Source organism: Thunnus maccoyii, chromosome 19, assembly GCF_910596095.1.
Source record: "Thunnus maccoyii chromosome 19, fThuMac1.1, whole genome shotgun sequence".
NCBI lineage: Eukaryota > Metazoa > Chordata > Actinopteri > Scombriformes > Scombridae > Thunnus > Thunnus maccoyii.
The window spans coordinates 16,048,295-16,120,383 of NC_056551.1; the positions used below are offsets into that span (position 1 = coordinate 16,048,295).

General features: G+C 38.8%; 3 protein-coding genes and 1 long non-coding RNA gene across 8 annotated transcripts; 1 reads left to right on the top strand and 3 right to left on the bottom strand.

Moving 5' to 3' along the window:
- Nucleotides 1–4,368: 4,368 nt before the first annotated feature.
- Nucleotides 4,369–19,496, bottom strand: fbxw5 (F-box and WD repeat domain containing 5). Of its 2 annotated transcripts, XM_042395414.1 has the most exons (11): nt 19,380–19,466; nt 16,282–16,357; nt 15,361–15,556; nt 15,118–15,275; nt 13,857–14,040; nt 13,452–13,600; nt 12,937–13,269; nt 11,848–12,031; nt 11,601–11,748; nt 10,365–10,577; nt 4,369–8,516 (listed from the first exon to the last, which is right to left on the bottom strand). In XM_042395414.1, exons 3-11 carry the CDS (start codon nt 15,545–15,547, stop codon nt 8,231–8,233), a joined length of 1,842 nt encoding a protein of 613 aa, XP_042251348.1. In that variant the 5' UTR covers nt 15,548–15,556; nt 16,282–16,357; nt 19,380–19,466; the 3' UTR covers nt 4,369–8,230. The 2 variants fall into 2 exon arrangements, with proteins under 2 accessions (XP_042251348.1, XP_042251347.1); XM_042395413.1 differs by lacking the exon at nt 16,282–16,357 and having other exon boundaries at nt 19,380–19,496.
- On the top strand, nt 18,457–22,392 carry LOC121885711. Of its 3 annotated transcripts, XR_006092601.1 has the most exons (5): nt 18,669–19,021; nt 19,337–19,536; nt 20,429–20,495; nt 20,822–20,911; nt 20,993–22,392. It is a non-coding gene; the product is annotated as an uncharacterized LOC121885711 (long non-coding RNA). The 3 variants fall into 3 exon arrangements; XR_006092602.1 differs by lacking the exons at nt 18,669–19,021; nt 19,337–19,536 and adding an exon at nt 18,457–18,661; XR_006092603.1 differs by lacking the exon at nt 19,337–19,536 and having other exon boundaries at nt 18,682–19,021.
- Nucleotides 22,393–23,879: 1,487 nt separating this feature from the next.
- LOC121885425 (PR domain zinc finger protein 12-like) lies at nt 23,880–27,748 on the bottom strand. The gene is made up of 5 exons (XM_042394870.1): nt 27,447–27,748; nt 25,759–25,949; nt 25,456–25,611; nt 25,089–25,203; nt 23,880–24,927 (listed from the first exon to the last, which is right to left on the bottom strand). The coding sequence occupies exons 1-5, from the start codon at nt 27,664–27,666 to the stop codon at nt 24,476–24,478; spliced, it is 1,134 nt and encodes a 377-aa protein (XP_042250804.1). The 5' UTR covers nt 27,667–27,748; the 3' UTR covers nt 23,880–24,475.
- Nucleotides 27,749–33,976: 6,228 nt separating this feature from the next.
- Nucleotides 33,977–59,725, bottom strand: fubp3 (far upstream element (FUSE) binding protein 3). 2 transcript variants are annotated; one of them, XM_042394869.1, is made up of 19 exons: nt 59,600–59,725; nt 52,889–53,000; nt 49,969–49,999; nt 49,296–49,345; nt 49,069–49,140; nt 47,628–47,685; nt 47,210–47,372; nt 45,085–45,183; nt 44,788–44,892; nt 44,569–44,671; nt 43,647–43,747; nt 42,821–42,950; nt 38,542–38,702; nt 38,173–38,246; nt 37,966–38,042; nt 36,888–36,944; nt 36,579–36,629; nt 36,314–36,441; nt 33,977–35,442 (listed from the first exon to the last, which is right to left on the bottom strand). In XM_042394869.1, exons 1-19 carry the CDS (start codon nt 59,693–59,695, stop codon nt 35,434–35,436), a joined length of 1,677 nt encoding a protein of 558 aa, XP_042250803.1. In that variant the 5' UTR covers nt 59,696–59,725; the 3' UTR covers nt 33,977–35,433. The 2 variants fall into 2 exon arrangements, with proteins under 2 accessions (XP_042250803.1, XP_042250802.1); XM_042394868.1 differs by having other exon boundaries at nt 49,969–50,002.
- Nucleotides 59,726–72,089: the final 12,364 nt, after the last annotated feature.

The window sequence follows — 72,089 nt, forward strand, 5'->3', positions numbered from 1 at the left end:
TTATAACTAAATAATGATGTTTGTATTAAATACCTTGATTATATCATATCTATCATAATAATTTTTATATGCCAGACTCTGCTTTGCATACAAATATGTAATCTAGTCTGTATAGACCACAGGCCTGAGGTTTAATTTATAAAAAATAATAGCAATTTAAGATGTTAAAATATGCTTAGATGCTTTCCTTATAAGCCAAATTCCAAATTAACCTGCTAAATATTCATTATATATTCATTTCCTCCTGTATAATCTATATCTATTATTTTCATTCCCACTTATTTTTAGATTATACGTGTATAACATACCTATATAATGCTTAATTAATGTAAATCTGTGTCTAAGTGCTTTACTGTATATTATACATTACTTAAGAATCGGTGGTAGTTAGAATTGACTTCGGTGTTTTGTTATTTTTTCCACCAGTTAATAAAATTATTCTAAACTAATAAATCATTACTAAACACACAATATCTAAATTAAAGTACATATTTATCATTAAACTCAAATGCTCACAATTAAATATGAGCCTTTCCATCTCATAACACACATACATTATATTTTAACAATAGCTTCTTAGCCCAATGGCCGGTATACAAGCATGAGTGAGAACAACAAAAAAAACTTCAAAGCTTGGCTCAAACATCAATTATTAACGCCTTTGCCGGTATCAGTTATATACAAATAGGACTTTTAGTACTTAAGCACATTTTACTGAAAATTCTGCACTTTTAAGTAAATGTTTTAATGAAGTTCATCCATCAGTACAGTCAACCAATCTTTGTGCATTTTTATTGTAATTAGAGTAAAGTATTGAAGCATATTGCATGAATTCAAGTCTTATTGATGCTTTTGTGCAAATGGTTTGTACATGCAAAGATTTTTGTTGTGCCATGTTCGCTGCTATTAAGGAACACACAGAATGTCAATTATGAAGAAATACCTACTGATGTGTATGTTTGCTTACATTGGTTGCAATTCATTGATCAGTCATTCAATAGAAAACTAATTGTGAACTATTTGGATCATTGATTAAACATATTAATTATTGTCTGGCTACTCAGCTGTGGGGATTACCTGCTTTTTTTTGGTTTTATGTGAAAGTGAACTGAAAGTCTTTGGGTTTCGGACTGTTGATTGTACAAAACAAGACATTTTAACACTTCAAGTCAACTTAGGCTTTAAGAAACTGTAATTGGCCTCTTTGTTTACTATTTCCTGACAATTTATAGACCAAAAAATAATATAAATTATTGTTAGATGTAGCCCTACAAGAGAAAACATCCACTTTTGAACCATTTAATACAGTATGTTTGCATTTGATTAATACACATAGTACTGTACTTATCACCAGTAACATAACATCCACTTACATGTCTTAAGGTAGATGAATTTTATTGTAAACATTAAAAAAAGCATGATATATCTACAATTATAGATGAAGAATGTCATAGGCTTAGGTCAAAAATATCCAAGAACTGAAGTACCCTTTAACTGAGTTCACCCTGCTGATAAATATCTCATGATGTTCTCAAATAGTCACATGTGAATGTAACTCGTGGTTCGATGATAATACCTTGGGTGTTTTCTGTCAGTAAATAAGTTCAAGGGCGGCTAACTGCATCCGTTAAACCACTGCATAGCAAGTCAGTGAAAGCAGCAGCTACACACGTACCAAATGACTGAAAACAAGAGAGCTGGAGGTGGTTGTTGTGGGTTAGGTGTTAGCTGTTCTTAACCGGGTTATTGTGTTTGCTGCTGTTATGCTGTTGTCATGAATGTGGACATGATGTTCTCTCCTCTATCTTTATCCTCGATGTTACAAAATGTGTTGCCTGGAGTCGTTTTCACAAAACAATTACATTAAAAAAAATATACTTATAAAAAAAAATATTAAAGGGGAACTCCATTGGTTCCCCACAAAAAGGTCAGCTTAGTTTCAAGGAATATCACTCAGCCTGTAACTACAGCTGTGTAATGTCTTCCGCTTCTCTGAGGGGAGTTTTGTCAAGTCTGCGTTAGAAACTTGGGCATGGCCTTTTATGATGTGGGCATTTACCTGGCTTGGAGGGGTTATTGGTTGCATTAACGGAAGTGTAGGATCCTGTGGGGTTTTTTTTTTTTTTGGAGTTTGACCCATATAAGGTCAGGATAGCCTGACCTCTGCTGCACCAGTTGTGACCTGTCTTTTAAAATCTGTCTCGTGCAAGTGCCCCAACTTTATGGAAGTGCAAAACTAAAATTGCTGAAACGACCCTTCAAAGGGTAGGTTCCTAATTTTTCAAGTCTGTCTTAAAACAACACATTGAAAGGGGTTTTCCTCGCTGTAATCATTCCTCCTGTTGATACTGGCTATTAAAAGATCCTCTTTAAATGTGCTTTCAATATAAGCGATGGGAGTCAAAATCTACACAGTGTCCACACAGTCATTTTGTGCAAAAATGCATTTAAAAATGTATCTGAAGCTTATATGAGGCTTCAGCGGTCTGAGTTAGTCATATCATGTGGATATCTGTCACATTTACTGACTTTTTTTTCATAAAATTCCATCTTTGTGTTTCCCTGTTGAGCTGCGATGGAAGTATAGTAACAAAAAGAGGGACTTGAGCACTAAAAAGACTGAAACGTTGAAAGATATCTACTTGATTTGACTCATTTGGAGGCTGAAGCTTCATATTATCTTCAGATAAACTTTTAAATACATTTTTGCACAGAAGGTGGGGCTTGTGGATTTTGTCGCTCATCACTTACATTGTAAGTGCATTATGAAGGAATCTTCTAATGGTCAGTATGGACAGGAGGATGATAACAGCAAGAAAAACCTGTTTCCATGTTCATTTGGGCTCCTGACAGTTATTTTAAGACAGACTTGAAAATCTGTGAATCAGAGCAAGCAACAACTAAGGTACACTGGTCCGCCTTACAGTGATACTGAAAGCCAGTGGTGGCTTTCAGTATCAGTGCTCAGGCCATTTACTTAAATAAAATTAGCAATAGAGCAATCTAAAAATTCACCCATTACAAGTAAAATTCCTGCACTTAAGATCCTACTTTAGTATAATCAGTTACATTTACATAAAGTATTAAAAGTAAAGGTACCAGTTTTACAGGAAATCAGCGACAGCAAAGTTCTGCCACACAAATTTTGATTAATTTTTCAGACTTTTTTGTGATTTTTTGAAATATTGGCAAGTTTTACCTGTTTGGGCCTCGAACAATTATTGATTTAGTGGAACTGCTCAACAACTCAAAGATCTGTAACATAACGAGGAGCCACAGCTACACACGGGTTACACGCCAAAATGTTTGGGAACTACTGGTTTAATCTAACAGTTTTTTTTGTATTTTATTAACTTGTTATATACTGTATTATTTCATGTAACATTTTAATCTGAGAAGTAACCTAGGGGTTGGGTCCCTCCAAAGGGTCACCAGATAGATCTGAGGGGTCCTGAGATGATTAATGGGAGAGGAAAGAAGAAAAAACAAAGTTCTGATACACAAATATGTTTTCAGTTTTTAGACTTTTTTCTCTAATCTTTGATTTTTGGTGAAATATTGGATCATTTGAACATTCATTGAAATGAAACCATGTGAGAAGTTTAGAAGGAAAAATCACTGTTAGCAACTCTGTTAACAACTCATAGACATCTGAAATGTGACCTCGACTACACACACGCTTTTTGTAAGACATCAAAAGCCAAAAGGTTGTAAACCACTGGTTTCATCTTTAACAATGTGTTGTATTTTAAAAGCTTGTTATATTATCCATTGAGTCAAATCTTCATCTGAAAAGTAACTTAAGCTGCTAAATAAATGTAGCGGAGTAGAAAATACAATATTTCCCTCTGAAATGAAGTATGTAGTACAAGTAACATTACCTCAAAATTGTACTTAAGTACAGTGCATGAGTAAATATACTTCGGTACTTCCCAACACTGATTAAGATAAACCACAACAGCTTTAAGTTTATGGCCCAGTAAACACATTAACACATGGAAGTTGCTGCTTTAATAAAGTCATCACAGTAGACTACTGAAAGCCCCACGCTTCTGGTCACGGCTTTGCATACCTTGCTCAGGTGTGATACTGAAATAGCAGCATCATCACTTGCAACAAGAAGTGATGCAAGAACTCAGCAAGGATGCTCATCTAAGAAGTCATGAGTTTCATTCTTGCATGTTAGTCGCTATAAACCCCTTTAACACACAGAGAACTCGTGAACCGCATGACACAGGATGCGAAACTCATCCAGCTATTGTTAAAAGTAAAGTCATTTAACGTCATTCATGTGACACCTCAAGGTTTGGTTTGTTAAGATGCCAGTAAATGATTAGTTCATCAGTAAAAACACAAGATCATCATGAGTAATTGGATCATCATTTATTGAAAAAACACTGTTGAGTTTTTAGCTACGTGAGAGACGTACTGACCTTCATGTTCCCCAGAGGATGAATCCTGATTTTCTGAATTTTAGTGAGTTTTCCTCTAGTAAGCTCACTAAATAGCTTTTAGTAAATTATCTCAGCAATTATTTTGAGTGCCATGCAATTTTGTACAGACATTTGTGATGCCCAGAGGATGAATCCTCACATGTACTTCAACCTCACAGATCCCTCTGTCGACTCTTAGTCTTGTTATACAGGAATAATCTCAAAACCTCAGCAAATAAAACTAACTGCATTAAGAGTGAAAAATTGTTTGTTTTTTTAATTGATTTTGGGTGAACTAACCTTTTTAAAAGTGGCCACTGTTGACTTTAACCCTTGCATTACCCTTAACTAAGAGAAGGAGCATAATCCCACATTTCATGGTCAGAGGTATTTGGGATTAGAATGCATGCAAGTCTAAAACTGTACTGAATGAAGACAAATCTTAAATGCAAAAATGCACAAATCTATACATAATGTACAAATTATCAGCTGGATCTGCATCAATTCAAACACACACCCACAGTATCTAATATGGGCGCCATTTTAACAGTTTCAACTCCTTTTTTTGGATCATATCACCACATATTTCAAGAAAGTGAAACACCTTTCTGACAAAGAACAAGGAAATAATGACTCAAAATGGAACTAACTGGTGCACTTTATTGCAAGTGTTCACCACAGCTTCTCTTTGTATCTATCACCTCATGTGAAGCAGAGGAGGAAACACTTCACAGCACAGGAAAGAGGAAGGAAGGAAAACCCCTGACTAGAGGAAGCGGTCACAGTTCTTGTCAAGCGTCATTTTTTTTTTTAGCAGTTGAACTTCTCGTATTACAAAAGCGGTCTTCTGTCAACTGACTCGTGGTCATTTTGCATGTCTGATGAAAATGATGAGATCTGATGAAAATCTTAAAAAACCCAAATAACAAAACACAGGATTTTGATTAAAAAAAAAAAAAATCTTAATTTAAGGTCCATTTACTAGATTTTTCCAGAGCTTTCAACCACATCTCATGGTCCTCCTCAACAGATGGAGTTTCCTCATTTTTTATAGGACCTCTTTGGAAGCTCAGTCACGTGATAACAGGTAATGCATGTATATAGGGAGGAATCTATAACCTCTCTCTCTCTTCAAGGATGGTCTTTGGCTGAGGAAGACCATGAGATGCAAATGAAAGCTCCCAGCAATCCATCAAACAACTATTTGATGGATTGTCATGAATTTTTTTTTTTTTTTTTTTTACAGACAATCATGTTCTTCACGCAATAAATCCTAACAACTGGTGATCATCAGTTGTCTTGATTGCAAAAACTTGTCCTATGTGATCAAATTTAAGCTTCATTACAATTAGAGTGAAGAAGAATTTAAGGCTGAAATGTCTTTTAAAATCCTCCAACATCTACAACAGCTTTACTAGCTTAACTCTGTTTATTGTAGAAAGCTTATAATACCCCAGTGGTTTCCATGGTAATCTGTGTTGACCCTGTTTTTAGTGGCTTTTTTGGGTGCATGTCTGGACTCAAATGTGCTTTCTCTTGCTTTTATTTTTGTAAATAAAGTGACGAAGGGTGGAACTTATTCAGACTTCTGACCTTTCAGGGCATGATTTTATTTAAAGGGGAGTATGAAAATAACAGTGGAGAACAGGAGACATGATGGAAAAGATGGAGCAACAGTAAAAAAAACAAAAAGACAGTTAAAGTTGTCAGAAGGAAACCAAGGCGAAAGTTCATGACCCACACACACACACTCTTCAAAACATGGAAGATATTGTTAAATACGTGGAAAGTGTCGACACAGGTGTCTCTGATAACCTCTCATGCAAATACAACCAGGCCGAGTGATGAGACAACCCAAAACTATGATTAAAATATTGTTAATTAGCATCCTTCAGCTGGGAATCTCCCTAAAACATAAATATTGATCAGGTAAAGTACCTGAACCTATGACTGCTTAATCTGAAAGTCTACGGATTGACGTCTACTTTTTGTTTTGTTTTTGTTTGTTTTTTTGAGACCGGTGCTTGACTGACGAAAGTGAAGGATGTTTAAGAGCATAGATGGAAAGTAAAAGGGTAACTCTAAAATTTTTAAAGACTTTTGTGGCCCAGAGACAAAGATACAGACATGTTGATCAATACTTTCAGGATGATTATTAAGCTCATTGTCTTTTGTACCTCAGCATGACTTGACGATATTAGTCTGTATCAGCGTTTTAAACAACTGGTTTGTTGGTATTTTGTTTTAAATTAATTACATTTCAACACATTTTAAGCAATACATCATATGCTTTTTTTGATTCAAAATGTTTCCATGAAGTCATCTTCGATAAAAATGTCAATTTACTAAATATATTTATCAATATTTTCTTAAAGTTGTAAGTGAAGTTCACAATTATGTTTGTGTTAATGTCATCACACTGTCCAATACATGCAGGATGCATCTTGAAGGGGATATAAAGTATGTAAATATGTAATTTAACATTTCTTGTTCAACAGTGTGTCCAATGTGCTCACTATTTAATAGAAAACAATAATTCTTTGGACAAATTTTGGAGGATGGTGGGTTTGGTGAGGTAGTAAACTACCTCTGTTTTGATAGCAGTGAACTAAGAATATTTAATAGACCTGTAAATAGTTGTATTCAGAAGGGCTCTATGTGGTCCAACATGAGGGTCAACACATGCAGACATCCTACACTCAATACTGGGATCTTAGACTACAAGCGGGAAAAGTTCTTCTTGGGCTAAACAAATCATCTATTACATATGTGGTGAGGAAAGAAAACACTTTTTTTTTTTATTTTAAAAGAAATGTCCAGGAGATTCATCCTGATACGTCTGCAGAGTCTTTTTTTGTCAAAATTAAAGGGTGTTAAAGGTGTTTTTAAAAACATTTCTATATAATATAGGCCCAATAACAATTAGCTACACAAACAACAGCTTTTCTTTCATTCATGCTTCATCACACCGACTGTTCCTCAATAACTCTGCTAGATTAAATTACTCAATAATTCTACTTTTAATAGAATAGTGATCTATCATTTCTGGGGCACAAAAACACACAAAAAAAATGGGATTGGATGTCATTAAAAACCAAGGCAGACAGCAGTAAATGCAGCCAAAAAAACAAAAAAATCTCCTTCCCTTTTGGTTTTATAATTCATGTTCTCTGGGGGGAAAAAGGGGTTTATAAGGTGTTTATACTCAAAACATCAATTTGGATTTTATCCATTAATAAGAAAATGAAATAATCATCAGTTACAGCACTTTGCCTCTGATGAGCAGGACATGACAACCACGATCATAAAGGTCCCATCTCTGCAGTACATTTACATACATTTACAGCTCAGATCCAGAAGTCTGGGGGACCTGTTCACACACACACACAACGTTACAGATAAAAAAAAAAAAAAACTGACAAAAACCATCTTGCAGGGACAAGTTTGTTTGGACGTCTTTCTTGTGCATTTAGGTGTCAGCTCTACTCTAATCTGTGGTAACATTTCATATCACTCCAGCGGCAAAACACAGTCTGTGATGATGTCTGTCCTTTGCTTGTGAAACGGCGCTCCCTTGTGTCTAACCCTGAGTCACCTCTCGCTCCATCTCCTGTTAGCTGAAGACACACTGAGCCCTGCTGCGCGTCACAACGTGAGCTCAAGCAAAACCACTTACTGTAACCATACTGTACATATACATGGAGTGTGTATATATATTTTCACACCGCAGAGGAAAAAAAAGATCACACTTTCCTCTTCCCGCTCCCTCCCTCTTTAAAGTGTTTTCCAAACCTGACTCATGGTTTTCCGTTGACACTGCCGGCAGACGTGGAGTTCTTGTTGCGGCTCAGCCAGGACGACAGGAGGCTTCGGGGCCTCGGCGGCCGCGTGGCGGTCTGCGCTAAGCGGACCATGCGCGGTGAACGCCAAACCTTAATGGTAGAGTCATCGCTGGCAGACAGCAGCAGCTCCTGGTCGGCGGGACTGAAGGCCACCGAGTTCACCACGTCGTCGTGTGCCAGCCGCGCCAGACAGATGTTGTAGTGACGGTCCCAGATGTAGCCGTGCTTGTCCTCTGCTCCACTGTGAGGAGGAGAGTGAAAGAGGGAGGCGTCAGTGAAGCCTTCACGGTAAAATAATGTCAACGTTGTTGCTTCAGTCTGTTATTAAACTTTACTAATGTTGCAAACAATTATTTTAAATATTGATTAAACTGCAGATTATTTTCTTGATTCATCTTTTGGTTTGTTAAATATCAGAAAACAAGTTTTAGAGACCAAACCAACGTCTTCAAACTGCAAATCTTCAAACTGAAAGATGTTCTGTTTGCTATCGGATAAGAGAAGCAGTTCATCAGAGTTGTTGCCGAGTAATTTTCTGTAGAAGATATATTTATATTTCGCTTTTCAAATCATGTTTTTATTATTATTCATGAATTCTGTTTTGTTTATATTCTGCTCTATTTTTCTTCTTGATCTTTACATGAAGCACTTTGTGCTACATAAGTTCATTTTGATTGATTGATTTTTGATTGATAGATTAATTCATTGACTCTTCGTTCAGCTCTAAACATTAACGACCTTGAGGTCACTAAAAAATAACTTCCAGCTTTCATCATACAAGGCTAATAAAGACGATGCCAAAGTTCTGCACAGTAATTTGTTTTTTTAACAGTATTCACATATTAAAGCGATACATTAAAATAAAGCTCAACAATTTGATCTATAAGCTGTATGAAAGTGCTGATATGAATAACGTTTTCCCAAATTCAGATTTTTTCATTACCTTGTGAGCATAATTACATGTCATAGAATACAAACATATAAAATAACAACGGCACCAACAGACATTATGTATATAAAACATTCAAGAAGGCGCCAAACTCACATAGAACATTTGTCTTATCTGTCTGCAATAACACAATTACAGAAACTTGAATATAGACGGGTGGTTTAATCGTATATTCCTATATTATTCATTATGTTTGCATTTTTACACTCAAACTAAATGTGACACTCAGTCATCTCCTTGACCGCTGTCATTCAGAAGTTTACAGACCTTCTGATTCCTTCTCAGGCCTTTAAATCTTCCACTGACCGACGAGTATATTAATATATATATTAGATATTATGCTGTCAAGAAGCAGCAATAATCAGGTACTTTTAACTGTCCTCATATGTTTATACAACAACAACAACTGGTTTGAGTCATTTGGACTTTTGCTGTTTTTTTTAATGTGACCAGTAATTCTTCAGTCATCGCAACTGACTTAGAAATCCCCTGAAACTTTCAAACACTATCATTCTGGGTAATCAATACAACCCACGATGCAAATTCGCTTAGAACTTTGATGGGTAGGTTTGGCTATATATAAAAGCTACTTTCCAAGTGAATCATTTCTGTTTCTGTAATGTATCAGCCAAAGTTGTGTCTTACAGAACAGATTAATATAATGTCATTTCTATCTTGTTGTTTTTGATTCTTTCAGACTTATAACAGGACGTAAACATTGAAAATCCCCAAACTAAACCTCAAATATGATAACACAAGTATAATTCTGAAAGCGCTTACGTCTGGTTGGCGTAGATGCTTTCATAGATACGTTCTGTGGCATCAAGTACCTCAAGATTACAGCTTCTGTCAGTCACACAAGCTTCAGGTTTACATGACTTTAAAACTATCTGACCATTCATGCCAATACCAAAATCAGTTATTCTCCGTAACCTCATATCTGTATCTAACTACACCATATGCCAGTGTGAAAACCATAGTGTTACAACGACATGAGCAGTCAAACTGCAGCAACAAATTTGCCGCCACTGCAGTATCACTTCCCCATCAATATGTGACCGCTTAATGGTGTGAAAGATGAGTGAAAGCTGCATATGAGAGAGATAATATTTTTGGAAAAGTAGCCGGTCAGTCACCCACCTGGCAACAAAGTCTCTGCTGACGTCCAGGAAGATAAAGAAGCATTCGTCGTTAGGCGTGAAGGCTCGGTGAGCGCGCAGGCTCCTTCTCTCTTCCCTCAGACTCTTGAGGTCGATCACGTGAAGGTCGATCTCCTCGGCGATGGGAGGCGGACACATGGGGTCGGAGATCACGCATCCGGCAGGCCAAGCTCGGCTATTCACGTACAGGTACCTGATCAATGACGGGGTAAAGATGAGAGTGGTGAAGACGTTCCTAATCTGCAGAGATGATATACGGTGCTACACTTGCACACGGACACAGAACCACTATTAAAGTCTATTTACAAGACTTTTTAGGGTTCTGAAAATGTAGTGAAAACGTAGTGTGATGCTATACTAAAAGTCAAATTTATGGACTGATGAAAATTAAATTCATATGTAATAGTTGAACAGCTCATTCCAACACTATAGGCATTATTATTATGCTTCTATGACAACCTCTTCTCTTCCGAAAACGTTTTCTGTGGCTGTAACTCTGACTCACAGTCATTGCTCCAAATTCATGCCAAACTCAAAATATAATAAGAAATCGTTTCTTTATGGAGATCGCTTTGCTCACAGAGGCACAAGAAAAGGCGTTTCCCAAACTGTTGCCACAAAGTTGGAAGCACACTATTAAAGCATAAAGTCTAAAATATTATTGAATGATGTAGCAACCATAAAAAAAACGGCACCGAGTACGCAAAAGCATGTGGGCAGGGGTAGCAGCATACTAGGGCTGTCACTTTTTATTTAAACTTTCGTTCAAACGTGGGGAAAAATTGAATATCCAAACTGTAATGACCTGTTAAAGCTCAAAATGTACATTATAATAACAAACGTTCTTAAATTTCACTATCAACTGAATCAAGAATCTGAAGACTCACCAGTTATTTTACCACACACGTGAGGCAGCGGAGGCACCGCATGAGCAGAGAAACGTCAATGCTACAAGCTCGTCTAACTGCCTACTTAACAAACAGTGTAATCTCAAGACACACATTGCAGTTGCATGACACAACACGGGAAAATATAGAGACTGTACTGAATGGTAAGACTATATATATACTATAGTATGGACACAGCTGGTCATACATGCTATATACGACAGTTACAGAAAATAGTAGGGTTGTGTTGGAATTAATTGTTGATTTTTTGAAGAAGTGACAGCCCTACAGCGTACTGAATTTAATATCTATACTGTGTGTTTACTTACCTATGGTCTGGAGAAAGGCCCATACCGATGATGTGGCCGTGGATATCAATGACATGGTCAAGGGAGTCAAAAAACTCCTCTGAACTCCGCTCCTCCCCGAGGACAGGACCACAAGTGGTCATCTGGTCGGGCTTAATGCGTTTAATACCTGGAAAAGTGTTTGACAAGTTTCAGGGCTGTGTTTTCTTATATTAGAATTATATCCGGGTGCTTTGGCTTTGTTGCCACAGTGTGAAAACAATCTTACCTATCTGGTGAGGAGAGTATGTAAGGCTGCCGGTGGTAAAGAGTAAGTAAGTCTTGTCCTCTCCGTCTCCGGGCTCAGAGGGCTCGATGAGGCTAGTGTCTGGGGCCTTCGTGTGGGCTCTGCCCATCATCTGGGCCACCTGGGTCTCAAGCGCCAACTCCCTGCGCCCTACGTTTTTACGACTCTAACATAGAGAGAAAAAAAGCACAAAAAAGAGGCAGGATGAAGAACAAGATTACTTCAGAAAAAGGCACCAGAGAGCCAGCTCAACCGTTGTTAGAAAGGTTATCACTTTGGCTGTCTTGCTGTACGGGCTATGCTCTCTCTCTCTTTCTCCCTCTCTGCATTGTCTACCTCTCTACCAGCAGCCAATAGGATTACATACACAACTGCCGCTCCCGTCCGAAACACAATTAGTCACTGCGTACCAGGAGAAAGTATCAGACTCAAATTTCACTGGAAAGAATTATGGAGTCTAAAACTTCCCCTTTTGGACTTGTTTGAAGTTGTGTGCGGTCACTGAATCCGTAAGTCGCCTACACTGTCTGTTTATGAGTGGTGCTATTTCTGTCACATTCACTATGTTTCTGTAACGGGTCATTTTGCATGCAGTGACTTGACCAAGTTAATTAAGTGGCGACTAAGCGCAACATCACACTATGCTACATTGCTGCTGTGTTGTCCTGTTACTACCAGTTTTGTCACTCAGGTTAAAAGTGCTCATTGGTGTTACCCAGTCGCCATGTTCATTTATTAGAAGAAATGTCTATGTGTGAAGTGCATTATGTAACAGAAATGCAAAGCTGTATTTCATGCAGCCGATGTGTAGCCTCACATACACCGCTTTGCCCACAGCTTGTGAAGGAGAGTAACCACAGATGTAGGTTAACAGGTGACGGAAATGTTCCCACTTTGAGCCCAGCAGAGGGCGGTGTTGACTATGCAATGGTTAAGTGTCCATTAATATTATAGTGTAGAGCCAGATGCATCATGTTTACTGATAATAGATTGTAATGTCTCAGGTTATTACCATATTTGTGCTTGTTTTATATGTGCCTAATGCTACTACAACAAAAGTCACTACAACACCTGTATAACATGCTCCAGGCCGGAGAAGGTGGGCTGGGAAAGGCGGGCGTTGGGGAGGCCGTGAGACCTTGCTTCTCTCTGGCACTCATCACCCTCCTCCGCCTCGTCTTCTTCTTCACTGCCGGAGGTTCCTAGGTCAAAGAGGAGGGGCTGGTGCTGCTGCTGCTGCCCTTTCTGCCTTCGAGCCTGAGACTGAGCCTCGTAGTCTAGCAGCAAGTCGGGGTTGTCGTGACGCCGGCAGTGGGCAACCATCACTGTGCGGATGGTGCTGGCGTTGATGTTCTGGATCTTGAAAAGGCGCTTGACCACGTTGACGTTCTCTGATTCAATATCCTGATGGAGGAAAGAAAAACAGATGAAGAGGAGAAACGAAACTGTGGTGAACGTGGAAATTTATGTATTTTCATTTTACATTTATGAATTCAGGATATTCCAACCGCTACATCTTAACTTGGCAAATAAAGATTTTGACTGACTTCTCTAATAAGAGTTATCTGTGGCACACTGGGTCGTACCTGGAAGGCTTTATTGAGCCAGAGAACAGAGCAAGACGTCATGTTGCCTATCCAGTGCAGGTTCCCAGAGATCAGGTGGGTCTCATTCAGCCAGCAGCCAAACACGTCGTACGGCTTGTTCCTCACCCGCGACAACAGTGTGTAATTTTCTGTAATTGGGCGTATTGTGGAAACACACATTAATAGAGAACACAAAAATATAGTGTACATTAGGGAAACAGACAGGGATGTTAAAAACAGAGGATAGCTGCTCCGAGCTGTCAGCGTCAGAGTTAAATGTAGTGAAGTCGGCTAAACAATTGTTTAAACAGACATGAACCAGCGTCCGTACCGTCCAATGTGATCGACTCTTTGAAAACCAAAGAGAACAGTTGAGCCATTTAAAACATTTTTTTTAGTTCCTACCCAGACTGATGACAGCGATTTCCCCAGACGAGGAGTGGTGTGGGCCCAGGTAGACACCAGACACAAGCAGCAGACTGTCGTCAGCGTTGAACTGGGAGAACTGGGTGTAGCCCCAGTTGAACTGTCGCATACTGGAACTGTGCACCAGCGAGATATTACCGTCTGGCCGCTCCGTATCCCATAGCTGCACACAACAAGGCAGAAGACAGGTTTGGAGAGAAGCGAGTGGATGATAAGGAGGAATATTTCCTCACAGTTGTATGCCTCCGCCAACCAGTCAAGTTGCAGTTTACATCCATGTCTGTTCAGACTCATATAATATTTGTAGTGAAGACTTTGTAGGAATTTAATAAAAAGTATTAAGTGTATCTTCTTTATATGTGTTCAACATGTTTGGCCAATAAAGCTGATTCTGATGGAACACAAAGTTGCAGCAATGACAGTAGACGATGCTTCAGATATGGATGTTGCTGCAAAGAAGCTACGAATTCTAAAACATGGATGCTTCACACACATCTTCAACCCGGCAGCACAGAAGATCTAAACAATCACCACAGTTTCAAGGTGGCACCAAGATTAGTGTCACCAATTCAGTATCTGGCCAAATGTGAAATATGGTCACAATCTCCCCTTCTGTTCAGGAGTTATGGTGTTGAATAATGGCCAGAAAAGTGTTTTTGCAGAACGTTATGATGTCACAGTGAAGTTCACCTGTGACCTTTTGGATATAAAATGTCATCACTTCATCATTTTATCCTATTAGACATTTGTGTGAAATTTTGTCATAATTAGCACATGATTTCTTGAGTTATGGCCAAAGCTTTGTGGGGTCAGAGTGACCTTGATCTTTGACCTTTGACCACCAAAATCTAATCATTTCATCCTTGAGTCCAAGTGGACGTTTGTGCAAAATTTGAAGAAATTCCCCCAAAGCGTTCCTGAGATGCATTTACAAGAAAGGGACATACGTACAGAAGTATGGACAGACTAGCCAAAAACATAAAGCTGCCACAGCCGTCGCTGGCACATTAAATTAAAGAAATTAAATGTGTTTTAATCTACTTTTTAAGTTCACCTGTTTGCGTTTACTTCGGCCCTCAAGCGTGTACTTTAGAGCCAGACTGTCAGTGAAGCAGACAGAAGGAAAGCCCTACAGTTGGATAAGTAACCAAATGCTGAACACACTCACTTGTCATGCTGACAGAAATTAAGATAATAAAATCCAAGATGAAAGCAACCGCAATAATCCTTTAATCCTAACCTTAACAGTGCAGTCTTTTGAGCAGGAGGAGAACCGGTGACCCCTGTGAGAGAAAGCCAGGTGGAGGACTTGGTCATTGTGTTCTCTCAGTGTCTGAACCTCCACACACGGGATACAGTCGAATAGCCGCTTGAACTCCCTGTACCACGACACAGCCGCTGCACAAAAGGTAGATCGGGAGTTATTTAAAGCTGCGACCGGTCTTGAATTCTTCTGTGAACACGTATGATTATGAATACACACCTGGGTGTCGGGGTACGGCGCGGGGGATGCGGTAGTAGCTGTAGAACAGCTCCCTCCACAGGAACTCATCTCTTGAGACAGCCAGCCACTGCCGGCAGGTCAGACCAGCTCTCAGCACGGCATCATGGGGCAGACGAAAGAAGATCTCCAACACCACGCTGTCCGGCAGAACTGGGCCACACTCCATCCTAACATCCTACACAACACATACACCACCAGTATATGAGTGTGCTGGCATGTGAAAGCCAATTAAACCCCCTTTACACATAGTTTCCCCTTTTTTGTTTTCCCTTAACTTCCAATTCTTCATTAAAGCTATATGATGTGAAATATTCAAACCTAAGAATAATACATTTTATTTATATAGCACTTTTCTTAACAATATTACAAAGTGCTTTACAAAGGATATCAAACCAACAAGGCAGATAAAATAAACAAAGAGGAACAAGGAGGTAAAGTCAGAAGTACATAGTAACAACAGAGGATGCACATTAATAGTAATAATAGGACAATAGAATGCACAGGAGTAAAATAATGATAAAAAATAAGATAAAATAACATCAATAGGTGTAAGAACAGTAATTAAAACATATCAAACATTTCCAAAAGCTTTCACAAAGAAAAAAGTTTTAAGACAAGTTTTAAAAGAAGCTAGAGACCTAGTGTGTCTGAGTTCAGTGGGCTCTGACAGCAAAAGCCCGACCACCCTTTGTCACAAACTGTGTCCTGGGAATGACCAACAGGGCTCCATCTGCGGATCTTAAGGGTCAAGGGGGCACATACCAGTTCAGTAGTGCAGATATGTAACTGGGAGCAAGGCCCTTTAATGCCTTGAAGGTAAGTAATAAAACTTTAAAATCAATACGAAGGCTAACTGGGAGCCAGTGTAGGGAGGCAAGCACAGGGGTGATGTGCTCATACCTTTTTGTCCCAGTAATGAGACGAGCATTAGCATTTTGGACCAGCTGGAGATGGTGAAGGGAGCCCTGGCTGATACCTGAATAAAGTGCGTTGCAATAGTCAAGTCGAGAATATATAAAAGCATGTACAGTTTTTTGAAGATCAGCAAAAGATAAAAATGACCTAATTTTAGAGATGATCTTCAACTGGTAGAAACACAACGTCACAACATTTTTGACTTGATTCTCAAAACAGAGGTTGGAGTCAAATATGACCCCCGGATTCCTAGCAGACTGTGTAATGCGACAGATCGGCAAGGTTTGCTCCAAACGAGCTGACAGAATTTGGTGGACTGAATAGAATGACCTTGGTTTTGTCGTCATTGAACTTAAGAAAATTCTGGGACATCCAGGATTTAATGTCAGAGAGGCATGATTTAAGTTTGACGGACGAGGCTGCTAGGATCCAAGGGTTTTAATGGTAAGTATAACTATGTGTCATCAGCATAAAAGTGATACACATCATTGTTCTGAATAAGCTGGCCTAGGGGCAGCATGTAAATGGAGAACAGAAGGGACCCAAGAACTGAGCCTTGAGGGACCCCATAATTCAACTACGCTATCGTGGAGGTGGAGTTACCCAGAGCGACAGAAAAAGTTCTATTGAGGAGATATGATTGTGATAAAGTAAGAGCCAGGCCCCTGATCCCCATCCAGTTCTCTGGGCGATTTAGGAGGGTACCGTGGTCGACAGTGTCAAATGCAGCACTTAAGTCTAAAAGAACTAAAATCGAGCAGTCACCTCTGTCTGCAGCTATTTGTAGATGTCTTGTGCATCATTTTATACTCATGTACCAAAAATTCAGACATATTTAGTATGTTTGGAAACTGTGGGCTCTCCACTACGATTTAAAATAAAGTTCTGTGTGTTTTAACAATGTTTTGGTCCAAGGCGTCGATGCATTTTCACAGTATGTCAAATATAGAGGTGGACACTCTGAAACTCAAATCTGGCTCAAGTCACATTAGACATGATACAGACTTGGTTTGTGATCATTTGAGATAGCGTAATCAACTAATTTTGCAAAAAGCAGCTTGAAATTAATTAATTAAAATTGACATTGATGGTTGATTTTATGCCAATTACAAATAATATTAGAGCTGCAACAATAAGTCAATTAACCGCAACTATTTCAATAATCGAATAATCATTTTAGTCATTTACAATTTAAAGATGCCGACTATTCAGTTGCTACAGCTTCTCAAATGTGACACGATGAAGCTTTTCTGTGTCATACATGATAGTAAACTGAATATCTTTAGATTATGGACTGTTGATCTGACAAAAACAGACATTTTAAGATGTCACCTAGAGCTCTAAGACATTATAACAGGCATTTTTCTTTATATTCTGACATTTAATAGACAAAATGATTAACAATTAGTCAAGAAAGAAATCTGCAGATTCATCGATAATTAAGATAATCATTGGTTGCAGTCCTAAAAATATCTTCCACTGAAATGTTTTAAATGTTTTCTTTGATTCCAGATGTTAAATTGGTAACATTTTACTTTGACTCTCCCCTTAATTCTTCTTCAAAATAGATATTAAGTGTTCAATCTAGAAAGAAATATTGTACTTCAACTTCATCAGTTCTCAAATTCTCAAACAAAAATAAAAGCGACGGACCATCAAGACTTAAATTTCTTGTTTCATAAAATTTAAAACTAAGACTTGAAACTATAACGAGGCGGCATTCTGAAACTCGACTCTTGACAAGAATATTGGGTTTCAATGTTTGACACCGATTACAAACTGAGAAAAGTCAACATAGTCACACCTGCAACAAAGTACACACAAGATCATACCAGACTACAGATGATGGTCAGCACATATCAAGTTTACGATGCTACATGGTATAAACACAGATGTAGGAAATGGGGCTGCAACTAACTTATTTTCATTATCGATTAATCTGTCGATTATTTTCTTGATTTATCGATTAGTTGTTTGGTCCGAAAGATGTCGATCGCTGTTTCCCAAAGCCCACATTGATACAACCCAAGGATATTCAGTTTACTGTCATAGAAAAAGAAACCAGGCAATATTCACATTTGAGAAACTGGAACCAGAGAATTTGGAAATTTCCTTCTTAAAAATGACTCAAGTTGATTATCAAAATAGTTGACTATTAATTTCATGGTTGCCAACTACTAATGTTTCATCGACTGATCACTGCAGCTCTTTAGGGAAATACATATAATATTTTTCTGTCCCTGTGCACCCATAAATAGCTTGCGGCACTAATGAGTCTGACAGCTGACAGCTGTTTCACTGATGTGTGTTTTAATGCACAGAAACAGTCAGCTGTGTCTTTGAGGAGCTTCATCAATCCGTACAGGTCAGTCTGGGCTCCGGCTGTCACTGCAGCTCATTGAGGATATAATTACTATTTACAAGACATGTCAATGCATCCACAAGTACCCCATATCTGACACTAAAAAGCTCTACATTCTTCTGTTTTTGTGGAAGAAAACAGCAGTGTGAAGACGACATTTATGATGAATAAGCAAGAAATGGAGTCGCTGCTGGAAAAGAGCCGTGTTTCATATACACACTAAAACATTTGTATAACATTATGACTGCTATGTGAACTATACTTTTTAAACAAATATCAGTCCCCTTATTAAACACTTTCGTACATTTATTCAGCTCTTTCTTTTACTGAAACCAAACCGTCGAGTGAAGATGACCTAACAAGGTAATTTATGTCGCTGTACGTAAAACTCTTGACAAGTCACTGTATTTATACTAAAAAAACAGCCTGTCTAGCTTTCTTACCTGCATTGGAAACATTAACTAACCACAGCTAAATTACTAGCGGGTATTTTTACATGTATTTTAATCAAAATCAACCGAAAACTTAAGTTTACAGCTTCGCTAGCCACAAATGCTATCGTTAAGCTAGCTAGCCGTTAGCTGACATTTGTTTTTAACTTCACATCTGACGACGTTCAGTTGTGACAGCGAGTACTTTTCTTTATGAATCAATGATCTCCTTGCATGACTTAATCAGCTCGGCTCACTACAAAAACTTGTCGACATAAACTGTGACCCACCTGCTGGGTCAAAGTGTGTTGGAGAGAAAAAATCGGACGGCTAGCCGCAGAAAAAAATGTCAACAATCCTCTAGCAGCGGAGGATCGACAGACGCTATAAATCGAGCACAGAAACATCGATGCAGCAAAGGCAAATCAATCGATTCACTATTTACAGGTCAGTTAACACACATTTTCTTCTTTAATATGAGTGTATTTCTCCAGAAACCAAATCTTTTTTTCTGTTAGAGAGCATCACGAGGTTAAAGTTATTGTTTTTTTAAATTTTAAATAAAAAATCAACATTGTCAAAGCTATATTAGGCTACATTTGTAGTTTAACTGTGTAACATATGTAGTTTAACTTTACCTATTACATTTGTATTGATAAGGACATTGTGGTAGCGCCCTTTAATACTATATTACAAGTAGACTAGGCTATATATAAAACATAATTAAAAGGCCTATTTTATTTCATATAGCTGAAGAGAAGATTGATTTACAGGCATTATTTATGAAGTATGACACATATTTACTGTATTTTTTCCCTTTTCTTCATTACTAAAACACAAAAATCTTTGCTTCATTTCTTACAACCTCATTTTAAACTCTCAACGTCATGTTGAGATGGTTGTGAAGGCTGCAGATTGAGAAGAACCAGCTGTGTACATTAAAAAAATGCAATCATTTTGTTAATTTATTTCTCTTATAAATTAAATATTTTCTCACAAAAAAAACTGTCAAATATACAAACCAGTCTTCACACTTTGATTGCAGTCGATATTACACTTAAATATTCATGGATATGTACATTATCATGAATTAACATGTACACTGATCTTAATTACAGTCAATGGCAATATCTCATTTTGTCCACTGTTTATTTTACAATATTCACAGTAACAACACACACACAGAGCAGTAATACTATACTTCCTTTATCCATGTGGTCACTCTCAGTTTACTGACATCACAGTGAGCCTTCAGTCACTGGAGCCTCTGTGGCTGAGAAATGTTGAGTCATTGGTTTGTAGTGCCAGTGCACACACATCATCACTTCCTCACTTCCAGACTAACTTGCGAAGAAAAAAGTGGAAGAAAAGAACAGGTGGAACTATGCTGTGACTAATTATCTCTGGTAAGTATTCAAACTTTCTTGAGAAAAATGTGTATCAAGTTGTTTTTTTGTGTAGCAAACAGGTTTTATAAACAAGATCTTATAGTGAACAATGGCATCTATTTTTCCTTAGACAACCTTATTATTTTCACTGTGTTAAGAAACTAATTGTAATGAAATAAACATTTAAAACCTGAAAATGCATTGTAGGATAGTGTAAAAGAGAGTGTGTTGAACCTGATAGGGGTGAGATCATGTTACTTGCTGCAACGTTATCTCAGCAGAACAGAGTTGCTGATACTACTGACAGATAAAAGAGGAACTCCTGTCTGTTTGTATTCCTTTAGCAGTGCGCAATTTTGCTAACTGGATAGGTTCTTCATGCTGCTCCTCCAAGAAGGCCACGACAGCAGCGGGATGTCCGTACCAGTGTGAAGGTGCTTCTCATTGTGTGAAATTGTGCCATTTTTAAAATATGATCTACATAGTTAAACTGTCTTGTTTTTCTCACCATGCAGGACAGAAGGTGTGGACAATCTCTAGTGATGAAACCCCATCCGGTCAAAATCCTTCTTAATTCCTCCCAGAAGAGACACTCACATTCACTCGCAGCATGTTGATCTCTGCTGTGTCTCTCCTCTGTGTTGCTCTGTGCTTGTTATAATGATGACTTGTCTGAAAACTCCTCTTTGGGAAGCTGGATAATGTCTGACAGCTGACAGGTGCAGCAGTGGCTTTTTTGGGGGGGGATGGGGGGACAAATATATTTATTTGCCCTTGTCTCACCCCATCTCCCTCTCCCTCTGACAATAATCTTCACAAAGTTACTCAAAAATAAAGTAAATAATAACAGTGATAATAAAATAACATAGACATTATTTGGTAATAAAAAGTAAAGTAAGTAAACAACCTAATCAAATAATAATAACAATAACTTTTAAAACACATAAATAAATGTGTCAAAATTTATTGCATGCATGTAAGAAGCATATTACATGTAAAATGGTTATTAAATCTTAACATTGAGTTACAAAGCTGGTGCACAAAAGAAGCTTTACATTATCCGCTCACATCTTTCATACTGACTCATCAAGGTCTCAGCTAGTTGTTTTCCAAAAAATGAAGGAATTTCCCTCATATTTAATAAATAGTATGAGGCCTCCCTTTGATACTAAAGGTTAATTTCTCTAAGATAAGACACTGAGATAAGTTTTTCGACCACTGACTGATAGAGGGGTTTTCTAGGTTTTTCCCAAAAGACAGATATTTGTATGTTTAGCTTGAAGAACAGAGAAAACAACGATTGTTTTCTTGGTGTTATAAAGCCTCGGAGTCACAGAGAACAGATCAAGAATACACAGTTTTGGACATTCTGGTAGTTTGGCTGAAACTATTTGTGATAATGTGTCAAGTACATCTTTCCAAAATTCTTTGATCCCTGGGCAAACCTCATAAACTGTGAACCAGAGTGTTGTGTTCAGCATTGCATTTCACACATCTGGATCTGGATTATTGGCATCAGAATGGTGTAATAGAGACAGAGTCACTATTGTATTTTTTGTATTTTCTCTCTTCTTCAAGCTGAACATGATCTATTTGTACTGCAGAAGTCTAAATCTGGTGTTAGTTTGAACCTGGGCTTCATGGCATACATATCTGCTCCAAATCATCTTTTGTTATCTCTGTTTCCAAGTCACGACTCCAAGCAAGTCTCCTATTGTCTGACGACTCCTCTGATTTAGTTTTGAGTAGGTCATAGATTAACGACACTCGGCCAACAGAGTGATGCACTCTCACTTGTGTTATTGCAGCCTAATTTGTTCAGCAGCGGCTTACTTCTGTCATCTGTGTAATAAAAATACAATGTGGTCCCACAGCATATTAATCCAGTGAATTGAATAAATAGTTGTTAAGATCATCTAGTTGTATGTGTCATAAAAGCATCTTTACACTGTTTCTGCAGGAGAGGTGATCTTTTTTTATTATGTGAAACTCTCCTTTCCTGAGTATTTGGTGTCATCATGTGGACAAAAAAACAACTGCAGGAACCAATTACATGAAAACAGAAAACTGGTTCATTTATCACTGAATAGAAACTATAGAAAATAATAGTATGTTATATTATATATATGATTCCAAAACATTGAAACTCAATAGTTAATCACTGGGAACTTTTCATAAACAAATTATATCAAGTAATTATTTGAAACACAGATAATAACATAAAAGACATGTTGTGTTTGTCTGTAGAGCTGCAACTAACAATTATTTTCATTATCAATTAATCCGCTGATTATTTTCTAGATTAATGGATTAAGTGTTTAGTCAATGAACTGTTAAAAAATAGTGGAAAAATTGCATTAACAATTTCTTTGAACCGTCAGTGATGCCTTCAATCTGCTTGTTTTGTCCAACTAACAGTCTAAAACCTTAAGTTATTCAATTTACTGTCAAATATGACAATGACAAAAAAATCATCACATTTATGAAGCTGGAACAAGAACACAGTCGGCATTTTACTTGAGAAATGACTAAAATGATCGATTATCAAAATAGTTGCCGATTAATTCTCTATCCATCGACTAATCATTGCAGCTCTACTTGACACTGTTATTACACTTATTAACAGGCCCGACACACTCTGCTCAGTTTTCTAGTGTATCACAAGGTTAACACACAATGAGAAAAACACAAAACACTTTCAACCTTTCTTTTCAAACTCCACACAGCATTTCTGAACACAGGAGCTGTAAAACATCAGAGCTCCGACCTTCTGACCTCTAGAATTGGCTTCAACCCCCCCCCCCCCCCCCCCCCCCCCCCCCCCCAACCCATGACTCTGCAGACACAATATGAGCAGTTGAGAACGGATGAAAGTCTCATTTATGGATTTATGATTAAAGAGTACAAATATCATCAGTGAATCATTAACTCTGGATTTCACCTTTCAGAACTAACACCTACAAAATCAATCAATTATCAAATTATCTGAAGGGACCAAGAAAAAAGTGTTTAAGTGAGGTATTTACCATTATTGTAAGTTATCTTTGAGGAAACCTCTCTTCAAATCACTTTTTTTTAAAAAACTAAACTAGATGATCAGCCTGTTGTCTCTTATATGGATTTTTTTCTCTCCCTCTCAAGATCACATGCACTTTGTTCACAAAGGGAAAACCTCTCATAATGAAATTCTCAGATTCAAAGCAGATTCACATAAAACAAAACTACATTCTCATTTATATGTGATTTAACACAAAAACACCAGATGTGCTTATGTGATGGGAGTGTTTAAAACAGCAACAGGTGTTATGATGACAGATTTATACAGATTCATATATAATAACTAAAATCACACAGTAAGTCATTTTATATCATATCATTTATTTAGAATAGAAGAAGCACAAACATATTTACATTCACATATACAGTAGCATACAATACTTTTTTTTTTTTTTTTAGAATTACACAATTCTTCGAAGTATACAGTCTGTACAAGGTTAAAGTGACATTTTTCGTTTTACAGTGTGGAAACGATACAGCGGAAACAATGTGTCCACATCCCCTTTACTGTTGTTTCTTTTCACCTGAGCTGGTGAGATGTGATGCAAAAAAAAAAAAAAAAAAAACACAAAATGTATAGAAAATATTTCTTTTGTCTCACATTTGTGGTGACATGTGACAGTTAAGATCTAAAGATTACACAGAGAGGCTTTAAAATTGTAAAAATCTTGATCTCTTTTAGTATATTTCAGCTCTCCAGAATACAGACATGTCATTAAAACATCCTCCTGCTGGATTTCTGATCACATGATGGCCAAAGAAACAAGCAAAATAAGGCAACATGTTGAAATGTCTTTGCCAGATGCTTTTACTATCACATCCCCTTGTTGATTTCCTGTAATGAGGGCCTGTTTTATAAAGGAGCTCTTTACTTCTCCACTACAGCTCTAATCTAAAGTGCAACGTTGTTTTGCTCGACTGTCCCTCCCGTGTTTCTGTCATCATAGCACCATAGTGGGGATGTGGTGCACCAGGGGCATCTGGTGCTGGTGGGGCATAGCCGTCATCTGTGGGGGAGGAGGGGACACTTGGGAGGTCACGTCGGTCACGGTCACCGCAGGTTTGTGCCGTGCGCTCTTCTGGTGCGCCCTGAGGCCCGCCAGCTGGGAGTAGGCGCTCTGGCAGACTTGACACTTGTAGGGTCGCTCGCCGGTGTGCAGCCGGACGTGGTTCCGGAGCGTGGATGACTGGCTGAAGCGGCGGTTGCAGAAGCGGCAGACGAAGGGCTTGTCCAGAGTGTGGATGCGCATGTGGGAGCGGAGGTTGCTGCGGGAGTTGAAGCCTCGGTGGCAGATGACGCAGCGCATGCGGCCGGAGCTGGTAGTGGTGGTGGAGGTGGAGGAGGAGGAGGAAGGGGAGCACAAGGAAGAGCCGTCACAGGGGTGGGATTCATCTAGGAGAGGAGACAAGGAGGAGGAAGATGAGTTAATGTTTGCCTCAGATGGATGCTGCAGCCCAGAGATGAACTATAATGAAGTAAAACTGGCTTAGACATCCACAGACACAAATAAAAACCACTTGCAACTTCTAATAGTCATCAATAAAATGTCTCACCATTCCTGTTTTTCTTCAGGTGTTCTTCATCTGTTCCTGGAACTCCAGGGATCCCCAGGAATGTGTTGTGGGTGTTTCCGTACCAGACAAGAAGCTCCTGGTCTGGTGGGATAGTCTGAGGCAGAGAGGAGGACAAAGGTCAGTTCATCCATATGTTTTTTTTTTTCATTTTTGCTGCTATGTGAGGAACCTGACATCAACTCAGAAATCACACATACGATCCTCATTTTAGCCAACAGGCGGCGCTGTTCTAAAGGACATGAACATGCTCGGTGGCCCCCGACAGGCCTAAAATCCTGCAGAAGCGCTCAAGGCCCATGAATTTTTCCAGCTGCTGAACAGAAACAGATTTAATGTTAAAACTCACCTCCACAGCCTTGTAGAAGATGCTGCTGCCGATCTGCACCACTTCCAGGTTTTGCTCCTGCTCGTTGCGGGCGCACTTTATGTAGGTCATCCAGCTGCGCTGGTCCTCCTGGCTGGCATCGATGAAGTAGCGCACTGTGCCGTCTTCATTGAACACCTGAGCGCACACAAGAGCAAGAAAACCCGGTTCAGAGGAAGCTATAAAAGTCTGATTAATACAAACCACACGAGCTCATATTCATCAACTCAGACCTTTTCTCGCGAGACTGAATAAATGAGGTCTGGTCTACTTTATTAGTCTTACCTCCCACATGAGGTTGTTATTCTTGAGCAGGTCGACGTGTTCCGGGGACAGGACTCTCCCTGTGAAAGGGCCCATCTCGGTCCCCGCTTTGATCCAGGTCTTTGAGAAGATACCTAAACCTTCTCCAGGAATCGAGCTTTGAGCGATGATCACTTCACTGGGCAGCACCAGGCTGGACAACTTCTGCACCTCTGCAGGAAAAAGAAAGAAAAAAAAAGAAGACACGTGAGCATGCAAAATGGAAATTGAAACACTGACTGCGCAATTTAGATTTATAAACACAGACTGCGTATAAATGTATTCAAATTGAAACTGAATATAAATGTAATTCAGATAATGCAAAGAATCTAAATTTTGGGATCAAAGTTTGTTCAGCAGGATGCCAAAGCTTCTCATGAAACAGGATTGCTGGAAAAGTCCTGAAAGCAGCAAATGGACTGGATCTTATTTTAGTCACGAAATATTAAGCTACACTTTATCCTCCGTTTAATTCGATTATCTGGCTGAATTGAAAGTTTTTGTTGTGCAGAGAAACCCCCTCGGAAAGCATTTTCATCCGCATCAGAAAGGGGGAAAAAAGGAAAAAAAAATCTTGCGCTTCTTTAATGTCAAAATCAAAGATTTTTTTTAAATGTGAGGCTGCGAAAAGCCCGGCCGAATAGGGGTTAAATGGTCCTCTATTGCCCAGGGTCCAGCAATTTGTCATGCTTCAGATGTGATATTCATTAAACTTTACTGGAAAAGAAACGGCTAATTCCAAATTCATTATCCTTTTAAGAACTTTGTAGCAATAAATTTGCGCTGAATGAAACGAGGACTTGTTTAAAAGACTCAGGAATTTCTGCAACAAAAAAATGGAAAGGCGATTAGATGGTTGACATGCAATGAATAGCATTAGATTTAGCCTCCACGGTGCATTATGCGAGGAACAGCAAATCTTTTAAGGAGAGAGAAAGAGAAAAGCTCCGGAGCCCCATAGCTGCCAAGAGAGGAAAAGAGACTGTCCGGAGATTGATGAATGCGGGATAAAAACCCGGGACATCTCAAAGAAAGGAAACCTTTCTCTCCGCAAGGTTTAAGTGGAAACTTTCCCAGGTCAAGCACAAAGTTAACCAAATGAATTTAATGCCCCGCGTCTTTCAATCAGCAGCAGTTACACGCCTAACAAGCCTCCAAACGCGAGGTCTCAAAGCTCTGAAAGGGTTAATGCGTTAAATGGATCGAAATAAAAGCAGTAAAAATGAGGAGAAGATGCAGCAAAACAGCAACAAGTTCTCAACGTTTGGAAATAAAATGTTTGACGAGCACAGAAAAAGTTCTTTAAGTGTCTTGGACAGGATGTGGGATTTTCTCGAAATTAAATTGGAGACAAAACGCACAAATTTAGCTATCAGAAAGGAAAAAAATGACATTTTTCCTCTTGGATTAAACAAATTTGTAGATCCAATGTAAGCACGACTTTGATAAAGATGTATTTATTTTGTTAAAACTGGAATAAAATCATAATTAAAGTACTATAAAAGACGCGTTTTTACGCAAATGTGGTTTAAATGAAACACTGGAAATCACTCAAATTAGGCTGCAATAACAAAAATTTAAATTCTCCAAGCGTGCGCAACAATATGATCAACTAAACTAAATAAAGTAGTCCCTCAGTAAAGCAGCTGTGAGCCCGCAGGTGAGCTTACCTCCAGTGAAGGACTGAGCCAGCACCTCGGCGGTGAAGGCGGTCTTGGGGCTGCAGCCGCTCTGCCGCTCCTCCGCCAGGTGTTCGCCCAGCACGTTCCTCCACCTGCCGTACAGGAAGCTGTGCAGGATGTCCGAGGTGATCACGTCTGACAGCGAGCGGCTCGGACACTTAAATCCAGACTTGAGAGCCAAAGCGTCGGCGGGCAGCACGGAACCCATGTTGCAATACGAGAAAAAAAGGGGGGAAAAAAGGAAGAAAGAAAGAAGAAGAGAAGAGGGGAAAATCCCTGAAAATGATATCAGCGGCGCAGCTGCAAGTGGAAAAAGAAGAAGAAGAAGAAGAAGTGGACACGCAGAGCTGCTCCTCCGTCTCCAGACTCCTCCAGACTGTGCGTAAAGCTGCCCTGCCTGACTGTGAGGGTCCCTTTATATAAGTGGCTAGTGTGACCCCTGTCTAATTACTTATTAATGACACACCCCTCACCGTGTGGACCTGCCTGCTGCACCAACAAACCAGCAGCGCTATTTAAAAAAAAAAAAAAAAAAGACAAGAGAGAGAGAGAGAAGAGAGAGAGAGACCAAAACTTTTATTCTACTTTAATTATCTACACATGACATTAAAGTCAGTCAAAAATGTGTTTTTTGGTTACTCACTGTGCAGAATGATGTATGTATGTGCACCTTAAATCTGAGTTTCAAGTCGTGCATGATTCATGACATCACAACTTTTTTAAAAAGGATTTTAAGGATGTTTTTAACAAGCTAATTGAATATTTTTGTGGGGGAAAAAACATATAAAGCGCAGTTTATTATTCCAAGAAGATGATTTTTATATGACTTAATACATGTCTGGAGGGAGTATTTAAATTAATTTAACATTTCTTTGCGAAGCTGTAAATGCTGAATGGCTAAAAATGGCAACACGTGCTTAAAATACGGCCTATTCTTAATGAAAAACCTGCAAAATGGCAAAAAAAAAGCCCATGAGAATTGTACAAAAAATATTAGATTGTAGCGTTTAATAATTAAAGTAGCAGTCTAGATGTTATGAGAGTGAATTAATGCATTTCTGTTTTTTTTAAAAAATGTGCTTAAGTCACGTGATCCGGAGTGTTTAAAAAAAAAAAGGACTAAAAACCATCGCTGTCAGCTGAAGTGATAAGTTGTTTTTTGAGTGTTTCTGTGCGCAGAAGTGGGTCATTGAGTCTGGGAGTTGCTCTCCCATTTTTTTCTCAGGCATTTCGTATTCATGCGGTGGTAATATTAAATTTTTGTGTGTGTGTGTGTGTGTGTGAGAGAGGAGTTAGAGCGGGAATAACAAGAATGGAAACAAGCTTTTTTCTCTCTCTCTCTCCGCAGCATTGTTCGCATGCAAAAAATGCAAAGCTGCTTTGACGTGCAGGCTCACTTTTTCAAGCCCTTGTTGAGGTAAGCGGTTTAATATTCATGGATGTTCAGAGACCCCCCCCCCCCCCCCCTCTCCTCCTCCCCTCCTCACCCTTCTCTCCTCACCTCCCGCCCCCCCCACCTCCTCGGTATTGTGACAACGTTTAGATGAGTATATACGACCCCTTCTTTTCTTCTCGCTCCTCCTGTGTTTTTTCCTCTCTCGCCTATTTTTCGGGCTTGATGGACTGCGGCTAAATGGGCAGTTTTCCTTCTTTTCCAGCAGAGAGGACATCTTTATTCCATCCCCGGCTCACAGGTTTCCTATTCAGCTCCCCTCCAAGTAATGTCAGGGCCCTGAAAAGTGCTGCAAATCAATCTTTCATGGTGTTTTGAGGGCAATTTGACATCCATGCACTCCTCTTTTCACTGCAACAACTACAAGGGGATTGTCCGAGAAAAAAAAAAAATGGGCAAGTTGTGCACTCTCTCTTCTTCTTTCTCTCTCTCTCTGTTTCTGGACGAATATGGACTGTGGCAATGTAATGGGAAAGAAGATATGGCAACTAGATACAATAGAGGAGAGTTTTTTCTTTCTTTTGAACAGCAGAGATAGTGAAGAGAGAAAAAAAAGGCAAGGTGAGTGACAGGGCACGAAAAAAGATTACTGTGTAACAGCTGCTTTTTATGAGCGGGCCCCTCCTACATTTGTCTCCTTTTCCCAGATGAAATTTCTCTGCGCTTTTCAATGGGATTCTTTCTCATCTAGATTGATTTACATTTATAGCATTCATCGCACAAATCCGAGGTAAATGGCGGGGACAGGGGGGTGGGGCCGCTCTTTATTAAAGAGGAATTAAATGAATTGAATTGGGGTAACGCATGGATTTGATTTGCTTATTTATGCATTAACCTATGGCATTATGTGGAGCTGGTAAAGCCTCGGGCATGTCAGCAATAGCAAATCATCCTGCTTAGCTGTGCCATTGTAAAACAATTTACGCCATTATTCTGTCCATTTAAAGCTTATCAATTTAATGTGGATGATTGACAATTATTGCACAAAGAGTGAGGTAATTGTTTTATTTCAAAGAGCCGGTGGGAAACCTATCAAAGAAAAGCGTTTGTGTTGCGGATAAGAGGCAGAAAAAAAGAGAGGAGAAAATAGACTCGATCGTGTAATGAAAAGTAATAAATGTGAGCGTTTAAATTTTAATGAGAAATTGTGTTTAAAAAAGGAAGAATTTGCTTGAAAATGTTGCATTTATGTTTATGTAAAAAATAAGAATTTGTTGCCACCTGCTAAAAAAAAAAAAAAAAGTAGTTCCTTGCTAAAATATTCCCAGTCAGATTAAGAAACTCAGACTCTCGGGCCTGCTGCTGCACACACACACACACACACACACACACACACACACACACACACACACACACACACACACACACACACACTCACTCTCTCTCTCTCTCTCTCTCTCTCTCTCTCTCTCACACACACACACACACACACAAACACACACACACGCACACACACACAGAAAAAGAGAGAGATAGTCTCCTGGGATCCTCCGCAGGGCCATTAAAAACAGATTAAGGTAGCTGCCTCAGTGTGATGGATACTGAAGATCCGCTTATCTGCTGCAGAGGTGAGAGAGGTGCAGTCCCTCCTCCTCTTCCTCCTCCTCTTCTTCCTCCTCCTCCTCCTCCTGATGGACAGGAAAGAGGGAGTCAGGACACCTGCTTGATGTGGAGGTATAGGGAGTGTTTTCTTCTTTATTTGGGGTCCACACACACACACACACACACACACACACACACACACACACACACACACACACAACAAAAACATAACACAGGCCTGTAAAACAAGACATAAATCATGCAACAAGTCTCAATAAAAACAGGTTCAAGACAAGTAAAAGTTAAGTAAAAAAAAGTTAAACATCACAACATATCAAAATTGTATATATGTCTGTTTTAATGTATTCAGCGGGTGAAATGTTTTTTAAATTGTTTAGGCCTTCACTTATCGGCTAAAACATTCAGATAAATGGGAGAACAGGCAGTGAAACAATGATTTAAACATCATTAAACATTCATGTATACAAAAATACTACATCAGATTATGTCAGATTCAGTGTGTTTTCTCCTCTTTAGACACTAAATTACATGAAAAGACAATTCAAACAGATCAATATGGCTCAATGATTCTTGAATGAGGATTAAGACACAACCAGTGGTGAAAGACGCACTCAGATCTTTTTCTTAAAGTATGATGTAAAATACTCCATGACAAGTAAAAGTCCTGCATTTACTATTTCACGTCAGTACTTTCACTTAAAGTATCAAAATGCATCATCTCTTTTCTTCATGTTTATTATTATATTATTGTTTTTTTTTATTTCTAGTGTCTTAAAGTATAATTTTACTATTGTATCTGGTCCAGATGGAGCAACTTTTATCTGTTTTTTACTGTTACTATTAGTTTAATCTATAACAACAGCAGTGGTGGAATGTAACAAAGTACATTTACTCATGTACAATTTTGACAAACTTGTACTTCGCTTGAGTATTTTCATTTTATGCTATTTTGTACTTCTACTCCACTACATTTCAGAGGGAAATATTTACCCCACTAGATTTATTTCACAGCTTTTGTTGCTTCTCAGATCAAGACTCAGGAGAACTTTATTGTCAACTCACCCACAAATTAATTTTCATAGTTTCAATGATGCTACATTTAATATTTCAGCAGTGCAAACAGATTTCATGACTAACACAGATCATTAATATTTGTAATTAATATTTCCCTTTGTAGAGATCTGTTTTCACTTTGACAATGAAAAGGTCTTTTTCTGTTTTCAGTGTCAAAACCCTCAACAAATCTCTTTTGATTTAATGTAGTAAAACAGTAAAACATGAAAAATCCAAAGAGGAGTGAATATTTTTTTACAGACACAGTATATCTGTATATAAATATGACCATTTTGCATTATAAGTACTTTTACTTTTAAGACTTTAAGTACATTTTGCAACTGTGTACTTTTATCTAAATAAGATTTTGAATGCAAGACTTTTACTTGCAATGAGTATTTTTATACTGTGATACTGCTACTTTTATTTAAGTAAAAGATTTCGATACGTTATTCACCTCTGAGCAGTGCAACGTATCCTATAAGCTTGCATGAGTAAAATCGCTGTTTGCAAAGCAACTATAGCTGAAAAATAAATCAAGTGGAGTAAAAAAGTCAGAAATGTAGGGGAGTAAAAGTGTAAAGTAGCAGAAAATGCAAATACTGAAAGTCAATATACTTTCCAACACTGGACACAACACACATCCAACAGAAACTGCAGAATATACTTGAAATGATCTGAATATGAGTATTATATATAAAAGATAACCAAAAAAAAAACTGACAATCAAATGTACATTATTGTCCTGCAACAACTTTTTAAAGATTTTATCGCTCCAGAGAAGAGATGTTGAAGTTTTTGGTAATTTTTTAAGTCATAGATTGTGGAAGGTTTGTATTTGATTACATTATATTATCAAATGTACCTTTACAGTCAAGTCACTTATATTTTATAAAGCCCAAAATCACAAATTTGCCTCAAAAAGCTTTTAAGTCTTAAAGCACACCTGCTTTTCTTTTACTCATGACTTCATGTTTTGTCACTTGCCCCTGTAGTTTAAGTATATATTGGAGCATATTGTCTAGTTTGTGCTTCAAATACCAGATAAGGTTTCAAACACTGTATCATAAATGAGCCCCTGAACGAGAAAAGGTGTCAAAGAAAGGCCTGTATTAAGAAAAATAATAATTGTCCCTCTCAACCTCAGTCTGGGAATGATCCAGGAACAACTTAATTATTAGACGATAACAATGGACCACCAGGTCAGAAGTGTCCACGGGGACGGCACGTTAAAAAGGAAGAGGATCAAAATCAAGGGCTGGATTTGGAAACAGCTGCACGGCATCAATGCAGGGGCCAGTATGGGGCCGTGCAGGGTCTACCGTGGCAGGAGCCTCCCTGCTGAGAGCAAAGATGTGCGGTGACAAAGCTGGAGGGGCTCTGGAGGGGGTGGAGAGGAACATCTCACTGGACAGGAGCCTGAGAGACGACGTGCTGCCGCTGCTGGTGGACAGTTAACATGAGCAAGGAAGGAAATGATGGAAATGTAGAGAAAAATACTGAGCAGGCGTCACCTGAAACTTAGTATTCTGGGAAACAAAACCTCTGTCTGTGATGGTCGACACATTAAACATTGTCCTGTTTGAGTAAATGAACAACTTAAAGGCAATCCAGATATGGGTGTTGATTACAGACAGGAGCTTTTCTGATTTAAAATTTTAAAAGTTTGTGACATTATAGCTGAAATACACCAAAAATGCTCCAGAAACAAACATGAGAAAATGTCACATCAGGCCGCTGAGTTGCATTAGATCAAAGTTTAGTGAGTTCTACTGTCATCTGGAGAGAAATACAACTTAATCCTCCAGTTCAACTTCTCAAAAAATGTTAAGATTTCCCAAAAAGTTGTCGGGATATTGAAACTGAAAGCAGACTCACACAGTGAGGCAGCAAGAATACCTGACAGTCAGGGGTTTCTAGTTAAACGTTCCACTAAATTGAACCTGAAAACATAAATGTGCACCACTTTTAAGTATTTCAAGTCATGTGTGACACAATACATTCACAAATGTACACGTCTCTACTGTATAGAAACAGTTATTTTCTATCATTTCTACACAAGCATCAATCAGGTTTCTGATTAGAGATGTTTGACGTATTAAACATCTTTTGCACTTGCAAGTATGAAACTACATTAAAACAGGAGAAGAGTAGCCGTTAACAATGAGAACTAATAAAGATGATTTAATTCAACCACAAGAGAGGCTTGCGGAAAATTTATTTGTGTTTGAGAACTGGCAGTAGACTATAGAAAATATAGATTTTCTGCTTATAAAACATGAAAACATACAGTTGGCCTATATATTCTCTATTATCTGTTAGTACACACGCACACACACACGCACACACACGTGAAACTAAGAATATTTAACACTTCAAATACAACAAAATACATCCAAATCTTTATAATGTCAAACAAAAAAAAATCAGCTTAACAGTACACATCAAAGGTAGTCTGGATGTTTTTAATACATGGTTAACTGTACACATAAGGAAAAAAAAACAAACACCATAATTAGACATTTTGAAATTATATCCCTTTTCATTAAGAAATGACGTTAATACCAGAATCATTTTTCCATAATGATGCATCATTTATATTAGATCACACAAAGAAATAAAAAATTAATTAAAAAGTTATTAGCATTGGACTGAGTCCAACGCCCCACTGAGTCCACACCGAGGGCTCAGTGGGGCGTTAGTGAACTGGGAGGTACCAAATAAGACAGATTTTTGATCATAATACTTAAAACATAAAAATACTACAATTAATTATTACACAGGTAGAATTACAGAGGCTTAGCAGTCTTGAATAATTCAGGTACAGAACATACACAAAAATCTACCACTTCTTATTTTTTCTTCATAACAAGATGCAACATCAAATTTCAAATCACATTCACAATCTTTGAACATTTTCAGTATGAAAACAGAACAGAAAAAGAGGGACAATTTTCCTGCAATAGTGATCACAGGAAAAAAATATTTTTTTATATATAAGTATATATATATATGTATATATATATATATATGAAACATATATATTTTAAATTAACAGTCAAATATATGAGCATATATACATAGTTTTACAAGGTAGCAAAGGCAAAAAAGCTATTTGCAACATCCCCCTAAATCCTATCAGATCATTGTAATAAATTATCCGAGACATTTCCATTTGAAAAAAGAAAAAACATCTTAAAACTACAAGTTAAAAGTCTGTCAAAATATTAGAGAACCCATCTTTGTTTCAAAAGTGAAATAAGATATTGCACCTTTTTAAACCAGAGTACAATAAAATGACAATGAAAAACAGCATACAATGCACAACAGGAATTAAATTAGAACTATTGCCACTGGCTGACATTAATCCTTTTTTTTTTTTTTTTTTAACCTTGTAACAAAAATACATTTCCTGTAACAAAACATCACAGTTTCATTTCACTGAATTATGTAAAAGGAAAAACATTTTAACACACTCTTTTAAACATCTTATGACATATGACAAATGGTATTCAAGACTGCTAAGCACATAATCATGGTTTCATTTTCAACATAACTAGAAAAAATAGATCATATTGCCTTTTGAAATGTTACACAACTCTTGGGTTCATTTTGGCGGTACAATCTGAGTCAAGACAGGAAAATATAGAAAAAAACGAAACAGCTCTCTCAAGTCCAAAAAGGGATCCCAGATACTGTCTATTCAAAATAACAGTGTACATAAGCATTTAGTAACAAATAAATGTTCCTGATTTTAGAAATATTACTTTATCATATAAGTCATTCTACAGCTAGTGTTTCTCACTAAGAAAAAAAGTCTTCAAGGCGTTGCAAATCTAGGACCCTCTGTTAAAAAAGGGTTGTTTTCATCCTCAGTGATTCAAGTCTTTAACCTGGGCGTCTTCTCTAATGATCCTGTGGGACGACAGCAATTTATTAATCACTGATCACAATATTTACACACAGCACAGCTGCTTCCAGCGGTGCCTTACATTAAAAAAAATAATCTGACATTTGAGTTTAAATGTTTGTCTTGTCAACAAACACCAGAAAAACATCAAAATCAACGATAAACTGACCCTACTAATAAATATTTCCTCTGAATCCAAAGCTTTATATTACCTCCATTGTTGTCTAAAAACAATTAAAAACAAATTAAATGTTTCTTCGTTACAGTAAACACTAACGCTGCAGTGCAAATGAGTGTTTAAGGCAGCAGAACAATGCAGAAAGTGACTAAAATAGAGGAACAAACGTGTATCAATACACCACTAAAATAGTCCAGTGCACAATTTACTCCCGTTTAGGGCTAAAAACAACAACCATTTTCATTACTGATTCATAGATTTGTCTATAAAATAGATTATTTTTTGTTCCATCAACAGTCAAAACTCAAAAGATGATCAAATTTACCATCATATAAGACAAAGGAAAGCAAATCCTCACATTTGAGAAACTGGAACCAGAAAATGTTTGGACTCAAAATGATTAATTTATTAATAGAATTGCTGTAGATTGACTTTCTGTCACTTCTGTTTAAACATTTGCTAAAAAACTACAGCGTCCAGCTGTTTAAGGAAATTTCTGAGCCTTTTAGAAAAATGAAAATATATATTTGTGACTCCTTTTTATGAACCATTGAGTCTGGGAAGACAAACTAACACATTGTTGATTTGAGTGTTTTTCTGGGATTTGTTGACAATGAGAAAAAAAACAGCAGCTTTGTCCTTTAACATCTGTACTGTGAACAAACTGTGAGACTTGTGTTGAGGCGGCTGGTTCTCACCTGAAGGCCCGGGGCTTGTGTCTGCTGTGCGCCCTGGTTGAAGTACGCCATTGGCTGTCTGTAGAAGTCAACCCAGGCGTTGTAGTCAGGATTAGAGGTCTGCTGAGATGCAGGACCAGCTGACTGGCCTGCAGAGGAAGGAAAAAAAAAACACCATGCATGGAAAAAATATGAAGACAATTGAGTCACATGTGCAGCTTTGAGGTGTGATGACAGACTTCAAACAGGGCATGAATCTGTTTCTGTTGTGTGTGTGAGTTCTTACCCCAAGCTTTGTTGTATTCAGGAGCAGTGCTCTGGGCCTGGTTCTGCTGACCTGTAAGCAACAGAAGAAACATTTAAAACATCAGAAGACTTTCTTTAATAATGTACAAATTTAAATTTTCTTTTTATTACAAAGCCAGTTTTAATGATCACAGTTTTAGGCTGTAGAATATGAACAAACAATGTTTAAGCGTACATAAGTAAAGGAGGATTAAATTTGAACCTTTGTGGAGCAGGACAGTAAAAGAAAGTGTGCCTTGAGATTGTCGTTAAAACAAAAATACTCGTTTGTCTCTTGAGTGACACTTGCCTAGCTTTTTATAATACTGCTCCCAGTCCATCTGGCCCGTCTGGGATCCATTGTGACCTGAAACCAGACACAGATAACACCGCCAGAGTTACTGAGAGTGGGGCTTTGCGTTTCCCCCTTTTCGCCTTCTGCTCTCATCTGCAATTCTGTTTCCTAATGATTTCCATCGACATCAAATTTAAAAATCTGTCCATACAGGAAAGAGGTGGTTAGCCGCAGGGAACGTGACCATCTCATCTTGGCCAGCAGAAGACTTTAAATATACTGCAGCAATATGACACTCAGTGTTATGGGCGATAAAACAACTTCAGAGTAGGAAACTGTTTACATATTTTTGTTACCTCACTCAGATATCATCCAGCTGGGGAGGGAACAGTTCTCTTGATTGCTTATGTTTTTATACTTAAATCCTGTCAGGTGGCTTAAGCAGTATTTTATCTAGAAAACCTAAACCTAGCTTACATTCTTAGTCCAAATACTTATTTATTTTCTTGGCACTTTTTGCCTTTATTAGTTATTGCCAACAGGAAACAAGGTGAGAAGGAGATGACATGCAACAAAAGGTCCCTTACCGGATTCAAACCAGAGACGGTGCGGATACGTGGCATGCACAGTAACCGTCTGGCTACCGGGGCGCTGCCTTAAGGTGGATTTATGGGAGGTCGCTTGACACTTCTGATAAGTGTCGGTTGACAGAAATGACGTATTTTTGACAGAAAAGTGTCACTTGACACTTTCCTTTCATTTCAGAATACTGTTATGTCGTGGACACGGTCATATTTTGTCGTGCAATGTGATTGGGTAGTGTTACCAATGTCGCCATGGAGATTGTAGTTTTTCACTAAACTTCCTAGTTGATATTTTGGTCTGTAACTTCAGATAACTTGAAACGTCCCCGTCGGGATGATATAATGTAACTAAACAAGCCGGCTGGAGGGTGGCATCTGGTTACCATGGAGACGAGCATAAGCGTGAATTGAAACTGTTGCGTGACTCTTTAATTTCTGTTGAGCGACACTTATCAAAAGCATCGGGCGACCACATCATACATAAATCAGGCTTAAGTGTAATTACTTACTGTGGTCTTGTTGGCCTTGAGGCTGCCATATCTGAAAAGTTGTACCCCATCCTCCTGTCATGAACGTCTGAGGCCCACTTCAAAAAAAAATAAAACGCAAACTGACGTGAGTTTGACTTCATGACAATCTCTTATCAACCACAACTTTGACCAGTGATACATGAAAAATGATATCAAATGGAGGGGAGGAGAAAAATTGAACCTTACTGTTGGGGAGGAGTGGTTGGTCCTTGGTTGTAGGGATTCATACCGAAGTTGCTGTTGCCCCCCATTCCTGGACCCTAGAGCAGAGAAAAGGGAAGAGGAGGCGAGTGAGAGACCACACTTGTGTTTAAAGGAAGCCAACAGGCAAGGTCAGAGGGCATGGCCAGGCGCTGATGCACTCCATTAAGTCCATTTGATGGATTCTTCATGTTTAACCTCTGGTGACATCCTGCCGGCCACCAGGACCACAGCAGCCTGGCTCACCCCAGCAGCTTGCTGCATTGACATGTGCGCTCATGAATATCAGGCCAGACAATAGTGTTTTGGAGAAGGGGGGGTGGGGAGGGGGGAACGCAGAGCCAGACCACCTACCCCAATTCTCTCATCGATCAGCTGGCGAGCCTTTTCCAACTGCTGAGGGGTGCCTCGGATGGAGAAGATGCGCACGTTGGGGTCGGTGTTGGGCGGCGGGTTTCTCTGTAGCTCCACGTGGGCACGAGACTGCTCTTTGATGTTCTTGATGGTTTCTCCACCTGGAAAAGCATCAAGTTATTCATTTTTTACATTTTTGTATGTAGCTGAGAAGATTTTCCACACACAAGTCGAGTCCTATAAGCATTCGGATGCTGAACAGGATCTCAAACCCCCTCCCCCATCCACACCTTTCTGATGTCAGAATTGCGAAGGCTTCCTTCCGTCAATTTCTGCAACTTTCCAAAACCGAGAATCTAACAATAACGCCCACTTTTTGCAGAGGTGATGCGAGTAGGGTTTGTACGTCTCTCTCAAACTCTTTCACTCTTCACACAATCACTTTTCTTCTAAACCACCCTGAACGCCTTCAAAGAGAGACTGTCCATAAATACGTGGCGTTATCCTCATTTGAACAATTACTGCGTCTCTCTCTGGCTTTTCACCCCCTATAGAGCGTAGCTGATTATAGCCACCACTTTTGTCTTCAGACGTCATACAAACTAGTTCATTTCGAGCATTACCTCACCTTTAGGCCAGACTTCTCATCACCCTGATCATGTTGACTCATTTGACTAAAACGTATGTGATAGTGCTACCTTATGAAGACTGGCATGTGTCTTCACCACTTATCTACCATTCTATGGTAACATCCATGCAAATCGGGAAACAAAAGGAGACATCTCCTGCACGCCACCCCCTCCTCTGCATCAGATGCCAGCTTCCCGACGTGTGGGGAGAGCAATTACACCAGCGGGGAGAAATGAAACATAGCTGGCAAGAGAAAAGGGCCAAAATTGAAGCGTATCCTCCTTCTGGGATATCGTTTGTCTCTTTTACCCTTTTCATTCTTGACTCTGTGTTGTCCTCTGTGATGCGAGGAGGGAGTGAGTGGGGAGGGGGGTGATGTGGGGGGGGGGCATACAACCGCCACCACCCCCCCCCTCCCCACCTCCACAATGCCCATCTGAACGAAAAAGGCTGAGGGTGCTTCCCGGGGGGACACCGGGGCTGTCCCAACATCAATTACACATTTGTTCACTTGTGGCTGACACTCGGATGACCCTGGCTGACCCCAGAATGAAAACGCTCATCAAAAACCTCTCCTCCTCCCGTAGCCTATTCCTTGCTGCCAACAGACTGCACATGGGCTATTAACTCATTGTCAACCAAATGAAACTTCTGCCTTAATGAAGCCATTATGAGCTCTTCTAGTCAGACAGCAGAGAGCAATGAAGACCCTGACTATTCATTTCATGGACTGGGCTGTAGTGAGGACAGATAATACAGGCCTTATTAATGAGACTGGTTTAGTGAGCTGGAGAAAAGGAGGGAATACAAAAGTGCAACTGGTGACGGTATTCAGGGCAAAGCCAAGGGACTGGTTAGCTGCTGGTGTGTAGAGAGAGAAAAAAAAAAAAAAAAAGACCTCTCCGACCTCAAGGGGAAACACCAGAATGTGTAACACGAAATACTGATAGACATCACTCTCAAGCGTTATGTCTGAATGAGGTTTTCCCTGAAGGATAAATTAAATTTTCTGGAAAACTCTCACCATCTATCAGAGTGACTAACAAGGCACGTTCATTATGTGCTCTAGAGCTGTAAGAATTTGTTGATCAAAAGAAAACTAATTGGTAACAATTTTGATAGTTAATATTTAGTTTTTAAATATCTTAAAGTCCCCTTGGTTCCAGCTACTCAAATGTGTGTTTTTTGCGCTTTTGTGTGTCTTCTGAGATAAGCTTAAAATATTTGGGTTTTGAACGGCTGACCTGACAAAACAAGAAATGTGAAGGCTGTGGGATGTTGTGACAGACATTTTGACTATTTGCTGGCATTCAATAGACCAAATAATCAGCAAATTATCAGCAATCAATGAAAACAATCATTAATTACATCCTTAACATGCTCATATGTGTTCATTCTGTCTTGTACTGATTTTGTTGTACACAGTTGAAGCTATACACTTTTATAGTACTCTGTTTACATGGAACTTACTTCATTTGGCGGCTTAATTTGTTAAACAAAATGTATCTGATCATATTATCTGAACACAATTCTGCTTAAGTTTGATAAAGGATAACACTGAACTATCGCCCGGGCCTACATCCAACATTGAAGAGATACACACACACTGAAAATTGACTTATGAGTTAAGCAGGAGATATATTCTGTGAAGTAGTTAAACTTTTGAAATGAAATATATTTGCATATTCACAGACTCTGGAGTTTTTAATGAGGGAGAAGGAGTAGATGCCATTTTAAGGATTTTAACATGTAATTATACTTAAAAGTCAAATCAGACACACACTATTTTCACTGTCTTCATACATGTCTGGTGGATCTTTAACATAACATTTTACATTTTTTCAGTCTACAGCCATGCAAACAGCTCTGTGAGGCTGTACTTAAGCACAGCTGTGCTTTGAGCTAAATGCTAATGTCAGTAATGTCAGCGCTAACACCCTCACAATGACAATGCTAATGTGCTGCTGTTATGTAGGTATAAAGTTTACCATGATCAATATCTTAGTTGAGTGTGTTAAGTGTTAATTAGCACTAAACACACAGCTGAGGTGGATGGGAATGGGATTAGTTTTGCAGGTATTTGGCGATAAACGAATCTCACGGTGGCGCTCGAGGAAAAAGATCAAAGTCAGTGAGATTCAACCTCTGAGCACCATGAATATCTGTAAAAAATTTCAAACCAATCCATCAAATAGCTGTTGAGATATTCAGTTTGGACTGAGTGGCGGACCAACCGACCAACACTGCCATGACTAGATCTGTGCCACTTGCTTGGCTAAAAATCCGTCCTCGTCTCAGGAATACTTGGATATTCAAGAGAAACGTGTGTATAATCAAGTTTAGGTGGTGTACTAAAGAGTTGAGTCCATTTTAACTTTCAGGAACATTAGATTTTGAATCATCATGATATAGCGTGAAAGTTCATCAATGATCTTGGAAGCAGTTTGACAAAAGAATCTTAACGTATCTTACAAGCTTCTTCCAGAGCTTTCAACCAAGCAAATTTCAACTGTCAACTGACCAAACTTCATCTGCTGAGGAAGACTAAAAAAAAACTAGCGAGTGAACTTTGAGTTTAGATTTTTTTTAGGTCAAAAATCACGGGTATAACTGTAGCACGCTTGTTAAGTCTCTGGCACCGAATTCAAGCCTGTAATAAAGTGTGAACAGGTTGGTGGGTGGCTTTATTCATCAAGTGTTGAGAGTGTGTGTGTGTTGGGGGTCAAAATAGAGGGGCAATGGGCTGCATATGGCATCGTAAAGATATTAATCACAGCACCCTTTAAGGGACGGCTGACAGCACCCAGACCCACCGCCATCTCCACCATATTGGCTCACTTCATATGCTAATGCACAGAGAAGGGTACGCAACGCCCAGGTTTATTTGTTTCCCTCGCCCCACTACATGCACAAAAGCCACTTGACATTTCTATTGCCATGTTTTTATCTTAGGTAAAGAGGCCCCCTTCGTCCCCGCCCACCACTGCACTCACACACACACACACACCAAGGAGACATGCATGCACACATACTACACACACACACACACACACACACAGCTCCTTCCAATGCAATGGTCAATGACTTTTAAATAGCTGGCAATAGAGTGGGCATGAATAGCCAATAAGCTAATTCCTCCTATTCATTCCCTCGCTGCACTCTATTGGGCTGAAAGACCCTCATTAGATGCCAGGCAGCCTTCCACATGATTGAGGGCTGTTATTATGCACCTTTAACAATTAATGTCACATTACACGCATTATCCCCGTCATTAAGCCCTTAGTGAAGCCAATGAATGCCACTTGTGCTGTATACATGAGGCCTGGAGGGAGAATGGAGGGTGGTCACTCACCCCTCATCAGTTTCAAGCAGGGGCAGAACACCAAACGGCGTTCAGTTATTAAAAAGGGAGATTGCAATCTGTTGAGTTGGATATAGTCTTATTTAAACTGTTCATATTGATGAACTCTGCTCACGTCGAGAAAACCGATTAAAACCAATCATTCACACTACACAGTGACTTTTATATAGACGCTAGAAACAAAACAAAGCTACAAAAGAATTACCAAAAAAAAGTTCACTGAAGTTCTTACAGTATCAACAAGTGTTTAAATAATTAACCAGACATGATACAAAACATTTTCCTTACCTTTGCCAATCACCAGGCCGCACTTGTCAGCAGGTACAGCATATGTCACCTCCTGCAGACCTCCGGGCCCTCCCATGTTACAGTCACTTCGCCCTCGACGTCCCATTACTCCTCCAAACCCATCGCGCTCCTGTTGGAAGGGAGCAAAAAAAAAAAACAAAAAAAAAAAAACAGTTAAGAGTCTCATAAAGCCACTGGCTCAACACAGACACTTTAGTGGGAATGCAACTAACAATTATTTTATTAATTATTGATCAATCTGTTGATTATTTTTTGGGTTAACTAATTAGTTGTTTGGTCTATAAAAGTTGTCAGAAAATGGTGAAAAGGTGCCATAACCCAAAGATTCAGTTTACCATCATAGGGGACTTAATAAATAAATAAATAAAATATTCACATTTAAGAAGCTGGAACGAGAGAATTTTAGTATTTTCTTCTTTTAAAAAAAATTACACAAAGTGATTAATCGATTATCAAAATAGTTGGTGATTAATTTTCTGTCAGTTGATTAATCCCAGCTCTACTGGGAAGGTCCAGAAAAAACAAAAATGGTGGGCAGTATTTGCTTCCTAAATTGCTTCCACTTTAGAGTTTCTTATCTGCTGAACACCTAATCTCTGCACTCTGCATAGTTCTTATTTTTAAAGCCTCTGCAAGAAGTTGACATTAGTTTGATTTCTGCAACATTAAACACCATGATGGGTTGTGTTATTTTCCTCATAAATGATCCACATAATTAGTTTTGGCAATATGTATCACTGCTCTGTCTTCCAACTAAAACAAACTAGACAGATGTAAACAGACGGGACAGAAAATAAGCACGTACCTGAGCTGTTTGAACCAGTTCGTTGATGAGGTGGACCGCGTGGTGGCAGTGGTCGGGCTGGCCCATCACCTGGGCAACACGGTCAGGACTGACTCCGTCATCTGGACGACAAAATACAAGGGACACAAAAGTTCTTTAACTGCCCTACGATCACATACATATTTATTGTCAAGTGCTATAAAAAGGAGCAAAAGCTTGGTGATATTTTTAGAACTTTAGTAGCAGGTTTGGATTTCAAAGCTCAAGTTAATAAGTAGGAGAAATTTCCTTTTGGATGCTCAAACTGGAATAAAAATCCCTTTGTCCCACTTTTGCCTGAAGCTCATTCACTTTACATTTTATATCAGCCGTTAAGTACTCGGAATCCCACCAAGACAGACCAGATGAGAAAGTCTGCCTAAATGTATTCTTACTGTCAAACCAACCACACACACACACAATCTGACTTTTGTGCACCAATACAGTGTTTCAACATTAACAGGATGACTCCCTGGTGACCCATTGGTTTCAGTACAAACTGAGCTGCAAAATGCTGCCAGTAACTGTAATAAATGCAGTTATTGATTTTAAATTCTTATTAACATTATGAGTTTTCAATTCTCTACTTTAGTTTAGGGCTGCAACTAATAATTATTTTCAATAATGATAAATCTGCTGATTATTTTCTATTATCTTGAGTCAAAGGTGACTCAAATGTAAAAATGTCTTTTTGTCTGAGGAATAGACCAAAACCCAAAGATATTGAGTTTCCTATTGTGCAAAAAAAGCTTCAAATCCTCACATCTGAGAAGCTGAAACCAGTAATTGTTTGGTATTCTTGCTTAAACAATTATTTGATTGTCAAAACAGATTAATTTTCTGTTGATCGCTGCAGCTCTACTTTAGTTGATCGCTAACATTCGGTCTTGTTTTTGTTTCTTACCTTGTTTGAACTGGATCCTGACCCCAGCATCATTCTGAATCTTCTTGATCATCTCTCCGTTCCTGCCGATGATGATGCCGACAGCGAATCTGGGCACAACCACCTGGACAACGAGTGCGAGGAGAGACATTCAGAACAGATTACAAAAGTTCTTTTATCTTAATAAATACATCAGCATCAACTTGGCTTTCCAGTATTTAAAAAAGGAGAGGTTCTTACATCCAGACTGCTTCCCCCCATTTTGGATCCAAAGTCTGCCCTGCCAGACCTGAAGTCTCCTTGGTCCTTGTCTCGGATGAGCTTCACCACAAGTTCACGGGCTTGCTAAAAAGGAAAACAGAGAAAGGCACAAAAATCTTAAAAAAATAAAATGAAATCGAGCATTACAAAAAGGCCTGGTCAATAAAAACAAAGAGATTTTCAAATGTTTTGAGTGGAACACTGGAGGCATAAAATGTGTAAAATTGAGTGTAAACTGGAAAAATAGCAGCACACACTGAGTTCTTTAAGACCGACCTGCACTTTGTGGGGATCCCCAGTGATTCTCAGGGGCTTGTCTGCTCCGGTGGGCATGGGGTCATCCTGAATCATTATCATCTGCACTCCTGTTCTCTCCTGCAGGGGTACAATCACACAGAAGCAGAAACACACATCCAAGAGTTACCTGGGGGCCCAAATGCGTATTCACTCTGAAAAGGTGGAAATTCTGCCACGGCTCAAAAGAGGGTTTTTGTTTTTTGTTTTTTTTATTCTGGATGCAATATGGTGACCTGTGCAAAGAGGTGTAGAGCTGCAGGATGTGAAAAGTTATTTCAAGAATCTGAAATGTTTAGCAAATCAAACCATCATGAAAATAATTGTAAGGAACATTTCTGCCATTTGATTTAGAATAAAAACTAGTCATAAACTGATGTAGAGGATTTTGATCATGCAAACATAATTATTAGTCAGTGAATATTAAATTATGCTCTGTAGACAGTCGGTGCGCTAAACAGCAACGTTCTAAGAAGAAATTGAATAATTTCATTTGGACAAGTGATATAACACACTGGAAGGTACTATGAGATGCAGGAAGGGGCCTTATACGCGTTACAGGATATCTTATATTCTTATTCATAGACTAGAAAACAATCAGGACAATACACACATGCCATATGTTAATTGAAATAGTTACTGGTTGCTTTAATCATCCCTCCTCTCTGTACTGGCCATGAACTGAAACCTCTGTGGAGCGACTAAACTTTAAGAAAACTAAATCCATAGTCGTTCTGTATAAAAATGCATTATTAAGTTCAGCTAAAGCTAGTATGAGGCTTCAGCAGGTTAAAGTCTTTTTAGTGCAAAATTTCCTCTATTTGTTTCCCTGGATAGTGTTTCACTGAAGAGCCACAGCAAAGGGATGTGTGTGGGTTTGGTGCTTGGATACAGCACCAACAATAAACACACTCAACTGCCAGCAAGAAGATACCTGCTCCAGCACTGCTGAAGACTCATATTAGCTTCAGATGATGCATTTTACAACTGTTATACTAATTATTTTTTGCACTGTGGAGATAGTGTCATTGTAGAAACTGATCAAAGGGACTGCTACACAAAATATTAGATTGTCAATTCAACTTAACCACCTTTGCTGGAGGTGCAGACTAAATGAACATTTAACAAACAGTTAACCGAGTCCTAGAGACTTAGTGGTCTAAAATGCAAACCATATACAGTAAGTACAATGTCTCGGTTCCAGTTTCAGCCAGGGACCATGTTTCCGGTTTGTATCTGTACTGTAAACTTTCTTATAAGGCAAAATGTGAAATTTGAAAGAAATTTCTACAGTGTAAGAAATTTACTTCCTAGTCCAAATTTTACCACACTGCACATCAATGCATATCGCTGCAATTTTCTTCATATATTTTGTGGTTTAAGGTATTGAGTAAAATTAAAATTCTGCTGTGGTGGAAAAAGAAAACTACAACTTTATGTTCATTCATTTTCCGAGCTCAAGCCATCGGTGCTTTTTGTTATGAAACTTTGTTATCACCAAAGTAACAAAAATAACTGTTCAAGCAATTATTACAATTAGGTTGTAAACAAGATAGAAATTTTGCTAGAGTAGCTACCACTTTGTTTGGAAGTAAAAATAAAGTGAGTGCACCCATTTTAATGCTAATTATGCTTTATTACAAAAAGGAAAAACATGAGTGTGCACAACCACTGCAAGTATTGTGGAAAAAAGTTGTAGTTGTTGTGGTGGATTTTTAGGAAGGACGGTCTGGATTGTAATTCTACCGCTCCTTTGTTTTCTACTAACCTGGGAGTTTATTTACAACCTGTATGATCATCTGACCTCTCATGCTTTTTTTTTTTTTTTTTTTAAGAGCCACAAACACAAACGTTGCCGCGTTCTCGAATCTCAGCAATTACTTTGGTGAGTAAAACGCTATTATTACCAACAGAACTGACGGTCGTGTTATGAAGCTCACCTTTGTGCAAGTTGAATAAAGAAGCGTGTATGTAGTTCAAAAGGATGGTTTCAGTATAATGACTAACTGGGTTAACTGGATGTGATTAAACCCGTTCCTCAGCAGTCTGCATGTCCACAAGGTTGTCAAAGGGGAAATTTTGGTGAAAGTGCGGCCTGCTACCACACCTGCAGTTGTTTGATGGTTTCTCCTCCCTTGCCGATGACCAGGCCGACTTTGTTGGCGGGGATGAGGATCTGTTGGATGGCGCCGTTGCCATCCATCTCGCAGTGGAAGCCTGGACCATATCGACACTGCTCCACAATCTCACTCAACAGCCTCTTGGCCTGCCTGGTGGAGGTGGAGCGAGACCAAGACGAGACATTTATCACCACAGTTACAGATCCCAAAACAAAAACACTTTGCTGTGTCACATTATTCTTTGTCAAATGTGAAAGGGGTGTTCAGGTGATTCAGTGACTGATTAAGAGACGACGTGAAAAGAGATCGGAGTTCGTGCCCTCTGTGTCACAACAATAGGGCACACTTTCCTAATGCTCTGACAGATTTACTGAAAACTGGACAAAGTTGAGAGCTGAGACTTACTCAATGTTCTCTGGGCTCCCAGTCAGCGTGCAGGGCCTGTCCAACATGCCTCCACTGTCTGTAACAACAACAGACAATTAGAGATACAGAACTTGCCAAATGTATCCGACAAACTTCACTGCAGCAAAAATGCTGTTAAGATGGCAACATTTTATTTTATGAAGGGTAATGTTTAATAGTTTAAATTCAAAATGTTATGTTTTTTCTAGATTTGTTTCTTTCCATAAGACATTGATTATTTTAAAAGACCATTTTCAACACACAAACTACAAGGAACCTGCAGCCGTTACCAGACTTGTGCAACTTCCAAATAAATATCACAGTTACCAGACTGGTAACAAAGCGTTGTCTCTTATCTACAACACTGTACAGTTGAGAATGCAAGCACTCTGCCAAAGGCTACACCTACTAGGTGCAGTAGCAGGCCAAACCCTTTTCACTTTGTTTTTTTTTCTATGCTCTAATAATTTGTTTGTCAGGAAATGCATGTGTGTAAATATTTGTAAAGTACACTTGGGAGCTGGTGGTTCTGCAGGCTGAAGTATGTGCTTGTGTGTGTCGTGTGGCTGGCAATTTTCTATATTTTTCATATTGTCAACAAATCTGATCCTACTTACACATATTACGTGTATCCAAAGCCTGATATTATTGTCAAAAATCAAGAGATGAAGCAATGTGCAAAATGTGTAGTTGGCTCCTTATGTTTTTTTAATCCCCTAATAAAACAGTGTCTATCCTTGTATCCTGGTGTGCGCTGATATACTTTTTTGATTTTCTGTTATTTGCCTTGGGCACCCAGGAGAAACGCATTGCCGTGCACAGAGTATCTTCATTTTTTTTTGCTAATATTATTGTATTCCTCTGTGCCGTAGACCTGATGTCACTGCGCATGCACAGGAATGTGGTTCAGTTTAGAGAGCTTCGCTAGCTTGTTGTGATGTATATCATAACCTCTTGACTTTGTACTACACTGTAAATTTGTCAAAGAACTTTAATACAAAGTCAAGAGGTTGTGATACGTAGCACAACAAGCAAGCAAAGCTCTTGTCAACTGAACCACGTTCCCACACGTTCTCGCATTTGTGATCGCAAAAGTCACAATTTCCTGGAGGGACTGTATGACATACGCGTAGTTGACCCAAACCTGAGATTTGGTGAGCCAAATTACTCTGTAAGAATTCACTGATATTACTTTTTAGAGGGGAAAGTTATTAAAGTCATTAGTCAACTTCTGGAAATCATTATAACCAATGGTAACCATTTCTAGAGTTACTGCATATGAGGATGACTATGGGCCATATTTAAGCACCTTAGATTCTACTGCAGCTGCATTTTCAGTTTATGGTTCATGGCTGTAAAGGTTTCAGGTCTCAAAGAAGTTTTGCATATATCCAAAAATCAAGCGAGCAAGAGGTGCGCTAAGATAATGTGTTTAACTTACCTGAAGCAATTTGGATCTTACAACCTGATTCCAGCTGAATTCTTGAAATCTGCTCTCCTCCTTTTCCAATGACTATGTCAGGGGAGGAGAGAAAAGGCCAGTTTTAAACCTTTTTGAATTTAGATGGAGCCCCCATGCAGTGACCCAAAAACTGAGTAGAACGTCAATACTGATGATTACATGTCAAACATTTAGTACTGACTATAATGAACTCAAGGTCTACTTACTGAATCCCACCATTTTATCAGGCACTTTGAAGTCTTCTGTCGTAAGAGCCCTGTGAGAGATTATAAGATGATCAATAACTCTGGTTGACCAGAAAAAAATTATATCAAGAGCCATCTAAAACTAGAGCACTCCTTCTCTAAACAAACGTGTATATAAAGACAATAAAGCTAAAACAGTTACTTTACGGGAAAAATTATTTTGCAACTATTTTAATAATTTATCAAGTGACTTTTAAAAGGCAAAAAACGCCAAAAATTTGATGGTTCCAGTTTCTTAGATGTGAAGATTTTCCACTTTTTCATTGTTTTCCTTGATAGTTAACTCAATATATTTGGGTTTGGGACAGTTGGTCAGACAATTTGAAAAATGTCTTGTGCACTGTGAAACTATAAACAACATTTTTTTACTTAATTGATTAAGAAAATAATCAGCAAATGAAAAATAAATTGTTAATTGTGGCCATCAATGAAGAAAAGAAGCAAAAACTCAACCCAAATTCACCACTAGTGAGTGTGTGATTATATCTGATGCCTATTTTGGTAACATGGAGAAAGAAAATAAGGCCGTAATCTTAAAAGTACTTAACTGAGGCACAGAATAAAAACTAGGGATACATCCAACTGTGCATTAAAATGACCAGAATCAGAAATAATTTGAGGATGCTCTGCTCACCTTTGATGTACCATTGCACCAAGGTGGTTCCCTACTGAGAGAAGTGAGAGGAAAGCAAACCAATTAAAAACACAAGAAATAATCTGCGATCATGCTTAAAAATAAATTGCTTTTAAAAAAAAATCTGCTCATGTGATAGCCAGAAAGAATGAGTGAGGGCCAGAGGGGACGGGAGCAGATGGATATGGTCTTGCCAGTCCTTCGTGTTTGTGTCTGACCCCCTCTCAGCGGGGGGCTTTCACCGGCATGGAAATCATTCCTGCGAGTGTATGAGTGAGTGTTTCAATCAGAGCTTCTCAGAATGAAAGAGGCAGCAGCCGGGTCAGTGGCTGCTGGTCCAGAATTGAATTTTGACAGGTAGCACCGAGCAAGGGTCCTGCAGGGTCACTGGAGGATGTGCTGCCATGGACGTAAACACCTGAGTTGATATCTAGCAGGTTCAATCAATTTTATGGTTGTTTGCACTTCTTGTGGCAATGCACTGGGGTTAACGCTCGAGAATGGAACAGCTATGAATATAAAAAAGGAGGAGCACTGAATTCACACAAGGACGAGACTAAAATGTGAAAGCCTTGAGCGTACTTGTACATTTGATAATTAAACGCTGAGAGCCTACTAAAACTGTTATCTTGCCCGTGATGTACAACCTTGAATGAGGAAAACTGAGGACGAATTGTTGCAAACAATAACAGTGCGTCAAACCAACCTGAACCAGAATTGCATATAATTTATCTATCCATGCATTCAGGGCTGAACTATCATAAAAACAACTGTGACAAGAGGACGACGGGATAAATGACTAGTGTTTCCACTTCATGGATATGAAATGGATCAAACCTTTGTTTTGTGTGCTATGCACAGCGAGAGAGGATGACACTTTTTCACTACGCTGCAGTGTCAGATACTTAATACCACACACAAAAACGAAAATACAAAACCATGACTCTCACGTCACAGATGACAGTGTTTCCTCGACCATCCTCTACCATTTCCTTTCACCTCCATCTGTGGTGCTCGCATTAGTTTCGCAACAACTACACAGACTCATAAATAATGAAAATCCAATTATGAGATTTTTCATCAGTTCATCAAGTGAAGAAATTGAGCCGCTGTCATCACTACTGATGAGGAGGAGTTTCACAGGGAGGAAAGGTAAATGTTTAAAAAGCTTCTTTTTCAGGTTTATTATCCACATAGTCTAAAGGTAATGTTGAGCTTAAAGAAAAAGGTACCTTGATGAGTTCTTGACCACTGGTAGCGGTATAAAGTGATGCTTTTAGTGGGGCTTTTTTTTTAAGCTTTTTCATCATTGTAGACAGAGAAACTCAGACTCGTCTTGTCAAAATGGAGAACGGTAATGGAGACAGAGGACAGTGCGACTCTCTGCAAGTCGACTAAACTACTTTTGAACCAGACGCTAGTACAGCCTCCTCTACTGCCGTCCAATGTGACTGACTCTTCCACTGACATCGCTGTCAGCAGTCAGGCAGGAGAGTTTTCACTCTCGCGACAATGACCTGGACGCACACTTAATTTTATTTACTGTGTGGAAATCTGATGTTTTCACATCACAGATGACTAAAGTTACAGTTAAAATGTGAGACTTGACACATAAGCTGATACATAGATCAACTGGTGGACTGCTGGCAGGTTAACAAGAATGTAAACTATCCAGGTTTCAAAATGTTTGTAAATGCCAGAAATGCATTCAACGTGTTTGTTAAGCCTCAAGGACGCACACAATGCGTTTTGGTAACTTTGTTTACATGACAAGTCATCTTTAATCCAAACTGGATTCATACTTTGAGGGATGAGAAGGATAATATATGTTGTACTCAGTAATTAATTGTCATAATTTTTTGTATTAGACCTGCTTTATGTAAGCGTCATAAATAGAAAGAAAAAGATACATAATCTGAAAATATACCAGCTATATATACACACACCGGTGGAAGTGGCATTTCAGCCAGAGATGAAGAATATATTATACAAGAAGAGGGAGAGGATGATGACAAGACAAACTAGCAGATCAATTGATGAATTCATTTGTGTGCGCGTGTCTTAGCTTTATTTTCTAATTTAAAAACATCAACATCACTCATTTTACATCAATCGGCACTTGTAGAAGTTTAGACATGCATTAAAACAAACAAACAAAAAAAAACTTAAATAAAACATTAGTTGTAAGTTGTGGAACTTCTTCAGAAGCTCTTAGTCTCCTGCGAGTGGGTAGGAATCACTCATTAATCTACGAGCCTTTCAAAGTGCATCTTCAGTTATGATGCTTTTGGGGAAACACCTCTTAAGCTTAAGAAGGTTTGTAAGATGAGTTTTACGATCATCTTGAGCCTCGAGATGCTTTTGGGAAACGAGGCTCAGAGCTTTGTAGGCAGATTCACTTGTCTCAGCCAGAAAAATGTGATTTTCCACAAAAAAAAAATAAAAAAATTGACGATTGTCACAGCTGTCTGTATTTTCATCAGATTCTGTGTAAACTGAAAAATGACGAGACCGATTCCTCACTCACTGCTGACTGGTTAGAGCAAAATAACAACCCCCTCCCTATCAGAACACGCGACATGTCAGACTGAATAATGAAGTGACACAAAATGGCATTTCAGTCAGACTGTCAGGCTAAACTTTATAGGGTGGTTGGAGCAAAACCTGACATAAAAAAGGTACACAAACACGCTCACATTGAAGAGGCAGACAGCCACTTAGAGCATCTCCTTTCTACAGTGACAGCGATAAACATTTAGAGCTGTTATGAAGCAGGATGATGTTTTAATGAAAATGTCTACATTCATGTAATGCAGGATCAACGCTTGTATCAGACAAAAGTGCTTGTGAATGTTAATATAATATTCACTCTGTGCGGACATGCACAAGCGTTATGTATGTGTGTCTACTGGAGACTTACCTCCATTGTCTAGTGAACGTTTTTGGCCTCCAAAGCCGTACAGGGAGGGGTCTAAGACTGGAGAGGAATTGTTCATGTTGGGCATCTGGTCTCCTCCCATCTTGGCTGCCATCTGGAGACACATCACAGTACAACAGATGGTAAAAAGTTGAAAAGTGGATTTGTGAGATATTCTTTTTGAAAACATACCTTTCCAAGAATTTATCTTGCATAACCTTTCATGATAAGTGACACATCCCCTTTTCTTTTTGCCAACTAAAGCATTAAGTTTTCTGTGGAGTCGGGCCTTAACAGAGACATGAAGTAGTCTGCTACAGTTCTTGCATAGACTGTCATTTATGTGCTAGTACAGAGACAAATCATCGCAGCACACAGCAATATCTCAACAGACTGGATTTGTGATGAAGGTATGACGGCTGCCTTAAGCAGTGTAGGCTGTTGATCTTGTTTGTAGAAGAAGTAGGAGGGCATGTAACTGTAGGTGTGCAAAGGTAGACAGAAGGAGAAAGATAAGGGGGAGCCAAATCACATATTACCATCACAATTTCAAAATGTCACAATGTTCTGCTGAGCACAGATTTAATGGCCTAATTGAATGGTTTTTATCTACATAGTTAAACCATAAAATAACTCAATATGAGCCCGGTATCATTTGACATGTTTTCATATACTAATATACGACACCTGAGTTTTTGTACCAACACTATCTTTTAATAAACTTGAGAAATACAAACATGTTTTTAACAAAAGAGGCCAAAGTTCTCAAATTCTAGACGTGGTCTAAACACAAGCAGGAACAGAAACAGGAACCTTGATTAAATAAAACAGTCTACACTTAAATTTAAATCAGGAACTATCCGATGAAAGAACAAGTAAACAAGAATACAAAATGTGATTACACATTAATTTGTCAGATTTTGCTGATTATCGGTTTTTAAAAACAGACGCATCTCAGTTTGTACCAAACATGTATTGAGGCTCGACACAAGGACTGCAACTAAGGATTATTTTCATTATCAATTAATCTGCTGATTATTTTCTCAATTAATTGTTGGGTCAAAAATGTCTTTTTCCTCTCCCAATTTGTGTTGTTTGATCTATAAAGTGTCAGTAAATAGCAAAACCTGTGGATCACGGTTTCCCAAAGCCCAAGAATGACGTCCTCAAATGTCTTTTGTCCTGAGCAACAATCCACAACCCAAAGATATTCAATTTACTATCATAGTTACATTTAAGAAGCTGGAGCCAGAGAATTTTAGTATTTTCTTAAAAAATGAGTCCAAATGATAGTTGGAGATTAATTTTTTGTCCATCGACTAATCGATTATTCAACTAATCATTGCAGCTCTATTGGACACCCATCCCTGGTCATTTTATGTAAGAACAAAGTACTATTTAAAGTTTAGCAAAGGCTTACAGAACAAAGTCAGACTCCTTCAGGGAACGGTCACTGGTTTGTACATTTCTGGCCTCATCTGACGCGCATTTCTGTACATTTCTCTTACAGCGATGGAAACTGTCCAACCCCCGCATACAGCTAAAACAAGAACGCACTTACTTGCATTACAGCTTAGCTAAAAACCAATCTGTCTATTTTCGAAATCAGTCACTTGTCGATCTAAAGTGTTCTGCAGTGATGGACATTTAAATCTTCAATTACACTGCATGAGAGCGCCAACTGAATTTTCCACTCCCTGTTAATCTGCCACCTCTCCTTCCACACAAAAGTATAGCATTTCAGAAAATTGCACTAAATTGACATCTGTGCCTGACTGGAATTTTTTTTTTTTTTTTTTTTTTTTTTTTTACAATAAAAAAATATAGTGACTGCAATTAGAGTCTTCCATCACCTTCAGGGATGATTATCTACTTCAGAGCCCACCAGTGGAAGTGAGAGGGGTGCAATGGAAATAACGGAGGTAGAAAAGGAAGCAGGTGTAGAGTCGCTGCAGCTACGTGCATCGGGAAACATGAAAAAGCATTGTAGATGAAGTCAACACTCAAGAAAATGCTCTCCTAGTTTTGTTTCACTACAGCTGCACAGATACATGAGAAGTATCATATCAAATGCCTGCCTATTTTATCAGCTGTCTCTACAACAGTATGGGTGTCGCTATATTTTGACAGTATTTCTGTTGACATGCTGAGTTTCAGTACCCTATATTTGTTCACAAAATAAGTTCTCGTTTTATTTTTTTTTAAGTCAGAGGCTGCCGTTGATCATAGTTTTACTGCATCTTGACTTAATTTACGCTTATTTACTTCTTTTTAAAATCATAAACGCTATTATTATCTGTGCAGTATGTGCATGCTTTACCACAGATGCAGCTCGGTGTGAAGGAGCACTAGGGATTTTCTATATTTCTCTTATTGTCAACAAATCTCATGTGCAGACTGTGCCGAACCAACAATGAATTTATCTACTTGGGAGGTCGACAGCACAGAAAAATAAGATATTAGGCTTTGGATATATATACACACACACACACACACAAAACACTTGTACGTAGGATGAGATTTGTTGACAGTAAGAAAAGTATAGAGAATCGTTAGCCTTATCCTTTAAAAACATCACTTTTCTCTCTGTTTAAGGCCACAATCCGCATTGAAACGGTGGTTTCACACCCCAAAACTGAGCTTTTCCAAAACAGTCTCCACAGTGGATAAATCTTAAAAAACGCTGGCTCTGTGTTTCTGTGTACGGGGAAACCAGAGCTTTTACAAAATGATGATGCAAAGCCTGCTCAGTAAGCGTTGGGAACTGTGGGACTGTAAAATTAAAGAGAAGTTGCTGATTTTATGAGAAACACAGCAGCTTGGGAATGACTGCTGGTTTCCATCTATTATGTGACTGTTTCACTATTTCATACTTGTTTCATTGTCTTTTTGTTGTTGTTTGCAAACTGAAAAGAGGTCAAAAGATATTCAAAAAAGAAGTGTTCAGGTGTTTCACCGAGGGAGCTCTTTAAAAAAAACAACAACTGTGGAGACAATTAGACAGTTTAGTGTAGTGCAATTAATTATGGTTGTTGTGGGTCACTAATACTAAACAGAAATTTGTTTTTTTAAACGATACTGAGTGTAAATATAAATCAAGTCTCCACACAAACTTAGTGGATCAAAGCACCTAACAAAAATATGAAACCCAAATTTACTCTGTCAGATGCTGATTTATCTGAACGTACCACACATACTCAAACATGCACGTGCATGCACCCAGTCATACAGTATATGCTACAGAGGCGGCAGCAGCAGTGGGTCTGCTGGAGTTTTCTGTCTTGCAGCCTGGTGGTTTTTATGGCAAACTGTCTGGTACAAACTGTCCATCCTACAGTAGAAACCCCTCGATGTTTACTGAGGCCTCTGGGTAAACACCACCGTGGACTGGACTGGTCTCCAAGACAGACTCACTTATTGAATGCTACCGTTGCTGAGCTAATATGTTAAGAAATATACCTTGGATAGTAACTGCAGTCAGTCAGGTTTCATACTTTTAAGTCTTCAGTATGGACTAAAATATCTGATTTGTCTAAAGACAGAAATTAAATCATGTGATGTGGTCACATGACAACAAAGGTATGTAAAGTTTATATTTAGAGCCAGAACATGTTGTCCATTGGGCGCTATGAAATGACTTATTTTGTCAGTGATCTACACCATTCATGATTCTAACTTTACACCTTTCATCACTTATACTCAGAGGTTTTTGTATTTTATAGGAAATGTTTTCTATTTTTACTAGTTTACTGATTATGATGTTAATGTTAATGGTTCTGTTGAAGTTTTAGGTTATAGATGGGTACATTTAGTGCTTCTGTGAGATTCAATATGAAAACGGTGACAAATCAGAAGCAGCAAGAGGCGGATTGGAATAATTATCCAATGGGAGGCCGACTGCAGAGGTCAACATCTGGTGAATTAGACTAGTGAGTTAATGGACTTTAACATGACTGTGCTTTAATTTTGTTTGCGCTGATATTTGTTTAATGAAAAAAAAAAAAAAAAAAAAGCAGAGCAGTTAACATGAAATGTGTTGCTACACAATTTCAGCTCTCGCAGCTTAAAGATTTAAATGTCAGTCAGCGGCTGCTCCCCGAGCTCGGAGAAGCAGGTGACTGCTATAACTGCATCTGTGGAAACTAACACCACACACACACACACACACACGCACACGCGCGCGCGCGCGCGCACGCACACACACACACACACACACACACACACACACACACACAAGTGTAAAGAAGCTTTAGAACAAGGCCTCCACTTCCCATCTCTCAGACTAATGCCACAACGAAGTCATATGATTACACGCAAAACAATAGTAAGACTTCTCTTTTCTGTAAGGTGGCACATACATGTGAACTCATTGAACGCCCACATAAGCCATAAACTAAATGTGGCAGATATGATTTGCCTTTTATAAGCATAAGTGATCAGGGCACAAGATTAGCAGCAGCCACCAGCCAAACGCTGGTAAAATATACTCTGGTAGATTTGCTTCACTCACCAACCAAAAGACAGGATGTTAATCTACTGAGTGGCTGGTAGAACTTGAACATTCACTCGCCTTTTGGCCGGTGGACAAAAAGTTAATTTTGCACCCTGCGTTATGTGATTCATTCTGATGTTTATCTCTGGCTATTGAGGTCAGTGTCTACAGCCTTCTGCAATTCATAACCAAGACTATCCTACTTGCAGTTATTGTTAAGAGGCTGATGTGAAATTTTCCTCCTCGGGTGGCAGCTTTTTGTTTTGGCGAATCTGATATGTTGTGAACAAGGTGTGAGCTCACAGACGAGAAAGTAGAGGAGGAGAGGAGGATTAATGGGGGGCTTTGAAGGTATCATGACACACATTGATGGCACATGTACTTGCCATGTCATGTGTTTATGTGGGTGTATTCAAAATTAGACAAAATGTACCTGTACAAGAAACGTTTAGAGCTGCAACGATTAGTCAATTAGTTGACAACGATTAAATTAATCTTTAACTATTTTGATAATCGATTAATCATTTAGAGTCTTTTTTTTTTTTTAAAGAAAAGTATGATTCTGACTCGATTGTGAATATTTTCTGGTTTCTTTAGTCGTCTATGACAATAAACTGAATATCTTTAGGTTGTGGATTGTTGCTCGGGACAAAATGAGACATTTAAGGACGTCGTTCTTGGGCTTTGGGAAACAGTGATCAACATGTTTCACTATTTTTCAGCATTTTATAGAACAAACAACAAATAGATTTGTCGATAATGAAAATAATCATTAGTTACAGCCCTAGAAATGGTTTAGACTTATGATAAATGTGCATTATACACCAACTTCTTTTTAAAACTCATACAACTTCTGATTAAAAACATACACATGTACACTATGTACTTACACCTGGGTTATAATCTACACAGCGGAGGCTAAACTAGTAGCTTTATGACTCTTCTGTTCAACTTCACATTAACTTTATTTTGTGGATTTATAGCTGGTTCATAAAATAAGTGTTTAACCAGGAAAAAACAAGGAGTGCCAACATCTTACAGCTCCCTCTACAGAGCCACATAGATGTTTAAGCTAACTTTTGCCAGGTATAGTTTTATTGCTGAAATCTAAAAAAAAGAGAGTTTTAGACCTATAATAATGTCCATTAAAGACTGTAACTCCTTTTTTAAAAATCATAAAACTTATGAATAATAAGGTGCGTGTGTACACTATGTACTCATGCCTGGGCTATAATCTACACAGGGGAGGCTAAAGTAGTAGCTGTATGACTAAAGTCCAAGTTACACACTACTACCTGCAGTTATTTAGGGCACTAATCTTCTATTAATGGTCGCCTACTTACATACAAAGAACTATAGGTTAAAGAGGTGAGCAGTGAAATGTAGGTTGTATTAAAATTATATATTTTAAAAGGTATTTTCCAGGCTGCAATGGAAAAATCCAAGTGTGCTCAACAGGAGGAGTGGAGGGGGCTTATTTGCACAGATGACGTTACATTACATGGCCTAAACTCCTCCAACGCTGCCTGGTAGGACAGATAGTACCACACATGCTAGCAGCAAGCTAACACTAGCTACACTAGCTTGTATTAATATTCAGAGCAAGACAAGCTTCACGGTTTTATATACACACAAGCTTCTTGTTGGGTTGTAGAGGGGAAATAAGAGGGATTTAAACATCAATGCTGCAAGTGGTCACTGAACACGCGTCTCTTTAACTGGAGCAACAACTAGCTTTTGTTTAAAGCTAACTTCAAAACTAGCAAGCTAACTTTTTCTGACAGCGTGGTTGTTCGGTGTCTAAAACTGACATGTTGGGTTTAGAAACGTCGTGAGTCAAGCTGCAAGCTATCAAACTTGTGTTAGTAAGTTAGCAAGCTAAGCTAACTGCAACTTCTGTGTACTTGACAACAGGTTGCAGTGTGTCGAGTTAACTTACTAAAGTTGCACAAACTTGGACATTTATAAGAGGCCTTCGTGTCGTGCGTCAGGCGCGGCTTGTCCGGTCGGTTTGGACAGTTTTGACACTGATAGTTAAAGCGTCTTCTGTCGCCTTTAAACTCTAATCTGTCCGCTCAGCTCGGTTATTTAGCTTGCTAGCTGCATGAGGACTGTTTTGTAGTAAGGGGCTCCGACCCAAAGTCCTGCGCCGCTCCGCATGCAAACACGTTTTTAGGTGGCCCGAAAGCGTCGCGCTCGTCTTCGCCGGAGAGCAGTTTTACCTGTCGGACCCGGCGTATCGTGTCTGCGAAGTCATCTTTCGTTCCGGGCTGAGCCACCGAGGCCTGTCCCTGAACCAGCTCCGCCATCATCATCATCCGCCTCGGCAGCTGAGAGCCACACTTAAAAAAAAAAAAAAAAAAAAAAGAACAGCACACGTGCCAAGCCAAAGCTCCGCGAGCCACATGATCTCGCGAGTTGATCTCAGACCACATGTCATATATATCTAGAGGCAAGAAAAACACCTTCATGAACAACGTGAGAGGATAATTACAAATATGAAACTTATTTATAATAATAATAATATCTGAAGATTAAGATTCCCTATAAACTTTGTACTTTTTGATGAACTGATTAAGAAATGAAGTTTATATGTGACAGCATGCCAAACACATGAACTATATATATATATATATATATACTCCTTGAAATGTATTTGGTTGATATATCAAAATAGTCTACATACATGCACATCTCTGCAGTACTGCATTGTAATGAACTCAATATACAGTGTATATATTATATACATATACAATACTTATATACAGTGTGTGTGCATATTGTGTATATATACAGTCAAAGGTCTGGACACACATACTCATTCAAGGGTTTTTCTTTATTTATTGTTTTCAAATTTCTACATTGTAGAACAATACTGAAGATATCAAAAATATAAAATAACACATACTATATGTAGTAAGCAAAAAAGTGTCATCAGGAAGCTGAGGTTGGTAACTTCAATGAACTTCTCCTCTGCAACAGAGGTTCCTCTTGGTCTTCCTCATGAGAGCCAGTTTCATCGTAGCATTTGATGGTTTTTGTGACTGCACTTGAGGAAACTTTCAAAGTTCTTGAATTTTTCCGGATTCACTGACCTTCATGTCCTAAAGAAATGATGGACTGTCATTTCTCTTTACTTAGTTGAGCGGTTTCTGCCATAATAATATATGGAATAATATGGATTACTACAGTAGGGGAATAGGGCTATTTACTGTGTAATAACACTACCCGGCACAACACAACTGATGATCTCAAACACATTAAGAAGTCAAGAAATCCCACCAATTAACTTTTGACAAGGCTCACCTTTTAATTGAAAAACATTCAGGTGACTTCCTCATGAAGCTGGTTAAGATATTAACAATAGTGTTCAAAGCTGTCGTCAAGGCAAACAGTGGCTACTCTGAGGAATCTAAAACATGAAACATATTTTGATTTAACACTTTAATGTTTACTACATAATTTATTATGTATTATTTCATAGTTTTGATGTCTTCAATATTGTTCTACGGTGTGAAAACTAGTAAAAATAAAGAAAACATCTTGAATGAGTTTTTGTTGACATTGTCAGAAAGTTGTAAATTCTACTTTATGTTTATTATTGAAGTCGTAGTGGGTGGTGGTGGTGTACTGGAGTGCACTATACTTAAAAGTGTTCCTAAAATTTTAAGTGCTCTGTGAGTGTATATATCTATTTTTTTCCATCGGTTTCCCAGAACCCAAGGTGATATCTTCAAATATCTTGTTTTGTTCGACAAACAGTCCAAATCTCAAAGATATTCAATTTACAAGGTTAGAAAGAAGCTTAATCGATTGTCAAAATAGTAGCATAAAAACATTTAATGAAACAAAACAAATGAAATCACTGGGAAACATCAGCAAACTTTCAATTTCACACCAATATCATCATAAGGATGTGATACTTTACTGATGCCACAAATGAAATCATCCTTTTATCTTCATGTCCTGCAACCAGCTTGCCTGCCTGGAAGACAGCGTGCCTTGCCCAAAGACTCTACGGCAGAGAGCTTTTTTGTGAGTTGTTATAGAGCTGCCAAACAGTTGTTCCCAAATGTGCCTTCATGTGTTCTTCTGTTCATCTTCACATTAACTTTATTTCTGGATTTATAGTCGAAACAAACAAAGAGCGCTAACATACATTTTACAGCTCCCTCTGCCGAGCCACAGATGTTTTAAGCTGACTTTTGCTATTTATAGTTTTATTGCTCGAATCTCTCAAGAATCAAGAAATTCCCATCTGACAGAACAAAATGAAAATTGAGGATTATTGGTTTTCTCCCATGCTGCACATGTGGAAACATCTATTTTTGCACATCTGGAAAATGCCAACAGCCAGACAGAAGAAAGTAAAATTGCTGCAAATTTCCAAACTGCTTATGCAAAACAGTTCCTGCTCCATAAATTGTATCCAAACCTCAATGAGCACAGTCGACCAGGAAGGACTAAAATGAATGTGTGGTCCGGAGGATACAGCAGACATAGAAACTGAGTTATTAAAGCTTTCGTGTCTGATGAAACCATTTCTTCAGCACTAATGCATTATGATGATTTTATTAATGAATGCATAATGATGCAGTGATATTAAAGGCACAAATCTGTCAGATCTCTTATGTCAAAAAAGGGATTTCAGTACATAAAAGTGGAAATGCACCAGCCTGAAGCTTATAATGAATTTACTAAGATATGTGCTGTTTCTTAACACTTAAATAACTTTATTTTCCCTCTATGGTTCCTTATGCAACATGCTTATGCAGCTGCTTGAACAGGGATGATTACCCTCGAATTTGAGACAAGCAGATTGGCGTTTCATGGCTGTGCTACGTCTTACAGACATCCGTACAGATATCAATTTCCCTTCCTCGTCAGCCCCCCGGGCATGTTATCACCTCCAAAAAAGGAGAAATTAAGTGGGAGCCGACGGCTGTTCCCAGACCAGCACCTCTAAATGAAGCCCCCCCAAATTTAGCATGAGTGAAGTATGATCCTGGCCCTGCTAACATATTGCTACCATGTGCTGTCCAATGTATTCAAACCTGGAGGTGGCTGGGGAATGATTTTAAGAGCTCTGGTATCAAAGGGTAAGTCAGGTGGTGGTCGTCATATACAGCCGGATCATGCATGCATACGTGAACAAGGACGCGAGAACACATAGACAATGATTGCAAATTCAGCTTCCATCTGGTCAGACAGCGAAGGAAGTAAGCGCAGTTAAAGCAGGTGTGGGTCTCTGGAGTCCTGCCAATCAAGCAGTGGGAACTGAGTCAGTGTAGACCAAGTGTGTGGAGTTGAGGTTATCGTAGCAGGCTGGTCAAGTGTCAGAGACGCAGCTTCCTCCCTGTCATTGTCTTACAGAGAATACACTCTTGTTCTCAGGGTTTATTGTGGTAAAACTGTAGGGATACTCATCAAACTGAGTGCAGAAAAAGCTTTCAAGAATAAAAAGTTCAAGAAATCATCAACGTGTACTTTGTCATCGATCATTTTCCTTTCCATTTATCTTTCAATTAAGTAAAAAAATGTGATGTTTTCGTGGTCAGGCGAGTGGAATACATGCCCAGCTGGACAACCAAAGGCTTTAGAAAAAGGAACATCAATATTGGCACACTTACTCCTTTTAACTACTGAGCTTTTACCTCCTCCTTTCTCCTCCTCAATCTCAAAAGAACAGGCCATATGAAACTGTAATTGCTTTATAATTGCCACAGTCCTGCTACGGGCGTAAATTTCTAAAGGCAGGATACAAGAAACGGATAGTGTTTCATCTAGAGACCTCTGAGGTATCCCAGCACGGCTTTCATTCAGAAACACGCTGTCTATGCAGGGAAACAAGGAAATGTATTCATACTTTTTATATTTGAAAGACACACTGAACAAAATATGTATCTTTTAAATCATGTCTAAAAACTCACTTTTTTTTCCTTAAATATTACCTGTTTCTAAACTTGTTTTAGTTTTACCTTCCATACAGTCCTCATCATTTTACTCAGTTATTCTGTGTTCTAATATTTTCTTGTAGTTTCTCTATTTTAGCATATTTTACTGTTTACTCATTTTGTTTTACTGTGCTGATAAACAGGCCTAAACCTAAACTAAATCTCATGTATAAGATATTACATGCATGGCTGGTACACTGCTTTACACTTTTTACCACTATTTCATGTTCCTTGTCTTTCACAAATGCACACCAACAAAGTTTATAACCAGCATGTTTTTTTTTTTTTTGTCTTTTACTGTGTATATAATTGTGCCATTTTCCAATATATTGTTCAACAGTAGCTGCATTAAGTTTTGGTTGTTTTTCTTTAAATTTAAAACAGTCTGAATCTCTGTCTGTGGAATAAAATATTAATATGAAATATAAAGTGTCCAGTTAGAAGCAAATTATAAGTGATCTGAAAAACAACAAACCCAAATAGAGAGAGGATCGGAGAAATAAAAATTGCAAAATGTTTAAGTCCATTAACTACAAAAATAAAAATAAAGAGAGCAGGAAGGAGAGTTCTGGAGGGTGAAAGAGTAGCATAAAGGACAAACAAACAACAACAAAAAACCCTCTGACAGGTAATATCCTGTCTTGAAAGAGAAGACTGACAGATGATAAAGATAAACAGACCAGCTTTGCCCAATAATAGGAGACATTCACTTCTACCTCCTTGTTTTTACCTCTCTTCCATTTTACTTTGCAGCCTCCTCCTCCTCCTCCTCCTCCTCCTCCTTCTCCTCCTCCACCACCACAAGCCACTTTGCTTTGATTCAGCTCTGTATCTGTATTTTAAATGACTCAATTACAAGGGATCCCGCGGTGAAAATTATGGATGTTTTCCACTATTTCTCTCCACTGGGACACCATGACCCCTCCCTGGCTCCAATAACCCCCCTCCTCCTCCTCTTTTCTCCATCCCTCTCTCCTGGCCTCTCTCTCCACCTGTCCTATTTTCCTCCTCTCCCACAGTCGCCCATTTTTCTTGATAAACGCTCGCTTTGCTGTGTGCGTATCTGCGACTGAGAGGAAATAATAGCTAAATGGTCTTGTTTGTGAGCTCTTTGCAAAGTGAGATGACAAAGAGTGTTTCGCAGGTAATTCTTCTGCTGTCACCACACAACGAGCCACCGCAAAGAGTTTCTTAAGGATGACACGAGGTGCCGTTCAAATCCAAAACACCAGGCATGGCAGAAATAAAAGCATATCAGCAGGCAGAGCTGCAGAGATGGACAGAATGTTGTTGTTTTTTTTTATTCATCCAAAGCAAAGCAGTGTTGTGATTCTTTTCAGCACTTTAAACCCACAGCTTACAGGGGTGTCTGAGGCATTTTAAAAGTGGAATCTATCTTTGATGTACTCTGCTGGGGCTGAATCTACTTTCAAGATAAAAACCTCACCTACTGCTGTGTCGCTCATACTCACTGAGGTGCAAAGCGGCAAGTAATGTTCAACCAAGGTGGGCAACTGGATCAGGTTCCACAAGTCCCATAAAAGAAAACATATCTTTCTTATTCCATGCATACAAAGGAGCATAGATCTTCTAGTGCTGTCCAACAGACTCTTGTCATGCTTCATTTATTGCCATATTGTGACTTTTAGGCTCCAAAACTGAAATTAGAAGGCAGAAAATCCTTTAACTTCAGCTATAATTTAAGAACATATTTTCCAGTTAAACACCCAACCCAACCAGCCCACATATACCCTGTGGTGTAATTCAGGCACCATCTGAAAAAAAACCAAACAAACCCTACACTGCATTACCATCCATCACAACACACGCCATAACAACAAAATAACCAGCGCCATTAAACATTTAGATCATCCAAGGGATTCACTGAGAGTGGGGCAAACAAAGCTACCAGGATAGCCACCTTCAACTTGATAGGCCCCTCGTCCATTCACCACCTCGCAGAGCAACGGATCGAAGAACATAAAGGGTGTGTGCCAGCGAACAAACCCCTGCCAGTAGACCCCCCGGAGAGGAGGTGGAGGAGAGGAGAAAGGGGAGGGGGGGGGGAGGCACGAGCAAAGTCCCTTGCAAATGAAGGAGATAAATCTATTGATTGGAGATCAACATGCTGCATTACTGCTGCTGCCCTCAGGGGGGGATCTGGGAAGTGGAGGAGGGTGTAGAAGTGAAGACGAAGCTGGAAGAGGCTGAGTGAAAGTATATTTTTATTCCGGCTTCAAAGATATATATATATGGGTGAAAGGGCTTTCAGTAACATTGGAAAATTGTTACGTTGATTGATCATGTGCTGGTTGGCTCCTGGCATGAGGAACAGGCGGTTCAATGCCAGACTCAACAGGTCTAAAGAGCTGTCAGAGAGTCTCTCTACAGACAAACAGCAGACTGACACTGCTGTTTAGCATGCAGCCACATGGATCTGGATTACAGCCAGACATGAAGCACACAGACTCACTGCTGACTAAGTCTAAATAATGAAAAGCACTTTCATTACAGCGGCGTCTATACTATGTGGTGAGTCTGTTAAAAAGGCTTTCAGGAGAGTGTGTAGGACATATATAACAATGACGAGTAATTAAAAAATGAGGTGAAATTAAAGGAAGTGCTCTATTTAACTGATTCTCTGAGTTATCATGAATGTTTAGTATTTCCTGTAAAAGAACTGATGTAAAGTTTTCACATTTACAGTGAATGATCGCAAGGATTTACATGCCGTTGCCAATAAGACAACTGTTGGTATAGTATTACAAATATAATACAGGCTGTTTGTATTGCAGTAACCAGAGATTATACTGGAAATCATTGCTCACAAAACAAGGACAGAGTGTGTACTTGTTACTTTTCATTGAAGTATCGGCTCTCTTGCTGAGAGTTAGATAAGATTGATACCATTCTCATATTTGTACCTTAAATGTGAAGCTAGAGCCAGGAGTTGATTGGCTTAGCTAAGCAGAAAGAGTGGGAACAGATAGCCTGGCTCTGTCCGTAGTTAATAAAATTAGCTACTCTCTAACTTTAGCACTATTTAACACATTATATCTTGTTTGTTTAGTCATAAAAATCGAAGTGTAAAAAAGAAATTCTATTGAGAGTATTTTCTTATCAAACTCTCTCCAAGTAAGCAAATAAGTGTATTTCCAAAAATGTCAAAACTATTTAGTTAAGCGTTCCTATTAAAGATGGAAAATGCCAAAAAAATGTGTAACCTAAAACTCAACATATCAAAGATTTCAGCTAATAGAGCAATTATAACAGGGTAAGTGAATCCAGTATTGACAAAGGCTATCGATCCTTGTTAGCCCCACAGAGCCTGCAGACTCCAGTCTAGTCAATGTTAGTGGCTTGTTGAGCTACACGTTGTTGTAACAGGAGACAAGAAAGTCCTTACACTCATTAACCCTTTTAGACGGGCAACATTGAGCAGCAGGCAAAATATTTCTATTTTTTCATCAATATTTCATCACTGGCTCAGGCCAAACAAAGCCAGAGGCTTTGACCGTAATGGTCCCATCTGTCTATAGAGCTAAAGGACATCACCGTATGGGTGTCCTTTGACACCAGAAAATAGGCTTCAACATCAAGGAAAACACAGAGCACGCACGCACACATACACACACACACACACACACACACACACACACACACACACACACACACACACACACACACACACACATACACACACATACACACACATACACACACATACACACCGAGGATCCATGGATGTTAGCCTGGAAGGCAAAGTGTATCCTGCTTTATTTTGATGGTTCCTCACAGATGGTCTCTTGATGTTCTAGCAGGATATCAAGTTTCTAGTCCATGAATGAGGTGAACATGTCAGCTATTAGGACAAATCAATGCTGTTACAAGTACATCAGGCATTTATACCCAACATATGATCTGAGCAACAGAATTTAAAAAATATATATATAACTAACAAGTGCTGGACATTTCTACTCCTGTCTGCTCAGCATCCCTTTAATAATCCTAATTTAGTCAAATTTAGCCACCACATTAAGATATATTTGTTAAATCAGCCACACATTCTTCACAAGTGTATTCCAGTTCAGCAAATATGAAACACTGGTCATCTGATTATTAATATTTCCACTACTCCGTATACCAGTGAAAGGTATGAATATAAATAATGTATTAATAGAAAGCAAACAGTATTGGCATGATATCCTGGCTTGTAAATCGCTTATTGTTTCTTAGCAGTGAGTGAGTGACCTCATCATCTTTGCCAGGCCCATTAGCTTTCTGCACAAACCTCCGGGGACCAGTCCATTAACCCCTTACCTGCTAAGTAAAGCAGCATTAAGTGAAAGGCACCGGCTACAGTGCTGGTGCAATAATTTACCGACTATTGACACAAAGTCCACAGGCTGTTGGTCTGGACTGGTTTTCTGTGTTGATAGTAGTTTGTTCTATTGGTACATAATGAGTTTTTGGAATTTATTGCCAGACCTCTTACCATTAACCAAACATATTGTTACCATCATGGTGGGCATTTTGGTGCCATTAAATGGGACATTTTTACCACATTTTACTGTTTAAACCCAAACCATAATCTTTCCCCAACCCTAATCAAGTGTTTTTTGTGCCTTAACATAACCATTTTAACCCAAACCATGGGAAGGATTGGTATATCATTTACAAGCAAAACCATTCCTCCATTTTGAAACAATTTGACTTTGATCACATGATCTTGCTCATGTGTAATAATTCTGTACCAACAATAAACGGACTATTGACACGCAGGAATCCCTATCTATAGCCACTTCCGAAGTGAAATGATCAGAAACAAGAAGCAACCGACAGTTTTTCGAGAGTGTTTTGAATACAGACACAAATAAATAAATATGTGATGTTAATAACAGCAAAATAGTTGTAAATAAAATAAAGTAATGTAGAGTAGAAAAGTAAAAGTAAGAAGACAAACATGGACAGAAATCATCCAGTGATCAGAGGTGCTAAGATGAAAGTTAGAATACGTTAATGCTGCAAATGTTCAAAGGATTTTCTATGCACAAATTGAATTAAATGTGGAAATATCTGAAGGATCCAACCTCCCCCTTCATGCAGTGTGTACCTGCAGGCAGGTGAAGGAAGGGCTCAGCTCCCAGTGAGGACCAGAGACAGGAGGACGGACATTACAATAGAGCTCTCCCCATACGGCTCTCTGGGTTTGGGTTACACACAAACCATGGTGAAGGAGAGCCACTTCGGCCTCTAATTGGTGGTAATTAACCCCCCGCGGTCATTGTTCCTGCTTCATTGTGTTTTAAGAGGAGAGGTCAGTGAACACAGGAGCCCTCTCTGCACAGACAGGTAGATGAAGAGCACAGATTGAATGACAACAAAATATTCTGATGGGTAAAAGACAGGAGACGCTGTCGTGGGCTTTGTTCAGTTAATTCTTTTTGTCCCCACAAATCAATATCACTGTTGCCGAGTGAAAACCTGGCAATACCAGGGTTGGTGAGTTTTGTGTTTGAACTTCAATTAAGGATAAACACAACAAAAGGTCTATAATTTAGTTATGAATCCTGCACAAAATCCACTGGATAAACTAAAAAATGCCTAAAAATAAAGCAGTTCTATTAGTTCCTAGAAACATTGAATAAATACTATAAGAATCTTATTGGCAGAGCATATATCTTTAGGTTAACCTCAAGTTTTTGCTTCATAAGATACATAAAAAACAAATTAAAGAACAAAGAAGCAAACAAACAAAATAGCGTCCAGTAAATTCTGATCATAAGGTAGAAAATTAAACACGACATCCTACATAAATGTGCTCAAAGCAGTGATTTAAAGCAGAACTGGCAAGCCTGATGTCCAGAGAAGGACATATTGGAGCTAATAGGTCTTCACTCAACAAGTAACTCTGGTCTTTAACAAATTTTAAACACATAGCAACAGTCAATTTAAAAAGAACAAAAAATAAGAATGTCCAAATATACAGAACAAACACTCACACCTTAAAATCGGGTGTCTCGATACTTTCTTGCTATCCCAAACCTTAAATCATCCATTTCCAGCATGACTGCTTTCTCATTGCCGACGGCCCTCTGCACTTCATCTCAAGAGGTCATTAGACCCTGATTCTGAACAATGACCTCCTTTGTACTTTCGCTGTTGGAGAGTGACAAGGACTTGAAGGTTAGTCGACCTGAACTCCTAAGGAGACACGGTCGTGTCCATTAGGGCTCGGTTCTATGACGCCACTGACATTCATGTTGTGCTATTGTTACACGGCTCTCCCCTTGAGAGGTCGACACAGAGTGGGTAATGAGGGGTAATTGGTCCAGGGTCAAGGATGATTAATTCCCTTGGTCAGGTGTCAGAGTTTTTTTTTTTTTTACCTGGCCGGCTGGGTAGACAGGTATGAGAGAGGGGAAGGTGGATGGAATATGAGATGTGGTAGATGAGTGGGTAAGTGGATGTGTATACAGGCGTTCACGCACACACACACACACACACACACACATGCACAGCCAGGATTATTGATTAGAGATGTAAATAAAGCTAAGAGTGGAGCTCACATACAGAAACCATCTCTCTGTTCCGAAAACAAACACACACACACATTGTACAAGACAGCTATCACATCAGTAAAAATTTCCCGGGATCATATCTTTCCAGAAAAAAAGTTGAAAGGTCACCGTGATCCTCCCCCTCCAACCACTGAAGCCAGATTGAGATTGATAGCTGTCCCCATCCCTCCTACCTCCCCTTCAGCTTGACTGACTAATCTGAATACGTCTCCATCCATCCCTTCATTCTAACCGGGCAATTTTGGACACTGATTATCTTGCAACCTGTGTGTGCACGACAGTAAATGCAGGGGCTGGCTGGTAATTGACCAGGCAAAGACTGAGACGCCTGCAGTGTAATTGAGCGAGGGCTGAGGGGCTCTTGCAGGACTGAAAGGGTCCGAGGATCCTTCATTGCCCATTAGACCTGGCGGGGGGTCTCCTGCGCTTGTAGACTCCACCATGAGGCCCACACTGTACCCAGCACTTCAATGCAGGACTGACACCTCTCAGTGGGGACCGAGGAGAGGTACGCACAGAAACAGCTGCTGTGTCCTATAGACTGTGAGCAGGGATATACTGTAGTACCGAGAATACTGAAGTATACAGAGGACGGGGAACATAATTTTAAAACCTAACAACATTTGAATCTCAAGCACATCCTTATCGACTCTGAAACTCCTGCAGCAGATGACCTGAACTCTGTAATGTCAAAGAAAAGCCTTCATTTGTTTGAGGAATTAAGGAGGTGGACAGTGTATCTTAAGAACTTTCCACAACATGGCTAAAGACCTTTTTCAAAACAGACATTTTGACTTGTCATAGCGGGGAAAGCAGAGGTGAAACTGATAATATTAACGATGACTTTTCCATTCAATTATCTAAAAAGCCATACTGGTGAACCATCATGTACTGTACCAGGGTCATGAATCTGGAGAAACGAAATGGAATTCAGCCATCATTTATGTTATTGATTGCACCTGTGCTTTTCTGACTTTTTGACATGTCAAATGTTATCAGAAATTAAAGGAATAGTTCAACATCTTGTGAAATATGCTCTCGCTATCTTGCAGAAAGTTAGTTTAGAGGATCAGTGCCACTCTCACACCTCACATACAGTAAATATGAAGCTAGGTACGAGAGTTTATTAGCGTAGCTTAGCATAAAGACTTGGAACAGGGGGAAACAACTAGCCTGTTCGAACTTAAAAAAACTCAGCCAGCAGCACCTTTAAAGCTCACTGATTTATATGTTATATCTCATTTGTTTAGTCTACAAAAACCAAGGTGTAAAACCTACAAGTTGTGGTTGTACGGGGGGGTTTATGAACTATTTCTTGGCCGGGTGCAGTGACTTCTTCGAGTCTTGGCATCACTGCGACGGAGCAGAGACTTTAGATGACTGATAGCTGGATGATTTTGCCTTTGGATTAAGCCAGGCAAGCTGTTTCCTCCTGCTACCAGTCCAGGCTGATTGACTTCTGGACATTGCTTCATATTTAGCATTCAGTTATGAGAGTGTCATTGATCCTTTCATTTAACTCTCGGCTGGAAAGCAAATAAACCTATTTCTCAAAATGTTGAACTATTCCTTCAACAATACTTAACATTTTTCCAAATGTAAGGATAACTCTTCAGATTAGCTCCTTTTTTCATGTTTATGGATTCCATATTTGTGGCGTCTTTGTGTATTTGCCTTAATAATTACAGTCATAATAAAACATTTGCTGTTGGAGACCATTTCAGTTGTTCAAATTTGTGGCTCAGTTCAATTTAATGCTTGAGTTTGTACATCTTCTGGTGTAATTATCCTTCAGTGTTTGTCCATCCCTGCTGGACTCTGTCTCTGTATTTTGACTGTGCCTGGAATGTGTTGTTATCATTCTGAGGCTGTTTTCCAAACCACATAGAATCATTTTCTATGTGGTTTGTGGTTTCTCATGTTTATCAGTTTTTGTGACTGATAAACATGCAAGATAGTATCTGAGCTCTTTGGAATTTTTGTTTGTTGCCTCATTGACGGCTGCTTTAAACGATACAAGTACTGACTGTTAAAACTCTTTTAAAGCTGACACACTTCCTTACTCATCATACAATATTCCCTACTCATCTTTGTTAGTTAGATTTGTGATTTAGGTCATTTCAATTTAAAATCCATTTTAATATGGCCATATCCTCTGTGTTAAAGATAATTTTCTT

Excerpts from the sequence above, each read along its gene's own strand:
- fbxw5 (XM_042395413.1), bottom strand. The coding sequence starts at position 19,496 with ATGTTTCTGTGCTCGATTTATAGCGTCTGTCGATCCTCCGCTGCTAGA. Across the intron at positions 15,557-19,379 it reads AACACACTTTGACCCAGCAG|GATGTTAGGATGGAGTGTGG; the intron begins GTGGGTCACAGT and ends TGTGTTGTGTAG. Across the intron at positions 15,276-15,360 it reads CGCCGTACCCCGACACCCAG|CGGCTGTGTCGTGGTACAGG; the intron begins GTGTGTATTCAT and ends CCTTTTGTGCAG.
- LOC121885425 (XM_042394870.1), bottom strand. The coding sequence starts at position 27,666 with ATGGGTTCCGTGCTGCCCGCCGACGCTTTGGCTCTCAAGTCTGGATTT. Across the intron at positions 25,204-25,455 it reads TCTTCTACAAGGCTGTGGAG|ACTATCCCACCAGACCAGGA; the intron begins GTGAGTTTTAAC and ends TCTCTGCCTCAG. Across the intron at positions 24,928-25,088 it reads CCTGAAGAAAAACAGGAATG|ATGAATCCCACCCCTGTGAC; the intron begins GTGAGACATTTT and ends CTCCTCTCCTAG.
- fubp3 (XM_042394868.1), bottom strand. The coding sequence starts at position 59,695 with ATGATGATGATGGCGGAGCTGGTTCAGGGACAGGCCTCGGTGGCTCAG. Across the intron at positions 42,951-43,646 it reads AACTGGTTCAAACAGCTCAG|GAGCGCGATGGGTTTGGAGG; the intron begins GTACGTGCTTAT and ends CCCTTCCAACAG. Across the intron at positions 36,945-37,965 it reads TCAAGGCCAACAAGACCACA|GTCACAATGGATCCCAGACG; the intron begins GTAAGTAATTAC and ends GTCTGGTTTCAG.